We start from the raw sequence: 52,932 nt of genomic DNA on the forward strand, positions 1-52,932 counted from the left end.
CAAGGGAACTGACTCCCAGGTCAGAGAAGGGTGAACAGAACACTTAATCTTCTGTGGTCCTAGGGAGGTTTGGACCTCGAAGGTTATTTCCTGCCCCCGAGAGGATCAGGTTTTATGGCAAAGCGCTTCTGGGTGATGCTCTACAGGACACGTCTTGGGAGAAGGTACCCTGGCACCCCCACCTCTGCCCACAAGTCTCGCTCCATCACAGGCTTCTCATGAGCGAGAGCAACACGAACCCATCAAGTGCTCCCTGCAGCGCCATCAATCTGTCCAACAGCCTGGACATGATTGTCCTTTGTCTGCCATCCAATTTGTCCTGGCTCTTCAGTTTCACCTCCTGTCTGACAATCCAAACAATAATTCCTCTCTGTTTTGATTGAAACAAACCTCACATTGTGAAGAATCCCATTATCCTAAAACTCCAAAGTGTTTTTTTTTTTAATTCTACATAGATATTAAAATATGTATGACAATTGTATTATAATGTAAATACAAATTCTTAGTAAAGAGTTGGCAAGTTACCAGTTTTTTTTTTTTTATTTGCAATGGTAGCAACAGTGTTCCTCAGCAAACAAAAACTGAAAAGGCTACATATTATGAGTACATCCATAACATACAGTAGAAAACTACGATGTTAAGAAAATATGATCAGCTACTGTTGTCTGTGAAGTCCGCTGTCCCAAGAGGAGCCCAGCATTCATCTACCTCACTATCTACTCATCTACCATCTAACTCCTCTACCTGCTACAGTTACCAGCTTAAACAGTACAGCACATATATGTATACGTATGACCCATTTCGAACATTCACCTGGTGCTCTAAGCTCTTAATAAAGAGCGAGCTACAATTACCCCAGGTGAAAATGTAATCCGGGGCAAGTACCAGCAGGCCGGTTTCTGGAAGAGAGCAGAGGTGAGGACAAGGGCTGTCGGGTGGGTCCTGCAGCTGGGAGAAAATACTGTGAAAGGATTAGAGAGCATTTATTGCACTTTAACTAGACTGTAAACGCTCGTTCCCTGTTCTGATCGGGAGTCCGTGACCCTGCGACCAGGGCAGACGTCAAGAAAGGCGAAAGCACAGAACAGCCTTTGGCACCATTAGGAAGGTCACAGCCATAGGCGAGACGGAAGAACAAACTTATTACGGTATCTCTACGGGTGTGCACATGAGTGCGTTTCTGGGGCAAGATGACCCTCCTTCTGCCATTATTGCTCCATCTGACCTCCTGGGAGCCACAACTCATAACTCTAGTAACAGATGGAGAGAATGTGAAGCGCAATGGAGGATGGAGATGATTGGTCATGGTGAAGGAGGGTACGGTGACGGGGCTTCTGTTATGAAGACATCAGCGCCCCATGGCCTGTCACGGTCTCCGTCTGACCCCACACCTGCCTAGGATTTCTCAACATCTTCCTCTTCCAGGAAAGAAGCTCCGGGGGGAGTTTAACTCAGCGTTCCCTTCAGGGAAATGCCTCGATAGAGGCCTTAGAGTAATTTTAGAAATCACAGCCGCCACAGAGACTAACATGCACATAAATACACATCATATCCTCCCGCTGGACTTCAGTGCAGAGTGACTGAACTGTATTTTATGATGGATGTCTTTCTCTGCAAGATATCTTCAGATTTGTGTGTGTGTGTGTGTGTGTGTGCTGGTGCTCCTCAATTGTGTCCTGAAATACACATCTGAAGGTGTGTTTGTGTGTACACTGAAGGCTAGGACTAATGCTGTGTTTGGTCAATGGATACACATGAGGGAGGAAAGGAAAGCTGACAGTGGACACTATAATACAGGTGTTGGCTACATCTTAATCCAAGTGATGAACACTGAATCTCAGTCGTAACTCTTAATTCTTCCTCTGGTCTTCATCCTTCTAGTCGTCACTTTGTCTGGCCTTGGGCAGAAAGGAATTCACATTTAAGCTGTATTAAGTCGTGTGATAAAAGAAAACATGCTTGTTTACATTATAAGGAGCCTTATGTCTTTGCAAGCATAAAGGAGGTGACTAAACCTTGTCAATTTTTTAAGCCTTTTTATCATTGTATTTTTCACTTTAAGTGTAGGGGTGAAAATATTCCTTTAAATTTATTTTACATGTTCTCAAGGCTTACATACACTCAGTCGACCGTTCAGGTTGAGAGAATTTAATTCTGCACATGTCTAAGGACCACATTTGGATTTTGTACTCCTCTCATGAGCTGAGCTGCACGAGACCAGAGCCACCATGCAATCGTCTTCTCAGTTGTGCTGCATTTTCACATACATTTTCATCCTGCCATTTGCCTTTGTTTACTGGTTTTACCTGTTAAAATCTTGGCAATCATTACCCCATTTGTACTGTCCAAACCTTGTCCACCTTTTCACTCAGCTTTAATTAATGTTCATTGTTTTAATTGATTTCTTTTGTTTTGACGGCCCTATTCTTGTATGGTACAGTATTTAATATCCATGAAAAAGCTGAACGGGTGCGCCGACAGAGCCAAATGGTATTATACAGCAATGAAAGAAAACTGCCTTGGTATGTTATGTTATGATAACAAATGTTAACTATTGAAGTAATTGCGTCCACTGTGGATTGTGAATTGAGACTTTCAGAACTGGACAATAGTCACCTTCCGTTGTTTTAAGGTCTATAACTCTGTTTTGCCATAACGGCAAACTCTGGCAACAACTACACGTAGAAGAGGTGGCTGTAAAACAACAGCAGAGAGCAAAGGGGAATGAGATTTGTGTTATGTGTGACTATGGCCTGTGCTTAAAATCTATCTCAAGGTTGCCCATTCAGTACGGTACAGACAGTATAGTCACTGTAGGAGAGAAATTCCATTCCATAATTTTTTAGTTTATAAAGTATATACACCTAGTGACAGAGTATGATAGAATTCCAGCAGCAGCAGCTAATATTTACATTATCACTTTAGATGCACGTCTTTCACACTCCTCTACCCCCACCACAAGGATCCTGCGGTTAAGGAATGCACCCATTCACAAGCTGTTGACTGTGCTGGGAGCGCTTCTCGTACTTCCCGTTTCCATGGATACATGGTTACCCCCAAAAGGTATCTGCAGCTAATAGTGAAATGAATGAATGGCTAAAGGACTAATACTTAAACAAAATTTGTCAAATTCAAAATATGAAGGCTTCATCAAAAGGGAAACATTTAAAAGGAAAAAAAAAAAAACACTGTCATGAACATTTACACGTAATCATATGAAAGTTATCACACAACCTTTAAAAATCATCACATATGAATTAACTGTAGAAAAATTCATTGTACATTCTGTTTCTCTTTTAGTAATAGATTTCATATACACAAACCTGTTAAAATTGTTTAAGACATAGATGGTTCAACTAAGATGTAACTAAGACATGAATGGTTGTATGTCAAACAGAATGTTTACGTTCTTTATACCTTTTAGATCTATAGCAGGTCTAAAAAAGTGCACAGAAATACACTTTTCTTCCATGGATTTCCAAGTTACAAAACGTCCTGCGTTCAGAGAATCGCTCACCTGCATGAGCAGTGGAGCAATAACTCTCACCACATCCATCTTCCAGATAACCATCTGAACACGCTCGAGTGACCCAACACTTGCCGCTGCTGGCATCTTTTTTTGACGGATGAGCACAACATCAATAACACTTGAATTATGGGAGTAGAAAAGAGCCGGGGGACACGCCCCTCCCCCGTTCGAACAAATAATACGATGTCAAAAGAATAGAATTTCATTTTATATTTTGAGATTGGTCATCCTGGTGAGTGACTGGGTGTGTGGGTGTACATATTGATGAGAAGATCTCTACTAGTTATGCGTCAGCAGGTTCGGTGGACTAAAAGAAACACTGCACTGCATATCTACCGTAGTAATACATGGCAGAATTTGGAATACACAGGAGTGGAAAGAGTTAAAAAATATGACAGTGATGAAGAGAAATGTAATGTGGAATATGGGGCAGAAGGTGGTGTGGTGGTCAGCGCTGCCACCTTTGGATTCAAAGGACCCAGCCTTTGAGTTACCCTGAATTACTCCAATCATAGCTACCCCGCTGCATAATGCGGTAAATCAGTGTAAGTAGCTTAACACTGTAAATAGCTTTGGAGAAAAGCATCAGCTAAGTAAATAAAGGTAAAGCAGAGTTGACTTTATCCAGCAGAAGAGGGAAGCGGGAGCCTTTGATGCTTCCCGGGAGGGTGCGAGGTCACAGCGGCCCTGTCAGCGGAGACGTCCCCAGGCGCGTTAAGACAACTGGGCACGGAGTGCTGGGAACGTGTCAACGAATGGGTCGCTGCGCACCGGCGAAACTCCCAGCGAGGCCTCGACGAACGATGCGGCGCCGCTACACCGATGAAGAAACCAGATGTGAACGTCGCCTCTTTCAGACACACTGTCCTCCTTGGAGAAACTCTCAGCTCTCTTTAGACCTGTGCGCCGCCCCTTCTCTCGATGTTTAAAAACAGGCGGCAGCCTGATTATTTTCGGCAATTTATTTTTAACTATCGACTAAATTTGTTTTAATTTACTGTGGGCCAGACATGTAAACGCAGGTCTTTCCAGAATGTTTGGGTACACTGTGTTTGTTAATGAGAACGCAAACAAAACGGAAGAGAACAAAACGAAACAAAACAAACAAGGTTCTGACCAAAAAGTGTGTGTGTGTGTGTGTGTGTGTGTGGGGGGGGGTGGTTCAGAGACAGGAGTGCAAGCTGTCAGGGCCACAAGCATTTGACCCATAGCTGCAGTGCCCCTCCGCCTCTGAGCCTCCTGCTTTATCCTGACATCAGATACTAACCCCCCCCTCCCCCCTGCCCGCTTCCCGCCCTTTGTGGGGACGCTGCTCCCTGTAGACTGCCCCTCTCTGGCCTTTCACAGGCGACTGTGTCCAATTACCCCAGCCTCCCTGCCCCCACCCCGCTCAGCGCCTCGGACTTGCTCTCCCGCTGACATACACCCCCAATCACCCCCGCACCCACCTCTCTCGACTGCTGCCGGATCTGCGCCCAGAAAAGGAGCGGCAGTCGGGAGGGGAGTGGAACTGATAGTAGTCCGGAGCCGGAGCCGGAGACTCCCCCGGCGCACTGTGCTCCACACTCCCATCCGCTCTGGAAACGAAGGAGCACCTGCACTTTTGGCTTTGGCAATGATATTCAACAAATTTATGAGATCTACCAGGCATTTGTAATACTGTAATGAGTTCTGGCAGATGGCAAAAGTTGGAAGGAGATCTAGGGAACATGGAGACGTGATAGGAAAGGCTAATGAAACTGATACGGTCCTTCTCGGTGTAGCCGAGGGTCTCTGCCCCAGTGAGCAGCAAGAGGATGAGGAGAGTGGAAAGAAAGAGCTAATTGAAAGAGGTCTGTAGACCCCTGTAGACGTAGCGTTGCTGTTTTCGCCATCAGTTCTCCACAAACACACGCGCACGCCTTTGCATTCTTCCGCACCAACTTGGAACGAGCATCATCGTTCCATAAATGTTCTGCACACGACGCTTATTTCTCTGCTCCTCTTTTTCCTCAGTTGTACTTTGGAAAAATGGATTTTTAGCTCTTACATCTGCTTTGCCCCTTTCAAGTAGCAGAAATTCCAGATCTTGAACTGTGTTTCGTACTGATCTTTTTGGATGAGGTGAGGATGCTCTGCTTGGTAATAGTCACTACCACAAGATAGTTTATGCTACACGAACAGATCGCCCAGACAGTGAGTTCTCTGGAAAGTTCACGCCTTGACAAGAAGGTCCCCCCAGCCCATTGGACTACCCTGACTTCAGCAAGCCAACTCCGCCATGGACGATCCCAAACCCGGCTGGGAAAGGAGGAGGGTTAGGCGTGGGGCTTGCTACCCCCCACCGTAAAAACTTTGTCAGCTACAAAAACGCCAACAAGGAAACTTCAAGACATCTCAGCTCTTGGAGAGGATGGATCTGCCACAAGAAGACCTATGATGCCTGATGGTGAAAGTCGGATAACCGGAAGCCACTAGGCCGACACCTCTTCTTTCATTCGAGACACTCAAGATCGGTGCTTGGAATGTTAGAACTCACCAAGCCAAAGGTGTCTAGGTGTTGTACCTAAAGTTATCCAATCCTGAGGCATACTTCAACTCTAATTGTTCCACTTTCCTCAACTGTTGCTCTGTGATCAGACCACATCAGCACTCCTGGAAGACGGTAATGGACTTTTAGGGTGGGATCAGTCTCCTTTAACAAGCCAGGTGTCCGACGGCAGCAAACACCTGCCCGGTGACTCAGAATGGGCCGAGTGTCAACAGAGCTGGAGATTACAGGGGGGACGTATGATTACAGTCATTTCACACTCCCACTCCCAGGGCAGATTGCGATGTCACACTAAGCCTGGCCCAGTCCAAGAAAGCACGAGCCATCAACCCCTGGAGGTGCATGCCATGCCGATGGGGTATATTATTAACCGGGTTACAACTTTCTTCTGAAGCCAAAACTAGTCAGGGCCAGAGGATTCCAAAACCTGTTCCCCGTCTCATCATAATGTGTTCAGAGTCTGAGATCAGATAAATATTACCTAATTCATTCCCATAAACAGTCAACAAATTGTGCCTGCGGTCATCATTCGGAGACCGATCAGGCCTTTGAAGGTAACTCAAATCTGAGGAGATACTGAGAGATGCTTTCTGCCACATGGAGCAGCTGGTGGTTCAAATCCAACCTCCAGCTGAAGTACCTTTGAGGGGGGTAATTACCCTCAGTGGCTCCAGTAAAGTTACCCAGTTGTATAAATGGGTAAAAGATAATAAGTATCTTAAAATTGTGAGTCAGATAAAGGTAAATGGTGGGGGGTGGAGTTTTTTGATCGACTTATTCTGGTGTTTTCTACCAATATTGGTGGAGTATGTGCTGCTGTGTCCTCCTGCAAAAAAAACCCTGTCTATCTATCTATCTATCTATCTATCTATCTATCTATGTGGTCGCTGGAAGGGAAGGTGACAGGCTGATCCTGTGCGCGTTCACAGCGTCGGGGACGATCTCGCCCGTTCCTTTCTTCCGCAATGAGATGGGAGGGCTGATGTGCGTCTTTCGCTCTTTGTTATCGGGGCCTGTTAACACACCGGCATTGTGGCCCCCACACCCCACACGGCTCGCGTTCGCACCTCTTGTGTGCGCGTATCTCAGGCACGGAACGCGGGCGCGCGCTGTCCGACAGTCGCTCGGCGCGCCTTTGATTTCTGGTGTGTGTGTGTGTGTGTGTGTGAGAGAGAGAGAGAGAGAGAGAGCGAGTGAGTGCGTGTGAGAGAGCGAAAAGGGGAGATGTGAGCGAGCTTGTTGTGAAGCGCTGGGGGCAGGAGCGAGAGAGCGAGCGAGAGAGAGAGAGAGAGAGAGAGAGAGAGAGGGAAGATCGCACAGTGGTCGGAGTAACAGAGTAACAGTGTAACCGAGTAGCGGGGGCGCGCGCGGCCGTGCGCTCCGTCCAGCCTCCCGACCCGACCCGACACCGTGTCCGGCGCCGATGCCCCGGCGGTCCTGATGCTCGGCCCGTCGAAAGCCGCAGAAGGAGCCGGCGTCACCTTGTGGATCCCGCTGCTGCTGTTGAAGTGAAGCCCCCCCCCGCCACAACCCCGTCCCATGGAGGGAGCCGCTCGGATCTGCGCGTTCCGCTCGCAGCCCGTCGCGTCCACGGAGAGGTAGGGAGCGCGCGGCGCGGGGCCGCGGATCGGACGCGCTCGGACGCGCCGTGTTTGTCGGGATGGACTCACGTGCGCGCGTTTCGCTTCGGCCGCGTTGCGACGCACAGTCAGTGTCACCGTCACTCAGTGTCACCAGTTGCGCTCCGGGCTCCTGCGCCGCGGCGCGAGACGCTCTCGAGCGCTCGGTCCCGCAGCCGACATATTATTATTTTCCGCGGCGCGCGTCTCTCCAGCGTTATGAAAGCGACTGTTGAGCGTGTGTGAAAACACACACCCTCGTCATTAACGTGGGCGAAAACGGCGCTTGTGAAATATGAATTCCGCGCCAACGTTCCCGACTGTAACTTTTACTCGTCGCGCACAATTATTTTAATGTAACGTGCACACGCAAAGTACGCGTTCGTGAGCGCGCACACACACACACACACACGCACACGCACACGCACACTGCGTGCGTTATGCGATACAGTAAAAAGCGATTATAAATCCACTCCAGTCAGTTATAACTTGTCGTTGCCATGGATACAAGGCGTCTGTTCAGCAGGGTGACAGTGGTCTGAGTAAAAAGGGGAAAAAAGTCAATTTCTCTTTTCCTCTTTCACTTATTATTGCTTCTTGTATGAAGTATGTAAAACTCTTTGCGGTACACGCTAAAAATGGTGAAAATGTTACCTCGCAGTAAATGCGCATTTAAACGGGGTTATTACATTAATGCCAGTGTCATAGTTCTGAGAATGATGCAGCACCACTACAAATAATAGTAATAGTAATAATTATAGTGGAGCATAAAACTAATCCCACAGTGTAATAAAGCAGTACAGTATTACTGTGGTTTCTGCTAAACCTGCAGGCTGCAGAAGTTACTCTGTGTGCTTAGTAAACATGTTTATTTACCATGTGTCTTACCATGGACCTGTATATGTTGTATTTGTTATATTTTGGGGCTCGTGTGAGTGACCTCACTGTTTATGTCATGTTCTGAAATACTTGGCTCTTGATGAGGGAATAATGTCGCAAAAGAGCCTGTCCTGTCAACAGCCGTCTCCGTCTTCATCGAGAGACGTGGTGGAGACGCCCCACGATATAGCACCTCCACGTTCATAAGTGACCCATAACCCTCGAGCAGAACTCGGTAAATCCGGGCGAGAGGCAGAGCGACGCAGTGATTGCGGCAGCGCTCGGCCCCCCCATTCCGCCCCCCCCTTGGGTACCTGTTCAGCAGTCGGTGCTTCCGCGAATCGGTCTCCATTCCTGCAGATGAACGGGGAGTTTTGAAAAACGCTCCTGCGTTGTGTTTACTCTGGACAGAGCGGAGCCCAGAGATATTGTGTGTAACACTGATTGTCTTATCTGCTCCTTCGCGCCGGGTCACTAAACCTCCGAGTTTGTGGAGAACACTGTGGCTCCTGTTCCTGGAGAAGTTTGAGGACCATCCTAATTAGTGACTGCTCAAAGTAATCACAACATGTCACAAAAGCTTCACGTAATGAGCCACCAAACGATACGGACAGGGCAGCTGGCCAGGCCTCCAAATGCAATGATTACTTTTTATTAAAAACTAATTAGGAGTGTCCTGAAAGTCCGCCATGAATGGAAGCCTAAAGCTGAACTACACGAGAAGAAAGCAGCACTTTGGGGATTTCATGTGAGTGTATTCCTCATGCGCTGAACCTGCGTAATGCAGCTGAAAGGATTTACTTCTTTTTCTTGTTTTTGAGGAGAACCTTTACCTTCCAGTACGTTGTGGGTTTGCTGTTTTCCCAGTTTTTACAGAACTCCTTTCGCTGAAGACTAATAGCGTCGGATAATCATAATAATGTAATTATTATGTACATTACACACACACACACACACACACACACACATTTTCAGAACCGCTTGTCCCATACGGGGTTGCGGGGAACCGGAGCCAACCCGGTAACACAGGGCGTAAGGCCGGAGGGGGAGGGGACACACCCAGGACGGGACGCCAGTCCGTCGCAAGGCACCCCAAGCAGGACTCGAACCCCAGACCCACCGGAGAGCAGGACTGTGGTCCAACCCACTGCACCCCCCCTTATTATGTACATTATTATTATGTAATTAATATTAATCTAGACGGTGCTTAGAGCTACTGCCTTTAGATCGAAAGGCCATTGGTTTGATCCCCACCTCCAGCTGTAGTACCCTTGAGCAAGGTACTTACCCTAAATTGCTCCAGTAAAAATTACCCAGCTGTATAAATGGGTAAATAACTTTTACCTTAATAGTGTAAGTTGCTTTGGAGGAAAGTGTCAGCTAAATAAATAAATGTAAAGATAAATGTTATAAACATCCTCTATAATCACCCACAGTGTTTGTAGGTGTGACAGAGGGGAAGTGTGCTGCACTGATGCATGGATGAGTAACCCAGCGTAAGTAGCGTATCTAGCAGTGTAAGTCACCGCGGTGAATAAGGTGTGTGGGCTGATAACACTACATAGAGTTCGTTGGAAGTCGCTCTGGAGAAAAGCATCTGATGAATGAGTAAATGTCGTGTTTCTATGTATGTTTTGTAAAAAAACACATGTATGTATTAAGGCATCTCCCTTGCTAGTGTAGCACCACACTGCCCACAGCACTATTATTCTAATATAATACCTCCATTCATTAATTTTTGTAATCAAAATGTATCAAGAGTTTCTGTGTTCTGAAGCCTTTGCAGTGACAGCGTTTTCAAAAGCAATTGACTCCAGACAGTGTGAGATGTGTGTGTGAGATGTGCGGTGACCTGAATAAATCACTAATGCGCCCCTTGTTATCGTGCAGCCGCGAGACAGACATCAGACATCAGACGTCACTTCGCCATTAAGGATGTTACAATAACGTGGAACCCATAAACGATAAACACATGTGTCTTGGGCTGGGGCTCGGGATGGGGCCAAAGTGGAGCAATTACAGCGTTACAATAACGTGGAGCACACACACACACAATGGGGTGACACATCTCTCTTGTCCCCATCTGTGTGTAAAAAATACCTCGTTAAGAGCGTCTTTGTGAGTGCGGAGCTTTTTACCGCAATCGCTGTGAAAATTACTCATTTCTGCTGAAGGTATTTTAAACGCTCTCTCTCTGTGTGTGTGTGTGTGTGTGTGTGTGTGTGTGTGTGTGTGTGTGTGTGTGCGCTATAGTTGATTGGTGTTTGGAGGTGGTAATACGATGGAAAGCAGTGCTGCAGCACCGGAAGTGGAGGAGGGCATCGCTGTAGTTACACTGCGGCCCACTTGTTCACCATGCTCCCTGCGATATTTATTGGTATTATTATTATTATTATTGTTGTTATTGCAATGAAAGGAGTGAAAGTAAATGCCACCGTACACCGGAGCGACGCCACCAAATATGGTACAACATGGTCCTCTTGGGGTTCTGCTGTGTGATATCAGAACCCGTCTCATTCGCACTCACTTCTCCCTCGATCTCGTAAATACTTGATAAATGCATTTATATTCCATCATTTTAGTAACAATTTGTTCAATAGTGGAAAAGCCCTTGTTCAGGTACTCGTGTGATGTACACTGCTGTATACCATGGTATGACACAAATTTTACTCTCGAATCACGTGTCTGCATCCAAATCTCTCCTCCTGTTGATGCACTTGTTGTGTTGTTCTCTGAGATGTACATCGTTTTGGCGTAATACGTCTGGCGTAATAGTTCGTTTGGAGGAAAGCGTCAGGTAAATGTCATGATTATGTATGAATATAAATCAGTGTCTTTCACTGGAGGAGATGCAGCGTGTTTTCGAGATGCAACTTCTCTGCCCTGTTTGGCTCCAGCCGCCTGGTGACCGGACTGGAACGTCTTATCGGGCTCTTCAAAGGAGCGAATAATAGCAGTTTCTTTAGTAGTGGAAACTCGCTGTCAGACTTATCGGCTCTGCCATGATGATTAACATATTTACATGGCACTTGGGTTAATCGGTAGCCCACATGTGGCTCCTCTGCTCTGGCATATTGAACTCCCTTGGTGGCACAAATGGAGATAAACATTTACAGACGGGACGTTATGGGAGCTCACTTTGTTGTTGTCGGTGTCTTTTTTTTTTTTTTTATTTCGGCTCGGTACCGGAGAGCCATCAGCACCAGCAGATGTCTGATACGCATCTCAGCTGTGTCCTCAAACAACAAAGTGGACATGTAAAAAGGAGCTTTAGATGCCGTTTACAAATAAGCACGGGGGCCTGAGAATATTGCTCGGGAAGCAGACTGCATCATCCTGTAAAGTAATATATTGCAGAATTGTACTTTTCTTTTTTAAATATGTTCCCAAACAACCTGCTTTTTCCTCATATACAAATTTGCATTATTTTTTTAATGCGAGTGAAGCTGAAAAGCCAAACTGTTGACAGCAGGAGGCGGAGTGATTAAAAGCGCCACATTGCACTTGAGGGCCTTGGGTTCGGATCCCACCTCCTGTGATGCTACCTTTGAATGAGGAAGTTATACTGAATTGGTAAAGATTACCCTGCTCTATAAAAGGGTCACTAAGTGTAAGTAGCTTCCTATTGCAAATTTCTTTGGAGGAATGTTTCAGCTGAATAAATAACTGTAATTATAGAAAATATGCTCAGTAAAAATAACAGTGGAAGAAATCACAACGGTCCTGCGTGAAACTAGCAATTTCCGTCGCAGCTTTGCACGATTTCAGAATCTCTTCTTGAGCATTCAGTCGCGACATGCTCACTCACTTCATTTTCATTCTCATCACTTCTAATTCCTTTTCATTTTTTGCCTTTTATCATCTTTTATTTATTGTCATGTAATAATTTATTTAATAAAAAAATGTATAAATTTAATAATAATAAATATTCTTATTAAATTTATAAATTTAAATTTTATTAATCTATTATTAGGGGGGTGCGGTGGCGCAATGGGTTGGACCGGGTCCTGCTCTCCGGTGGGTCTGGGGTTCGAGTCCCGCTTGGGGTGCCTTGCGGCGGACTGGCGTCCCGTCCTGGGTGCGTCCCCTTCCCCCTCCGGCCTTACGCCCTGTGTTGCCGGGTTAGGCTCCGGTTCCCCGTGACCCCATAAGGGACGAGCGGTTCTGAAAGTGTGTGTGTCTGTAATCTATTATTATTTATTGATTTATCACCTGACGGTAGTCAAGTGTTGCATTATTTTCTTATAAAACATGTAAGTGCAGTTTTATACCAGTAAAGTCCTTGTCAGTGTTTAGTTGCAGTGCGTGTGTGCGCGCTATAAGTAACACATGTGGCTCTTAATGGTACACACACCCCTCTACTTACGTCAATTCGACTTGCGTAAATCCGGATTTACGTAAAAAATTTGCGGCATGAACATTATTTTCGGATAGCGTTTTTATTTTACGCAAAATATCTGAAATACGTTAAGCGCAAATCGGCGTAACCAGACAAGGCAGGAAGCTGCATCTTCCCAGTTCTCACGTGTTTTTAGCCCTGAACGCATCTCCTCTTGTTAGCGTTGTCCTTTTTTCGCATTTTTTTACTCATTTTATTGTTCACAATGCCTGGCGGAGAACGTGCACTTGAAGGAAAACGAGAACCGTCTCGCAAGCCTGCAGAAATCGATTTGGAGATGAAATTGAAAATAATAAGGAAGTATGAAGGTGGATAAAGATTATCTTCTATAGCACGGGAACCAGGTTTAGTCGTATCGACTGTGAACACGATAGTGAAGGATTCTGCACGTATAACTTAGGGAGCACTTGAAAAGAACAGCTAGCATGAAAACAACGACTAGGAAACGTCAAGGTGCAATAACAGATGGAAAAATTCTTAATATTACTATATTGAATGGTGAGGCAGGAGGGGGAATCCGAAATACGTAAATTTTGACTTGAATAACGGTCTGAATAACGATCTGAATAACGGTCTATTTGCGTAACTCGAGGGGTGTCTGTAGTTGTTTTTCATGCACGTGCCTAGAAGGTGTGTGGTGTCGACCGGGCGACAAGGTGTTGCCCTTTGCCATGAATCCCATGGTCCCCTTGGTGACCTAAAAGGAGAAGTGCAGACCTTGAGCTTTCCTACATTTAATTCCTCTCAGTCCCTGTGGCTCAGGAAAACCCAAATGAAAAATGACTCCTGAATTATTTTTCTGTTGTAACCTTTGTGCCTTTTTTTGAGGTGGTCCCCCCCCCCAAATATAGACTGTGCTCTGTTTTTTAAGTTGATTGATTTTGCTCGAACTTGTGCTACATATTAGAAAGAAGATAATTTATTGAGAAGACTTGTTACACCCAGTCAAGAAGAATTTCGAAAGGCTTTGACTTTGAATGATTTGATTTATTTCCTGTAAACTTTGTCTCCTTTCCTTGAGGCTTCGTATGAAATGTTGGGGAAACATTCCTCTTTTTCCCTTTCCGGAATTCTCTAAAGAGCTGGCTGTATTAAGTGTACCCAACAGGCGTGCGTCCCTGTCTTTCCTCAGGATTGGGTGTTGATGCTCGCGTATTAATTATAACGTAATTAAACTACATTGCAGATCTAATATGAGGGATGGGAAAATACTTTTCAAAGTTTTTTGGTCTCAGCAGAAATGAAACTGGGATAGGCAGAGCTGTGTGCTCAAATGAGCTTATTTGTTGACATTTTTATCATGTTTACCATTTCTAATAATAAATACCAAAGTGTTATGTAAATTTCTGTGAATGAACAAGCTCTGATTTCTCAAAGTAGACCGGCTCTAAACTCATCTGTGGTTTTTAATTTTTTCCCCCCACATAACCTGTTTCTGTAATACCATTTGAGGTGTTTTTCTTAGAACAGGTAAGATGTTCTTAGAGTGTAAACGGCGTCTTTAGTTTGATACGATGATTCAGATGGGCATTATAAAAGGCTAGTAGTGTGAAAATGAGAACTGTAAGATTACCGAAGCGTAGAGAGTGAGGATGAGGGCAGGACATCTGTCTCAAAATGTGTCCTTTACATAAAAAAGTCTTCCCTTCTTCTGTTTTCCCCATTTGATCTGAGAACAAAATAAAACGAGGTTGAATTCCTGTACTAATGCTCTGCTGACGATCTATGAAAAACAAGTCAATCAAATGCGCTTGAGCTTTCAAACATGTGCTTAAACTTCCTAACCTGCTGTAGGGGCAAAAATCTTCAGTCACTGATGCTGAAATCATTTTGTGCATCAAAATTCTAATGATTCACGAGTTTTCAAGAAATGCTGCTGTGTATATTGATCATAACTATGGAATTATGAACTTCAGAAATTACTGGGGAAGGACAGAGAATGCATTCAGTGTTTATTATATTCTGGTTAATTCTATTATTATATTATTTTTATTATACTCTGGTTTCAGTGGCAAACAAAAAAACAAATGTGTCGTATACATGGAACATTTCGACACTTTGGTTTTCAGTCCAGAAATATTTCTTAACCTTTACAGCTTGATTTCTGATGATGTCTTTAAAAGGTTAAAAAAAAAAAAAATCCAATGAAAAACATGAGGCTGAATTTGTTAAAATAAACAAACAGTTTAGAAGCAGTGGAAACAGATGTTTTCTCCCCAAGCCACAGACTGTGGCGATACTGTGCTTCTGTTCCAAATATGCATTTAAATATTGAGGGGCACTTGCAACTTTTTTAAAAACATAAAGCTATTTTTACCTCTGATGCCTGCATATGTTTTTTCAGATGTAAGTAGTCCCTGACTAATGCATGTGACACTGAAAATAAAAAGAAACCTTTTAGTGGTTTTATTAAGTTGTTTCACTTAAAAAAAAAAAAAAAAAAAAAAAAAACTTTAGGATTTAGGATTTTTTACGTGTTTTTTTTTTTTTGGTTCCCCTGACTGTGCTTTTAAGGCCACTGAAACATGATTAGACTCAAGTGCATGAAAAAACATGAGCACAATGCCCCGGAAAGTGAGGCTGATTTATTTATTACTTTGTTTCCCACCAAAACATCCCTTTTTTCCTGTTTTGGCCAAGCACATGCTGATGAGACGCTTTCTTGCTGTCTGTCCTCATGCAGACATGCTATTAATCAAATCCCAAAGCTCCACCTTAAGGGGAAGACATACGGATAAACTTGTCAACTCCGAACTCTTGTCTCCTGCGCAAAGGAAAGTTCAGGGGTGTTCCAGACGACGAAGGGCTTAGCGAGCTCTTCCTGTGTTTAACTAGCATATTTTTCATCTGGCCCCATGAGAAAGTCAAGGTCTGAGATGCCGGACTTATGCGAGGATTTTTTTAAAGTCAGTTCTGTGCTTCATCTTTATGTACTAAGTGCTAACAAGGTTTTAGTTTCGTGACTGATGTGTCATATTAGCCATCGAATTTAAGAGGAGGGTTTATATACCACATATCCAGGAATTTCTGACTTTGAGTAGGTATTGGGCCACGTTGAAGGAAGGTAACCTCTGGGTCGAGGCTCTCTTGCTACATTGCTTTCATGGAATGGTGTTAAATGTGCTGCTACCAACTGTGTAACATTCAATGCCAGCCTTCACTGTTGGCATAAACACACATACAACATTTACAGGTTTATGCTTTGTTTTTGTAACAATTTAGTTCGAGAGCCGATGACTTAGTGTTACACTCCGTGGCTCTCCCACTCTATGAGATTTGTGATCTCCGAACATGGCGAGACTTGTATCCTTCAGAAGCCTTTCTAGTTCAGAGAGTTACCAGCGATGCTAAATGGATATTTACGCAATTTTTTGGTGAATGGTCAGTGAAAGTGCTTTATCGTTTGCCCATTTAACCTTTATAAACCTGGCGTACACTCGAAGGCCAATGAGTTCTCAGCTTCTGTGGCCCCTCCTGGAAAGTAGATGTTGGTGGGTTGACCTTTTGGTTAATTTGAGTTAATAAACCTTCAGTGGGTTGGGCATGTACCTTTGCACACTCCAGGTGCAGAGGCTCAAGGCCAAAAACGGTCCGTTTTTTTTTTATTTAAGTTTATATAATTGGATGGGCAGGAACCAATGGAACAGCTCAAAACTTGTCTTTGAGAACCTCTATCTCCTTAATCTTCATCTCTTCGTTTGTGGTCTTCTTGCTGGTCCACTATTGCTTATTAATTTAACCTCAGGCACTCAGGTTGTGCAGTTGTGAAGCACTCTCAAGAAACTTCCTTCTTAAATTCATACACCCATTTTTGTAGTTGTATGGGAGAGTTCACTGGTGCTGGTTCCTTCTGAGCATATGAATAGAGACTGGTGTTGTTTTAATGTATTGAGATGAGAATTATTAATATACTTGTTTCATCTTCAAAATCTGGAGCATGGCCAGAAATATTTCCATGCGGAGAATGAGCAGAGACTGCTCGTCTCTTCCTTCAGCGGGGTTGCCGTGGAGATGTACGGAGTGATGGAATCCAGGGGGCCCAAGCGGCTGCCCCTTTTTGGGGTATGGTGGGTTTGTGGGTCGGGATCGAGGCTGTTGTTGATCCGTTCTTTGGTCAGGTAGGTGCACTGACATGCAGGCATCTTCCAGGATTTACAGATAAGTAGAGGCTCCTTTGCTTGGAGGTGCTTTAAACTGCATGGATCTGGGATTGGATTGGATAACTGGGCAACAGAGGAGCTCTAGAAAAGATAAATCACTGGACATGTCGGTCCAGTTTTGGCAGTTTTTTCCTGGAATCCCAAGCTGAACTTCCCCCTTCTAGCATAGTTTCTGAAATCCTGCTGCCCATCAGCTGCTGTGGCCAAAACACATTGGCAGTGGATGATATGTCATGTACATGTACCACAATCTAAACTGACTGGAGGCAAGGAAACATTTTTGGCTTTTCTTTTTTCCATTGGGATAACCCTTTCTTGAGTTGGACATGTACTACACAAAAAAAACTGATGTATAGACATTTGGAGTAGTCATAGACCTTTGTTTTGTCTGCATGTTTGCATGGTGATCACCTGAGGTTGTGACAACAAGTTAACCAGATCCAGTTTCCAGTGTCTTGAGGCTACAAAAGTTTTGGAAACCCACCAACATCTTGGCCCCATATTCAAGCTCAACATTCCTCGAAATATAAAAAAAATGATTTGTGAATGTGTGTTTGTACCTCCTCTCTCTTGTTCACAACATAGGGCTTTTTGTCTTGGACCAGCAAGTTTGGAGTTTGAGTGGTCTCCTGGGTGTAGCCCAAGCACTTAAAAAGTGGAGGAGGTGGGGTCGGGGTATGGCCTCAGCAAGCTGCTGTTATGGAATGTGACGCCTGCCTCCCGAACGCCTCCGTTGCTCAGTTGTCCATACCTTTTGTCTTACAGTTTGCTAGTGCTACACTTTGGTCTCGCTGCCGCCCCTTTCTTCCTGTTGATCATAAAGCAGTGCTGATTACGAGCAAATGTTCAACAGCTAATCAATACAAATATGGAACGATAGTTTAATTTTTAAATCTGAGTTTAAGCCTTTAATTCAGTGCTTTTTCAAATTTCATTAGGCTAAGAATAACTTTAGCTTTCAGTGTCTGTTTCAAAGCGGGCTCAGAGTCCTAATGGCTCCCAAATCACGTCTCAGTTTTTCATCAGATAAAAATTTTCCCAACATCCTAGATGCCGTATTTCCACTCATTGTAGACGCTATTTCCAGTCATCAGCCCATTTCTTCCTCACTACCAGCTGTTCAGTCACATTTACGCAGACCAGCACTTGCCACTTAATGGCCAGTCCAGGCCACTTCCTCAAACTGGGACAGACTGCCTTTGAATGATTTTAAAAGAGAGACTGATGGATTCAGTATGGGGATAATAAGGTGCGTCCACTCGGCATTGAATTCATCTCCTTTTGGCAAATGCGGAGGGAAGTGAGTTGAAGTGCAGTGGAATATTTACCTCGGGGTGACTCCCCCGCCCTGATCCCCTCATCCCCTCACCCTCTTTCAAGAGAGACTCTCAGGAATGTCTCTGCTGCATATCCGCTGTCAGCAGGATCCAGGACGAGTGTGGACAGGTTGCGGGTTCTAACACGAGAAACCGGGCTGGCCCACGATCAGATTAAACCTGCATGCAGCGGGGATCTTTCCCTCCCTCCCGCCCTCCCTCTCCACCTCTTTTTCTCGTTACTCCTTCTCCCCTTTTTTGTCGTCTTCTTGCGCCCCTTCTACCTCCCCTTCCCATGAATGCACTCTATTTTCTCCTTTTTTTTAAAATCTTCTTTACTAATTGTCTTTCAGTATCCAGGTAATCTTCTACTTTCCATAAATGCTGTCTTCTGGAATATATTCTTTGGAGTGCTTCCACATATTTTACTGCCATTGATTATACCTTGGAGCAGTTGAACTTTATCGGTTTTCCTGTCCAGGTTGAATATGACTGTCTGGTAATAACCTTCAAGTAAGTAGCCTTCCTCGTGTGTGTACGTCAGCCCCTTCCTGAGACGCTAGTGCCAGCTGGGAGCTGTTTCACTTTGATGCATTGTTATGTTGCCATTATCTTTGCGAAGTCTTCTCGTTCTGAATGGGGGGATCTGGGAGAGGCAGCGAGGACACAAAATATTCCCTGAAGCACAGTGGCTTTTGAGAAGATGACCTTTGAGAGGTGCAGGTGCTCAGTGTCACCCTCCCCCTTGGGATCCGGGGGGTGCTCCCGCTCTGTTGGGTTTCTCCAGCCCCACCACTATAACTCCTGCTCATGCACTAGCAAGACTGATTGATGACACCGTGTGTGTATATGTGCAGGAGTAGTCAGCGGTTGGGTGTTGTGTTACACCTTGGATTGACAGATAGCAAGGATAATAAGGGTGCTATGCCCTTGCACCCCCAAAACACCACCTCCCATAATTTTGCAGCCTGTATCCAGGATGGGACAGAACAGCAGCAATAGGTGACTCGTTTATGGTACTTCTTAATGTCTTGCTTTGGCAGAGGCTGGTCTGTGAAGTGATGTACAACTCAGTGAGCAGAGATGCACAGGAGACAAGAGATTTAGACACAGACGAGTGACTCTTGAAGGACAGTCTGTCCAAAACACTGTTTTTACTCCCATAAATTTCATGAAAACCTGCACATTGGATTGACGGGAAATGCAAAGGTGATTGTGGCAGGTGGTATGATGCAAATTTGTGGAGCTGTTAGGCGGTCATGAGAAGGAGCTCTCAAAGAGATGTGTTTTGAGACCCTTTTTGGATGTCGAAAGGGATTCAGAAACTCCGAGGGGAAGAGGACTAACTTAAAATGATAAACACGCAGATTCCTATGCTCCTACACACGAACGGAAACCTTCTCCAACCTTCCTTACCAAACATCAAATCTACCAACTCTGGAATATACAGCACATTGAATGTGTTTCCTTTCTTTCTCGTTGTCTCTTGTTCGTTTTATTCGCTGATTATTTCCAAGCACTGAACTCGGGATAATCGTTGATTTTTGTTGAGGTTGATGTAACATTTTTCACAAAGGTTTTTTGATATTGGTAAAAAGATGGGCTCCTTCGGAACTTGGATGCATCTGACAAATGGAACGTTTTTACAGGGGAACCTTGGCAGGAAGATTTCGGGAACTTAAAGGAGACCATCTGCATGGGTTCTTATGACGTTTGGTGTATAGCAGTAGTAGTTGCTTGTTGTGTTACATGAATGGTTGGGACAACTGGTATTGTAGTGCTTCGAGCTGCTACCTCTGGAACCAGAGATTGCAGGTTTGATCCCCACCTCTGGCTGTAGTACCCCTGAGAAATGTACTTACCCTAAATTACTCTAGTAACATTACCCAGCTGTATAAATGGGTACATAATTGTAAGTTGCTAAATGTGCATTGTTTCTCTGCCTGTCTTTCAGTGAGCTCTGAGCCAACAACTAAGGTGGCTGTGACCTGGGTAGTTTCTTTCCCTCCACTTATTAGAAGAAGTCTGAGAGGTTCTTCTCGATTTTAGCGTCACGGCAACCATATTTTCACATTTCTTTTGAGATGTGGCCTCCGATCTGTTAGATCTCCCGTAAACCTCAACTGCATCCCTTCAAAAGGCCTCGCACAAAATATTTTTCATCCCATCTGTATTTTTTCATCCCATTCGTGCTTGTTTGTGGAAGAGATCTTGATCACTGGAGGGACTTCTCTGATCTGAAAGAGCATGCCAGGGCTCCGCAGATCTGCGGCATCTCAAGGGGAGCAAAGGGGCCTCAGTGTTTCAGCTGTCGGCCTCCGCGGCGTCAGCACACACACGCTGTAATGTATACGAGGCCTCCCGGAGCATCCATCTCCTCAGGGCAGGCTGTAACGGAGGATGTGGAAAGAGCGGATGAAGAAAAAGAACTGATAAGGTGCGCGGGTGATGCCCTCCGTTTCCTCTTTTTGCAAGATCGTGCTGGCAGATTAGCTGGATTGAGTTCAGCGATAGGCATCTCCTCGCACCCGGCCAACTGGCAAAAGTCGCAGTCGTGAAGCTCTGGGAACCAAAGTGGAAAGGTGGCTTTGATTTCTCCTGCCGATGGAGTCAAATGTCAGATGGTGACACCTTTATGGTGTCGTTACTCTTGTTGTAATTATATATTATTGATAATAGCTGACAGGCGGAGGCTGGTGGTGCGGTGTAGATGTTTTCCACTGCTGTGATGGGGGCACTGTGGGCCGCTTGTTGGGACTCGTAGGGCAGAGGCAACATTCTCCTGCGAGTTACAGTTTTGATTAGCTCGACCCCAGGGCTACGCATGGCTGAGGAGCCTCAGAAGCAGCGAATCCTCGATTTAGACTAAGTGCATACGCCCAGCTTCGCTTACTTGGAAACATGTCTCAGCATCTGTCCAGGTGGTTTGCAAAATACAACCGTACCCAGGATGGATGATTATATTTACACAGTTCATTTCCTCAAAGTGGCCTGCAGAGATTAACTAGTGTTTATCTAACACCTTTGTCCAAGGTAACTTACAGTGCGAGATCTGGAACACGTTTTGGGGCTGTGGGAGGAAACCAGAGCACCTGGAAGAACCGCATGCAAACACAGGGAGAATGTGCGAACGCCACAGGGACTGTGCTGGATTCTAACCCACTTCCAAATGCACAACCCAGGAACTGTGAGGCACCAGTGCTACTTGCTGAGCCATCGTGCTGCTGAAGTTTGCAGCGATTAAGGTTTCACTTTGAAAATGACTCAAAGAGAGCATATATGGAGCATGCACAGTGCTGAGCTACAGAAATTTTCAAATGAAAACACCAATGAGAAAGCCAAAGCCTACAGTGTATGTCTTGAAAGTAACAATGCTCAAATATTTAAAATTACACAAAATATTTACATTTAAGCAAATTTAAGCGTAATTTCCAGTAGCTACCTGCTGAAGTGAGAAATGAATAGAAAAACGGGTAGATAAAAGGTAGCAGGTGGGGAGGGACTAACTGGAGAAGGTTTTAGGAGATTAGGAAAGAAGTGGGTCCCAAAGAGATTAGTTCTGAGACCTGCATCAATGCTGGGAGGGATTCAGCAGCTCTGAGGGGCAGAGAGAGCTAATTCCACAACCTGGGGGCAAAACTTAGAAGTGAAAGGCTTTTGAATTTGGGCCCCTTCACAGGGGGTTGAGCAGGTTATAATGTGAAGGATACAATAAAGTTGGCTCATGTGAAGATACTGAAAAAGGGACATCAACAGGCCAGTGGGACATGACTGAGACATGTAGCACAGAGACTCATAGCTGCTGTGTGTTGAATGGATGTGTGGACACGGCTAAGGTGGCTGTCGGTCTCGCACGTTCTCTCTTTTGTGGCTCTGTGCTTTGACATGACCTCTGAACTCTTGCCAAGAAAAGTCCTGCACCCCCGGTAAGATGGTGCTCCATGTGACCCCTGAACCCCGGGTGGGGGGGGTATTAGTATGGACCTGAGAGACTTTATTATTTCCTGAATTTTCTCCTCTGTGGCTACCCCTTGGGGGTCTTTCACTGGCTGCCATGCAAGGTGGCTGGGAAACAGGACCGGAGAAGGTTCAGAACATCTAGTGTGCAATTTGTACAGATTCATTTGTACAGAAACACAAATTGTAAAGAAAATATAAATTAAATATTTCAAGTCCTTTTCAAGCATACTACTCTGAGTATTTTTTGGAGCTGCAAATTGAATTAAAAAAAAAAAAAACCTCAGGTATTCTTTGTCCCACCCTTCTCTCTGTCATAAAGGCCAACAAGAATTTTTCTCCCAAGTGGTGGGATACTGGGCAAAATGGTACAATATTTGTTTAAAAACTTAATTTGAATATTTCATGTGATTTGCAGGCAATACAACTCCAAATACACAACACAAATAATGTTTTATTAATATGTGATGAAAACACTTTGTCAGAATGACTCTGTGATACATTGAAATGAGTGGTCAATCACATCATTGGACTAACGGGGATGGGGTGCTTCCGATCATGAGCTGCAGTCTTTTTCTAAAGTCTGTATAAGGGGATGCTGCTGCATTTGCGCATATGACATGGAGATGGATATATAAGAATTGTTAGCCGGAGAAAACCAAGAGCGTATTTGAGTGCGATTTCGGTGCTGCTTGCGGTTGGGTGAGAATGAAGGCGATATGACCGCAATAAGCGCTGCCTCGGCGGATTACAGAGCAGCCCGATGAAAGACGGCTGTCGGAGGGATGGCTTCGCCCTGTCTGGGAGAGTCCCAGGCTCGTTCAGCTCTGGTGACCCCATCCCAGACATCATCTCTTTAATTTGACAAAGGACGCCGCCCACCCCCCCACACACCCCCCTCGGCACCAGGACGGAGCCGCAACCCGGCCCCGAGCCTCCGCGCGTGTCTGAATGTCCCAGCTGGATGGCCATTGTCCACCGGACTCCAGCTCAGAGCGCAGTCACCAACCGGGAACCGCTGATCAAAGCCAAAATGGATTATTGGTCCAAAAAAAAGGGGGCGGCATGTGTTTGTGCATGCATGCGGGCTGGTTGTGTGTGTGTGTGTGTGTGTGTGTGTGTGTGTGTGTGTGTGTGTGTGCGCGCGCGTGTGTGCGTGCGTGGGGAAGGGGAGCGTGGGGGTGAGAGTTCAAAAGGAAAGAGGAATGTTTCCAATTACGTTCTTTCCACCCCTTTTCCGTCTCTGGCTTTGGCGTGACTCCTCGGCCGCGCTTCAGGCTACGGTGCTACTGAGGGGCATCACACTGTGACAGGAGAGCGATATTAAGAGTGGAGATGCGCTCCCTCCTTGGAGTCACACCACCGTGGGGCAGAAATTGGGGTGGGAGCAGGGGCCGAAGAAATGAAGGCATTCCGAGCTGTAGGAGAACTGTAGGATCTTTTAGAGGGTGGAAGCGGGGAAATTGTCCCTTTTTTGCTTTTTGTATATTGTGTATTAGTTCATATTTGACTGCACGACGATGGGGGGGGGGGTTGTTATGGACTGTGGGTTTCTATGCCTTGGTTAATAACTTTGATTAAAACTGCACTGTATTAAATTACATTCATGTACAGTGTAATGTAGAAACAGAAGTTTCAACTTTTCGGTGGTTTCTAAACATAGGAACATACAGCATAGGTGGTTATGTGAGCGTTGAACTAATGCCGTTTCCCTCTCTCTCTATTGCAGGTGTATTTGAGCAGGGGGCTGCAGGGGTACGAGGGCATGATGGGCACTATATTAAGGCTCCTGGGCACCATGCTATGGCTCAGCCAGGCTGGGCTTGTCAGCTGCTCCTGTAAGTATGAGATGGAATTGACCATGGTTGGGGGAAGGTGTGGTTTGTGTGAAAAGAGTGTAGTTATACCAAGGGAAGGTGTGGTTTGTGAAGAAGGGGTGTGGTTATACCAAGGGAAGGTGTGGTTTGTGAGGAAAGGGTGTGGTTATGCAGGAAGAAGGTGTGATTTGTGAGGAAGGGGTGTGGTTATGCAGGAAGAAGGTGTGGTTTCTGTGCAAAGGGTGTGGTTATACAGGGGGAAGGTGTGTTTTGTGAGGAAGGGGTGTGGTTATGCAGGAAGAAGGTGTGGTTTCTGTGAAAAGGGTGTGGTTATACTGGGGGAAGGTGTGGTTTGTGAGGAAGGGGTGTGCTTATGCAGGAAGAAGGTGTGGTTTCTGTGAAAAGGGTGTGGTTATACTGGGGGAAGGTGTGGTTTGTGAGGAAGGGGTGTGGTTATGCAGGAAGAAGGTGTGGTTTCTGTGAAAAGGGTGTGGTTATACAGGGGGAAGGTGTGATTTGTAAAGAAGGGGTGTGGTGTGGTTATGCTTGGCAAAGGCATGGTTTTTGAAATATGTAGTTTGGGTTTTCCATTCTTTTTTCCAAATAGCAGGGTAATTCGCATTTTTCAAAAACTTTTTCTGTTGCCTTCAAACTGTTATCTTTGTGAAGAAAATACAGTACAATTTAGTAATTGTACCTTTAATTTTTCACGCATGTTTGTGCTGCCCTGCACAGCAGCCCCCCTGTCCTTCCGCTCGGAGCCCCTCTCCACGGTGCAGCGGCTAGGGGGCGTTGTCCGTTTGCGCTGCTCTGCCCGACCATCAACTGCGCGCCTGTCCTGGCACTTCAGGGGTCAGCCGCTGGACCCGAGTTCGACCCCGGGGGTTCGGGTGCGGTCCGGGTCCCTCGCCCTGCCCTCTCTGGAGCCCAGTCAGGAAGGCCCATACCAGTGTGTTGCACATTCGGACTCGGGCGCCATTGCCAGCCGCCTGGCACACGTGTCCATTGCAAGTATGTGTCCTGTGCTTATGTCTTATTGTCTTTTTGACACTTACAGGATCTGTTCGGTTTATTGTTCAGACAGCAGCTCTCTTCCTATGGTGTTTCTGAGTCCTTAATGGCGGCTCCACCTGCCGTCCAAACAATATCTGTACACGTTTTACTTGGTAAAGACCATAAAGGGCCCTCGGCTGCTAAATGGCTGCGTGTGCGGAGGCCTGGACTGGATGGAGTTTATCAGTTTAATGGCATCGTTCAAAACCGCATGTGTCAGGGCTCATTGCCTTACTGGCCAGAGCCTCCCAGTGAATATACAGTATTTGACATATATATTTTTTTTTGAATACATTGAACGATTATTTCTATTTTAAAAATAAAATTTTGTCCACAATCTAAACATGTACCCCCTGTTGGGAATCACTGCATTTCTGGACCCCTCTTGTAGTTTGGTCATATCAGTCTGTTATAAAGCCTATAATAAAACCCAGTGTTCTTTTTTAGTATTTTATACCTTTTTAGCATTTTAGACGGTATTTCTCCTGTTCTGGATGAACTGGATGTTTGACACAGCTGGACTTGCCTCTGGCTCTTGCTTTGTCTAAGTATCATCAGCTAAGACAGATGCTCTGTCCACACAGGTGTCTCAGAGTTTGCTGAGACCCGGCGGCGCAGCCTCACTGTGAACAATGGTAGTACAGCACTCATCAAGTGCCAGATTCCCTACAGCAACCCTCCCGCCTTGCCACGGCTGCGGGTTCGAGGGGAGTGGCTTGAGCAGTCCACAAGTAAGCACGTACTCTCATAGATGCACCCTTACTTCTCATGCTCTTAGCATGAGTAACTCTCGTGTAGGGTTTTATCAGTTTGTAATCGTATTATTATATGATCTATGCAATACTGAAATTAAAATTGAAATGTTTCTTTTTCTTTTTAGATGAATATCTAATTCTTCCATCTGGGAACCTCCAGATTATGTCTGTCTCCCCTCAGCACCAGGGGACATATAAGTGTGCTGCGTACAACCCTGTGACTCAGGAGGTCAAGGTGGAAGCCCATGGCACGAAACTGACCGTTAAAGGTGAGTGAGGACACTTTTCACTGGACCGTGCTCCATTATCAGTTCATTGCAGTTCTCTAGATTATTATATGTTATGTCCCATTATACGTTAATGTAAGAGATTTTGCTTCAGAATCAGAGATCAGAAGGCAATATGTTTTGAGACTCTTGAATGTGATCTAAAAATTGCATGGTTAAACTTGAAAATTTTTATTAACTTTGAACTACATCAAAATTAAAACTAATTTTAAATGACCAAAATTAAAAAGACCTGTTCACAAGCTGTGATTTTGCCCAGTCATGGACTTTAACCCCAGGTAGGTAAGTGAGTTGAACTGTGATGGCTTGGTGGCATGATGAGCAGTGCTATTGTCTCATTGCATCTACGTGATGCAAGAGGACAGGGGTTTGAACCCTGTTCTGTCTGTGTGGAGTTTCCATGTTCTTCTCGTGTCTGTGTTGGTTTCCTCAAAGTGCTCTGCTTTCTTCCCAATGGCATGCTGGTCAGGTGCACTGGGAACTCTAGGTCACCTATAGTGTGTGAGTGACAGAGAGAGTGTGTTCCACAGGTGTTTGGTTGAGTGAGTAATTGTAAGCAGTGTAAGTCACCTTGGTGAATAAGGTGTGGGGTGGTAACACTACATAATGTTCGTTGGAAGTTGCTTTGGAGCAAAGTGTCTGCTAAATGAAGTAATGGAAGGCCTTCTTCCACTCTTCTTTTGTTTAAGTGCATTTTGCTGCCAACTAATGAGTGGAGCTGGAACTGCAGGTTTTGCACCACAACACAAAAATTTTGGAAAATAGGACAGTCGAGGAAAAGCAATTAAAAATAAATAAATTAGTTAATAATATTTCAAAAATATATCATTGAAATTTCAGAACTTGCACGTTCAGAACGTGAGAAGCTAGGGTAGTTGAATGATTTCTAGACATTATGGCTAATGTTTGCTTCTTTGTCTCCCCTGTGAAGGTCCAGACAATCCCTTTCCTGCACAAATCATATTTCCCACCACCCCTCAGGCCGTGTCTGTGATGCAATCTGAATCCCTCACTTTGGAGTGTGTTGTGTCTCAACGTCTTTCCACAACCGTTCGTTGGACTAAAGATGGGAAGACCCTGCAAGAGAGGAACAACTACAGGCTGTCCCACGACAACCTGGTATTGCCTGCGGTAAAGAAGAGCGACAAGGGAAGCTACCAATGTTCATTCCACGTGGAAAGTGGGGACCTGGTCAGTGCAAACTACACTGTGAACGTGCTTGGTAAGGAACGCTTACAGGTTTTCTGCATTGCTCCATCTTCATCTGCATCTGAGAAGTACTTTCCCCCTGACTGTAGTCACCTGTCTGCTCCCTAGAACCTGCATCTGTACTACAGGGCTTGACCGACCAGTCCGTGTTCTCCGGCTCATCCGTGCGGTTTGTCTGCATCGCAAAGGGTAACCCTGCCCCCAAAGTCACCTGGCTCTTTAACTCCAGACCCATTCCCCCCTCGAGCCGCTTCCAGATGTTTGGATCCTCCCTCCGCATCGATGCCGTGACACTGCAGGACCAGGGCATCTATCAGTGCCTGCTGGACAACGGGATTGGCTCCGCCCAGTCAGCGGGTGCCCTCACTGTTCTATCAGGTATTGTTTCTACTCAGGATAACCAGGTTGCCTCTGGCTGTTTTGGTCCCATATATCTAAAAACCCCTACAACGACTTAGGACAATCTATACAGTTTTTCTGTACAATGGGCTTATTAGTGAACATAACGAGTTTCTTTAGTGTATCATCTATGCAGTCAATCAGTAATAGTGTTGTAACAGAGTACACCTCGATTTACCTGCCGGATTGGTTTTGTGAAAGTCTTGCGTATAGCTATAACAACTAAAAAACACTTTTAACATTTTTACTAAGTTCAAGCTACGTTAAAATTAAAACTTAATTAATAATCACTGAAAATAAAAAAGTAATCTTCATACACATTTTTCAAAATAGGTAAGTGTACAAAATACAACTAACAATTAATAAGTATAAAATAAGGCAAACAAATAAATTGACAATAAATGTTTGTATCTTCGAAGGTCCGTGATTCCGAGCGTTCATATCTCGAGGACCTTGTATATTCCATGCTATCGCCGCAGGTTTTTCACTCCATGCAGAATATCAGCTGCTGTGATAAATCAGCGAAAAAATTTTAGTGACCTTCTCGTGAGGGGTGGTGTGTTTTATGGTCAGCTGATACTGGGTGATCACGCCGGTGCACCTTCTGTATTCCGTCCAGAAGCTCCCAGACAGGAGAATGTAAGAAGTAGCTGTACGAGATAAAGATGGAGCAGAGACCACCCGGCTGTCAACTTTCGGCAGGGCGTAGATGTTTTTATGACCTTACGGAGCCTGTCGTACCTTCTCCGTGCAAGTTAGACTCCCTCCCCTTGTCCTCTAAATGATGAACGATTGAAATGAGCAGACATCTGTTTTCAAACATAAATTACGACATGAGTAAATGTTATTGCTCTATTTTGAGTTCTAATTTCGTAATAATTACGAAGGCACCTACATGCCGACAGTTCCCATAGCTGCGCTACAAACAAATCCTGCAGACTGCTTAAACTGTAATATGGATTTAAGCAACAAGCAACCTGCAGTTAATAATAATTTTGAGACACGGTGTCCAAAAACTGTCATTATGGAAAAATGCTCTGTATGTTTGAATATCTGTCTCTGTCTATAATTCACTTTCTAGGTGCGAGTTCCAAACCTGTCATACTGACGCCGCCCTTGAGCGGGACCTTTCAAGAGGGTGACGACGTGTTTCTGTCGTGTAACGCGAGTGGTGTACCGCTGCCAGTGATCCGGTGGTACAACTCGGACGGTCCCGTTGACACCCATCCGGCAGACCTCCTCCAGCCCCCGCAGGCTACAGCCAGAGCGCCCGGTGACAGCCCCCCTCATCTCACAATGTCCCGACCTGGGAGCAGCTCCCTCTACATCCGGGCTCTCACCGTGGCCCGTGCTGGGAAGTACATCTGCGAGGCCTCCAACGGCCTGGGGTCTGTGCAGGCAGAGGCCTTTCTCACTGTAGGTATGTTGTTTCTGACTTTAGTTTTTTTAAAGTTGTTTTCCATTCGAACCCCTCACCAGTGCTCCCCCCAGGCCCCATTCACACTACATTTACATTTATTTATTTAGCAGATGCTTTTCTCCAAAGCAACTGCCAATGAACTCTATGTAGTGTGATCAGCCCACACACCTTATTCACCGCGGTGACTTACACTGCTAAATACACTACTTAAACTGGGTCACTCATCCATACATCAGTGGAACACACACACACTCTCTCTCTCTGTCACTCACACACTATGGGTGAACCTGAACAACATGTCTTTGGACTGTGGGAGGAAACCAGAGCACCTGGAGGAAACCCACACAGACAGGGAGAGAACATGCAAACTCCACATAGACTGAGTGGGGATCAAACCCACGTCTTTCCGCACTAATGTTGTGTAAGTGGAAAAAAATGGTTTGCTACACAGTAAATATGAGGCCAGCAGTGATTTACCCATTTGCACAGCAGGGTTATATTTACTGTATCGATTCAGGGTAAATACTTCAAATACTTCAAGGGTACCAGAGCAGGACTTTAACATAGTGTCCACATGCACTGCGGAAACCTCCCTGAGTGAAAAGACCAACATGTCTATGTCCAGGGTGTCCCCTCTCTCACACCCTATACATTTGGGATAGACTCTGGATCCCCACAACCCTGAAATGGACAAACAATTATTGAAACAAATGAATGTAATAAATAAAACCTTAAAGATGCAAGGTAGAAATAAATTGAGTAAAAAAAATCTATAAAAGATGTAATTGTTATAAAAATACCTTTTATTTTTCTATTTTAATTCATTTTAGGGGATGTGTTTTTCTCCGGGTGTCTTTTTTTTTTCCTTCTATAAGGAATAATGGTAATTCGACCCCCCCCGCCCAACAGGAATTTTCCTAATGGGGTGATTTCACGGAACGGATTAACTCTGTGATGTGGGGAATGGATGTACTTGGTTGTCTAGGTCCGTACGCAGACCCATCGGTCTGACGTCATGGAAAGTGGCAAAGGTGACGGGTGCGAGGGCCGAGGAGGACGGCCCGCAGAGGAGTGCAGTGCGTGGGGGTGGACGTTGTGCCTGGGTCTCGGGCTCCCCGGTTATTTTAATGGTCAGGGTGTGGAATGTGCGGCAGCTGGCCGCGGGCCCAAGGACTTGCGTTGTGTTACCAGCTCAAGAGCTGTTTGTTTTGTAAAATAAACCAGAGGAGCACAGCAAACAGGCGGCGCTGGGGCCCTGGGCTCCGCCGTGGGGCCGTAATGATTAAATCCTACTGATTTAAACTCGTATTTATATTTCAGTTTTTTTAAAATGTTTGTCTATAGCGTTGTGTGTAGGAGACAGACACTCTTAGTCTCTCCTAGCCCGCCCACACACACACACACACACACACACACACACACACACACACACACACACACACACACACATTCCACTTTCTTATTGCCAACCTAGTGTCACATTTGATATAGTTTCCATCCTGTAGAATTTCCCAGGTGAACCGTTGACTTCAGAGTATTTTAATGGGGGGGGGGGGGGAGGGTGGTAAAAAAACAAACAAAGTATTATAATGTTCACTGTGGTGTATTTTCAGTTTTTCTGCTTTATGCTAATTGATGCTTCTGGTTTTCATGCGGACGACCGTCATTTTCCGTCATATCCCGGTGATATTCGGCAGGTTTTTCCGGAGCTCACAGAAACCGACGCGCTTACGTTTGCGCACAACGTGTTCCTGGCTCATTTCGTGGAAAATATGGCACTTAAAGCAGATCAGTTTGGTACTGTGGGATTCTGCAAAGATCTGAACTTTTAGGACCTGGATAAACACTACAGATGGTCCGACTTAACGATTTTTCGACTTTACGATGGTGCAATAGCGATACACATTCAGTATAAGCCATACTTGGAATTTTGATTTTTTCCGGGCAAGCGATATGCGGTGCGATATTCTCTCGTGATGCTGGGCAGCGGCAGCGATCCGCATCTCCCAGTCTGTCACGCGGTCGCTATACGAATACCCCCCCCCCGTATCTACATTGTGTTTTGTGCATCCATCACGTCTACGAAATGCCCATCTGTGTCTCCTGCTACTGCTGAGAAGAAGAAGAGGAGGAGGGAAATTACTCTTTAGGAGAAACTCTAGATAATTAATTGCCCAGCATGAAGGCGGAGAGCTCCTAATGGCCATCGCACGTATGCTAGGCTACGATGTTCAGTAGGTTACGTGTATTAAATGCATTTTCGACTTACGATATTTTCGACTTACAATGGATTTTGCGGAACGTAGCCCCGTGGTAAGTCGGGGAACGTCTCTATTCTGTTTTTGAATTTCACAGAGATTCCCAAATCTAATCTCAAATTATTCACCATAAACAGCTAAATCAGCCACTTTGGGACATTTTAATGTTTTAATAAAAGTTTTTTTTGCGGAGAACTTTTGCCCAGAAAATTGCAGTATAAAAATATTACCATTTTACTCACTACTAATATAACACCTGCCCGAGAGTGAAGGTGTGAATAAAGGCTCCAGATGACATAACTCTCTGTCTGCGTTTGACTGACAGCTCCCCTGCAGAGCACCACTCTGGGGCTCCTCCCGGACAGCCCACGTTCCCTTCACCCAGTGCAAAGCGATGAAGGGGAGGAGGCGCTCTTTCTCGAAGAGGGGCTTCAGAACGGCGTGGGGATGCCCACCGAAAGGACAGGTGACCTCCCCGCTCCAGAGGCACCCATCATCACCAGCCCCCCACAGACACACAAGCCTGATGTGTACGACCTGGAGTGGAGGGCTGGCCGGGACTGGGGCAGTCCCATCAGCGCCTACTTTGTCAAGTACCGCAAGGTGAGCACTTCCCGTGGACCGAGATCAGGCCCGACCCAAAACTGGGCTGCTCAAGTTAATCCGACGGTATGGACCTGTTAGGAGCTGTCCTTCGAAAACGTCATCCCTAGAAAATATAAATATCATATCCATTGGTGCCTGTTACATACACATGGATGTACAGTGTTAAACACGCAAGTACAAACACACATATAGTATGAGTATATGTACACAGTTAATACCGATTCAACATGGAGAGATTTTAATTGCATCCCTTCTTTTTCTCATCGGTTTATTGTAGTACTTGGGAGAGCAGGGGGTACAGTGGTAAGAGTTGCCTCCTTTTATTCAAAGGACATGGGTTCGAATCCCCCCCTTACTGTGGTACCGTTGAGCAAGGTACTTCTGCTGGATTGATACAGTAAAGATTACCCTCCGTATAAACAGGTGAATCAGTGTATGGAGAAAAGCAGCAGCTAGATGTAAATGTAGCAGAGGAAACAGAGGCCCCTTGAAGAGGAACGTATGGAGGAAAAGTGCAATGTTTCATTCAGACTGGTGTGTGGAAGAACACACACTTTCATCTTCAGCCAACATTTTTGGACAAGACGATCAGTCAGCAGTGAGTAACGATGGCATGAAAGACAGTTAACTTTAAAGATGGGAAGGTTTCTCCAGCCATCTGCTGGGTCAAGAAGCGGACGAGTGACTCAGAGAAAGGCATCTTGGAAGCACGCAGCGTTGGCGTGATGCTATTATTGAAGGATAGCTGAACAAGAACGCCCGAATCACGCTATTAGACATCATCCTTTATCATGTAATTCGCCCAACTCAGAATGCAGGATTCTCTTTGATAATCCACGATCAAGGGTAGCTTGCATACCGTACAATGATTATAGGCCTGTGCTGCATAATTTTAATGAAACCCAGCGATGGCACCAGGTACCAGGCACATCTGAAGATTGAAATGTCTTTTATGGGTTGCACGTGTTGCTCAGATCACGCACTTGACTCTGGAGCTGATCCGATTCTCGAACCCTTGGCAGGACGATGTTGTTCTGCTCTTTTCAAAAGGGCACCGGTGAAGTTTCAGCTGTCCCACCGTGTGCAAAGTGTTTAAAAAGGAAGTATAAACACCGCGCCCTGCTCCGGGTAGGATGGCTCACTACGCAAATGAAAAATCGTGTAACGGGGCAACTAGAGGTCAGCACGCCATCGCTGGCGCCAACTGGCGATGGCATCTTAATATTAGTCCTTCTTAAGAGATAGGTTAAGAGACTCGGATGGATCATTCAAAGACTTTTAAGGGCAGCTGTGTCCAAGTTTAGTCCGTTAACAACAAAACTCTTGCTGTTACTGTTGCTTTGCTCCCTTCTCCAGACCAGGCTTCATTGTTTCACAGAAATTTGAAGATGTGACACAATGAGAGCCGTTGTTTTACGTATTGCCGACTCTTCCCACGCTCAGACTCAAGGGGAAATGTCATTGTAGGGCAGTCGGCTTTGGGAAAAATCAGGATCAACATTTTTGTGATGTCTTTGCGTGCTGAGGCCATTGTTGGTTTGTTTGTTTGCGGCACAGCTGGATGACGTGGGCAACGTGGTGGGCAGTTGGCACACGGTGCGCGTTCCCGGCAGCGAGAAGACCTTGCGACTATCAGAGCTGGAGCCGTCGAGCCTCTATGAGGTCCTGATGGTGGCCCGCAGCGGTGTTGGAGACGGCCAGCCCGCTATGCTCACCTTCCGCACAGGGAAAGGTTAGTGCTCTTGACGTTCCTTGGGTTCCAGGAAACCAGAGGTGGGCTAGAAAAGGCAAAGCCCTGCAAGAGGCTCAAACTAGAGCTCAGATGCAGCCGTTTCTCAAACTGGGTGTCTGGTGGTGTGAGGTCGGGATGCCTGTGGAGGTGAAATGTTTACAGATGGCGGCTGAGTTAGTATCTTTGGCATCAACACGCGACCTTCCATCTGTCTTTGCAGAGAGGAGCACGTCCTCCAGCAAGAACCCCTCCAAAGCCCCATTCGTGTCCCAGCCGGAGGAGGTGCCCAAGCTCGAGAGTTCTAACACCCGCTTCGGGGTGGTGATACACGACAGGGGTAAGACTCTCCAATGCAAGCAGATCATAACCGACTGTAACTCTTCACAAAGTTGGGCGAGTTTGAAGTCGGAACGTTGATATTAATGCTGCAGTGTTTTCGCAGCGTACAGCACCTACTGGAAGTACTCGTTAGGAAGTGCCTTAGGAATTGTCTTATGTCCTTTCCCTCACTAATCCTTCTCAACAGCATTGTCATGAATTTGCTTCGCATGTCTCTTGGTCTTCATTCTTTACTTTTTGTTGACTGACCAACTGTTGGGCCTATCAGACATAAATATGTTTGTCCTAGAATCACGATAATAATAACTCTAACTCATCATAGGTGATCTCCATTCAGCTTATGGTTCATGACAGCTGATTTGGGTGTCTCATAGTGAAGGTGGTGAATACTTATGCACTCGGTTGTTTAGTGTTTTACATTTTGAATGAATTTAAAATTGCTTTGTAAAAAGGTGTTTTCACGTTGACATTAAACCGTATTTTTGGTTTATCAGTGTCAAGGGTGCCTCATTAAATCCACACACACACACACACACACACACACAGTCTAAAACCGCTTGTCCCGAGCGGGGTTGCGGCGAGCCGGAGCCTAACCCGGCAACACAAGGCATAAGGCTGGAGGGGGAGGGGACACACCCAGGACGGGACGCCAGTCCACTGCAAGGCACCCCAAGCGGGACTCGAACCCCAGACCCACCAGAGAGCAGGGCCCAACCAAGCCCCATACCTATTAAATCCACTGTGATTCAATCCTGTAAATACATAACAAAAAACAGTCCTGGCAGTGGTCAATACTTTTTAATAGGCATTGTATTCTGCGCACGGGTGGCGCGGTGGGTTGGACCAGGTCCTGCTTTCCGGTGGGTCTGGGGTTTGAGTCCCGCTTGGGGTGCCTTGCGACAGGCTGGCGTCCCGTCCTGGGTGTCCCCCCTCCAGCCTTCTGCCCTGAATTGCCGGGTTAGGCTCCGGTTCCCTGCGACCCCCTATGGGACAAGTGGTTCGGAAAGTGTGTGTGTATTTTGCATTATTATTATTATTATTATTATTATTATTATCCTGCACCATGAACTGGTGTCCTGTCCAAGGTGTACCCCCCCAACCTTGGACCCAGTAATTCTGGACCACCATGACCTTGACCAGGACAAGTGGTTAATAAAAAAGAATGAATGGATGTACATATTATTATTATTATTTTTATTATTATTATTATTGTTGTTGTTGTTGTTGTTATTATAATTAATTAATTATTTTTTTTTTTTAGCTGATGTGTTTGTCTGTGGTGCCTTGCAGAGGTTGCAGGACGTTCTAGGTGAAATAGTGTTCCAACTGACACATCAGTCATGTAACAATTCAGTACGTATATCCAATACAGAATCCATTACAGAATGATAGTGTGTTGTAACCAGAACTTAGGTTTAAAAAGCGCTGTATTATAACACAATGAGTACGTGCACTTTAATGTGGTCACTGAGCTTTGTGAGATGATGAATATTAGAAGGATCGTGTTCCTTTGGCGCTTTCATTTATGTTTGTATCCTTCTTCTGCTTATTAATTATGCTGCCAAGTACCAAGTTTGACAGATTTCAATTAAAAGTTTTGGTCTCACAGTGGAGATTTGTGCACATGTGTTTGTGTATTTATATGTCTATGTATGTTACGAGAGGGGGTGAGGTGGCGCAGTGGGTTGGACCACAGTCCTGCTCTCCGGTGGGTCTGGGGTTCGAGTCCTGCTTGGAGTGCCTTGTGACAGACTGTCGTCCCGTCCTGGGTGTGTCCCCTCCCCCTCTGACCTTACGCCCTGTGTTACCGAGTAGGCTCCGGTTCCCCGCGACCCTGTATGGGACAAGCGGTTCTGAAAATGTGTGTGTACGTTATTAAAGCTGCATGGTGGTGCAGTGATTGAGCTGCACATTGGGCATAGGTTTGAATCTGGATCATTCAGTGGTGGAGTTTGGAGGTTCTCCCTATATTTGCCAGGGTTTCCTCCCACAGTTCAAAGATGTGCAGAAGAAAGCCATGGTAAAGCGCTTCTGTACCCTCCCTTACCAGTGGTTGCCCTCAACCTAATTGGACTCATTGGCATTTATTTACCCGTATACATGTAGTAAGGTGTGTGTACGTACAGTACATGTGTGTTCTGCTAAAACAGGAGTAAAAGTCGCTGCCAATCTTGTGATAAAGTGAAGGAACGAGGAGCTCCCCTGTGGAACGTGTCCTCCGCACCCCCAGCCCCCATCCCCATAGATCACTGCCAGCTGCTCAGGAACGGCTGGTGCCCCGTGAGATGTTTGGACAGCGCCTGCTTTGTTTCTCTCTGTCCTTGCGATTCTCCTGTCTGGAACACTGCTCTGGCTTTCATGCTCACAACTGAGGCCTCAGAGAGAACTGTGATGGATTGTTAAACTTCTTGTCTGTGTGTGTGTGTCTGTGTGTGTTCAGATGTAAATATATAAACATATTAGTGTGCGCTTACAGATATCTGTGTATTCATTAAGTTAGAGCGCATGAACTGTATAGTTTATCCTCCCGTGACCACACTAGGGGGGGAGGGTGTCATAGATGTGATTTTAAAAATCATCTTGACATGATAGTAAACCTTGTATCTGTAAAAGGTATTTTAACAATTTTTAGAACAAATAGAGTGTTTTTTCTTTTTTAATTCTGTATTTAGAGTTACAAACTTCTTGAAATACTGAAATGTTTCTTTTTTAATTCTGTAAAATACATATATAAATACTATATCACAATACACACACACACATATAGTAACATACAGTATATATAATATTTTGATGGTCATGTGAGAATGAACTGTGTGTGTGTGTGTGTGTGTGTGTGTGTGTGTGTGTGTGTGTATGCAGATCTTTCCACTAACCCACCTTTCTCCTCTCACACTTTCTCGCTGCCTGTGTGTCTGTGGCTCAGACCCTTGACTGTAAGTACACATTCCGTTCCGGCATGCCGAGACTGTACATGCACTTTGTTTTCTTTCCTCCACTGTCTTCCTCGGTCTCTGATCTTACCTGGAATGGATGAGGGTATTTCCTTTCTCCACAGTTGCAACAAAGATTACATTTCAGCCAAAACAATTTTTACTTTTTTTTTTAATTTGGTATATTTTGTTTTCGTTATGAGAGTTTATTTTTACAAAGGGGCCTTTTTTGCCTTATTAGACCCCCATTATTGATGATTTACATATTGAATTTGCAGTTTTGCCAAGAAAGTACAATTCGTGGATAAGGAATATTTCTTTTTCCTTCACCGCTCTTTCACTCTAGACCGGTTTACGTACGATGAGCATTCTGAACCGAATACAGATGCCCCTCGATCAACGATGGGGTTACGTTCCGATAAACCCATCGTAAGTGGAAAAATCACAAGTCGAAAAAGAATACAGTACCGCACCTACCGAACATCATATCCTAGCCTACTGTACCTTCAACGTGCTCAGAACACTTACTATAGCCTACAGCTGGGCAGATTTAAGCAGGAGACACACATGAGCATTTAGTAGACGTGATGGGATGCGAAAACACAAAATAAAAAACACTTTCAACACAGTATCGGTTGTTTGCACTTGTGGTTGTTTACACTCGTTGGTGTGATACTTAGAGACTGCGAGCGTGGTTGAGTGGATGCTACGGATCGTTGCCAGCATTGGGAGAGGGTATCGTACTGCATATTGCACGCGCGAGAACGGATCGAAATTCAGAGTATGGATTCTACCGAATACGTATCGCTATTGTACCATCGTAACTTCGAAAAATCGTATGTCGAACCATCGCAAGTAGAGGAGCATCTGTATGTCTAATTTGAGGTGTTTTTGTATTAGAAGGTGTACACATTACTTGGTTTTGTCGAGCGCTGCTGATAACAGAACATGTGAGCGGCACCATAGACAGGTAAACGTGTGACTGGTGCCACTGACAGCTGAACATGTGAGTGGCACCACAAAGCTGAACGTATGATCGGTGCTGTCCGCAGTGCCCGAGGCTCCGGACCGGCCCACCATTTCCATGGCGACCGAGAGCTCGGTGTACGTCACGTGGATCCCGCGGGCCAACGGGGGCTCCCCCATAACGGCCTTCCGTGTCGAGTACCGGCGCCAGGGCCGCAGCGCAGACTGGCTCGCTGCAGCCGACAACATCTCGCCGCTTAAGCTCTCCGTGGAGGTCCGGAGTCTGGAGCCAGGTGTGACTTCATCGCTCTCCGGTGCTCTTTTAGTGCAATCACTGCAGTCCACTCGGACAGGTACCCGTTTGTCCGTATCCATTCCGACAGTCCCGTTCGTCTTCCTGTCGCAGGCTCTGCATACCGATTCCGTGTCATCGCCATGAACACATATGGCGAGAGTCCTCCCAGCGCCCCCTCCAGGTTCTATCAGGTATCGGCAGCCAGCCCGCCGTTCCCTAGCCGTCCCGTGGCCGGTCCACACATCTCCTCCACGGATGCTGTCAGCGACACACAGATCATGCTGCGCTGGACTGTGAGTGTGCTACTTCTATCTGCCTGGAGTGGGGGCTTCTGGGTATTCAGCCCGCTTTCTACTCAACTCACACATGGAAACACAACTTTTGTTCTGTGTCGCTGGATGTATGTCATTGTTGGCAGGCGGTCATTGTTTTCAGCCTGGCTATAATCATTAGGGCCGACCATTTAGAAATGGCTTGTGGGCCCCTAGCAGACACGCTAAATCTGGCATTTAATTGGTCTGGAGTGCTGTGATTAGAGCTCGGTTCCCATCTCGATTAGCAGGCCTGTTCTGGCTGCTATGTGAGAGTGGGGGGATGGGGGTGATAAGAGAGATAAGAGAGGAGAAAATTATGATGGGAAGGAAAGAAAGCACGGTCCACTTCATTCTTTCCCATTCATCTAAACTTAGCCCTCGGGTTGTGTTCCGGTCAAATTTGACCCAACTTCTTGTCGTCACAAATACACTTTCTTTCATCTGATTGCCATACGGCTTCATGACGTCCTCCACCAGGCATCTGAACACATAAAATTAATGATCACCAATGAGCCGGTCAGATCCGGCCGTGGGAAATAAATGGGTGAGACTACAATAAAGGGCAAAGAGTGTCAGATATCAGCTCTCTCTTTCTCTCTCTCTCACACACACACACATACATGACTGGAATTATTTCAGGTGAATGAGCTCTGTAGACCATGGACTCCAAAAAAGATGCGTACAACTTGTGGTCATCTCTAGGAATGAAGTTGGTTAAAAAGTTTGACACAGCATTGGGTGATTTATAACATTGGACTGCTTTATAACCAGTCATGATCTGCCGCCCAATTTTAGATGGGAACACAAACGATAAAATGTAAGTTTACTCCTAATGCCGAATTGACCACGAGCCCGACCTCATTCCCAAGGTCACGCCAGCGTGCAGCGTTTCTGCTCTTCACAAGTGGAGTGTGGTGGTCATTGTTCAAGTACTTCAGTGTTGGTGGAATTATGCTGATGACGACCGAGGCTGGGAATTAAGCCGTGTGCCCTCTGTTCTGCAGTACACTCCATCCAGCAACAACAACACACCCATCCAGGGCTTCTACATCTACTACAGACCCACCGACAGTGACAATGACAGCGACTACAAGAGGGACGTGGTGGAGGGTGAGTTGGGACCGGACTTTCCGCCACAAAGCGGGGCCAGCCTTGAGCGGAGGAGGAGGAGGAGGAGGGTGCGGTCGGATGCAGGGTGACAGGCAGCGGGGGCTGGCAGGGGCTATTCCCGGGGGGTGTCCCGAAGGAGAGCAGATACCCACTTGGAGCGGGACGAGGTGAAGAGGGTCGCTCCGCCGATTGATGTGCGAGTAGCGCTGCGGCTCGGTAATGAGGCAGCGTAAATGTGTCTTTAATAAACGGCCGCCTCGCTAATGGCCCAGAACTGAAACCCTAAACCAGGCAGCCGGAGGGGCTCCGGTTGCCATCAGGAATGTTTACGGCTAAACCCGACCGAGGGTCCGTTTCCCACTATGCTGTTGGGTGGGGGCAGTCCCCCCTGGCCCGACCCCACCCTTCTAACCTCTTAACCTCCCCCCTCTTTTCTTGCTGCCAGGCAGCAACACACAAGTTTGGTGTGATTCCCTTAGAAGGCTGGAGATGTTTTCAAAAGACTCAATTCTGCATTGTCCTGTATGAACCTCAAGGGGGTGGGGGGGGTTGGCTTTGCGTATATTGCTCTATATTTTAACTGCAGATTTATTTTTATTACAAGGAATAAGAAACATATGGACACAAACTTCAGTTATGCATATGTAATATGGAGTATGACCTTGAGGTTTTAGTGCCAGTAATCCATACTACTGGTGTAATATATCTAATTGTAAGTCACCTTAGATATCGGTGTCGGCTAAGTACTATGTAGTAATCACTGTATGTCTCTTTGGAGAAAAGCATGTACTAAATAAATGAAAATGTTCCTAAATGGTTTTTCAGTGGATTTTATTGTAAAGGTTTCGGTGATCATTTACAAAATTATATAAATAATAAAAAATAATAATACAGCTGGTTAGGTCTATTCCATACAGCACTGCACTTAGATAATAAAGCCATGAATCTTCCACAGAAAGAATTAAGTAAACCAATAAATGGAAATAAAATTCAGCTATTTGTTCTGTTTTATAAAGGTTTTCATAAAAAACTGTTGGACTGCACAAGGGTCACCCGTGTGTGTGTTTGTGTGTTGGGGTGAGGAGATGGTGGGGATGGCTTCGATGGTGAAAATTTGTGGAAATATTCAGAAGCAATGTCGTGAGCGCATGTTTTCCTGACACCACAGGCCTCAAGCAGTGGCATCTCATCGGACAGCTCCAGCCAGAGACCTCCTATGACATCAAGATGCAGTGCTTCAATGACGGTGGAGAGAGCGAGTACAGCAACGTCATGATCTGCGAGACCAAAGGTGAGAAAAACACTTTACGCCGTATCTTCGGATTATTAGTATGACTGGGACCCGAAGTCCGGTCCGTGGCTTGATTTGTTTGTAAGTCCACCTACTACTACTCATTCGATAAAAACGAATAATGATTCATGAGCGTACCCGTGATTTATTTGCTGGGTACACTCTGTAAAACTCTTAAATATAGCTATACTAAATAAAAAAAAAAAATTACATCAAGATCTTAATTTTTTTTTAAAACTTAGAGGTGTGTTAAATTTAAAGGTAATTTCACATGACTGAAAATGATTGAATGAAAATTTAATTAGAAGGTTTTTTTAAAAAGCACAGATAAAGCTATAATAAAATATTCATGCCGCTCGTTTCAGTATTTTTATTAGCGTCAACCAGCGTTAATTTAAAAAGACTGAAAATAAAAAAAAAAACTGGCCATTTCTCACGTTATCCACACGAAGGCTGTCCCGCAGTCCTATACAGTCTGGGTGCTCTTTACTGCCATGTGGAAACGCACATAATTTTTAAAAAAGGTAAGCAAAGAACAGGCAATAAAAATTGATAAATAATGGAGAAAAGTGTTGATGTTATTTGCAAATTTGTAACTCAAACTTTTTTAACAGTTGAGGAACCAGAGTAATGACATTAGAAAATATTTGCACTGGATATTTTTTTTACAGGTCATATTTACTGTATAATACTGAGTCAGTATGGACCCAAAGTATGGATACTAGATTAGTGCCTCTCTCTTGTAGCTCGATCGGCCCCAGGAGCGGCCCCTATGAACCCAGTGACTCCACCTGGACAGTACCCCCTGGATCCCCCAACGCCACCAGGGGGCCTGCTCTACCTGATTGTGGGAACTGTTCTGGGCGTGATGGTGCTCATCCTGCTGGTTTTCATCGCCATGTGTCTGTGGAGGAATCGGCAGCAGAACAGCATGCACAGTAAGTCTGAGGGGCCACAGCAGATGTCCCTGCATCTTTATTTAAAAAAAATCTATATGTATGTATGTATGAATGATAAAAAAAAAAAATGCTGGTCTAATGAAGGCGGGAGCTTCTCCACATCTTCTCATAGGTGTTCCAAAAGAGCAAACAGAGGTCTTTTTATTGGGAGGTTTATGAATAAATGTTTCTCCAGGCACTTGTTTGAAAACTGGTGAAGGAAACAGAACCACAGAGGTCTATAAAGACACATTTACTCATTTACATCTCGCTGGTGCTTTTTTCCAAAGCGACTTGCAGTGTTAACCTGCTTACAGTAATTTACCCATTTATACAGATGGCTAGTTTTTACTCTGATAACTCAGAGTAAGGACCTTGATCAAGGGTACTGTAACAGGAGGTGTGGACCAAACCTGAGTCCTTTGAGTCCAAAGGTGGTGCTTCTGTCTACTACGTCACCTGCTGCCTTATAGGCCTCTTTTACAGCAGATGACTATAGGAGTTAGTGGCATGTTCCTCACACTCTCCTCTTCCTACCCTCAGAGTTTGACCCCCCTGGGTACCTGTACCCACCCCCAGAGACCAACGGCCACATGCTGGAGTATACCACGCTACCCAGCACCGGCCACATCAATGGCACCGTTCATGGGAGTTACGGGCACCGGAGTTACATTCCACCCCCAGGCTGCCCACACCTCCACCACAAGCTGCCCAAAGGCCTGGCGCTGCTCAACGGTTCGGGGGCACTATATGCTCCAGGCCACCCTCAGTCACACACACACAATGGTTCTTTACCCCACGGCACCCTGGAGCATGAGTGCACCCCTTCCAGCCTCCCACACAATGTGAGTCCATATCATGGTCGCGTGTGTAAGTGACACAAGTACCCACGTTAAGCTATTTCGTATTTACGCGCACATCAAAAAAATACACATTTTTGACCCGCCTGGCGAATTCAGAAGCGCATAGATGTTAACGGTGGACATTTCGGTGAAGTTTGTTGAACATTTGTCGCAAACCCTTTCTTCTTTGTACACCAAACATCTACCTGCTTTAAATTATGTAGGGGTAATTAAAACCAATGTATGTTAGTATGGATATATAGTGCACATTTCTGAGACACTTTCTAATGCCCAGGATGTCTCCAACTGTTCCTTGGCAGGGTGGAGGGCTGTACTCAGCCGTGCCCCAGTCTGACCCCTCCGATTGCATGAGCTGCCAAAACTTCTGCAACAATAACAGGTAAGAGAGCAGTCGAAAGCCCCGGTAGCGTAGTTGTTAGAGCTGCTGCCTTCGGACTCAAAGGTTGCAGGTTTCAGTTTCACTTCTAGCTGTAGCACCCTTGAGCAAGGTACACACACACAATTGCTGCAGTGAAATTACCCAGTTGTATAAATGGGTAAATAACTGTACGTAGCTTAGCATTGTGAGTGGCTCTGGAGAAAAGTGTCAGCAAAATGAATAAATGTAAAACGAGCCTTGCGCCCTGTTCCTCTGGGATAGGTTGTGAACTCTTGTGACCCTGTCTTGGACAAGCAAGTTGTAGAAGTGAGTGTGTGAGAAGTGCAAGAAACTGTTTCTGCATTTTTTGCACCGGCCTCCTGCCGCTCGTTGAGATCAACATTGATTTTTCTCGCTAGTGGGGGGATACTGGATGAAATGAAACTATTTGTTTAAAAAAGAAAGAAAGATATCAGTATTTGGAGTGATTTGAAAGCTCACGACTCTAAATACAGACGTCCCTTTACTTACGTAAATCTGAGTTACCCAAATCCAGATTTACGTAAAAAATTCCCGGCATACACATTATTTATGGAAAGCGCTTTTATTTCACGCAAAACATCTGAAATACATTAAGCACAAGTTGGCGTAGCCAGACAAGGCAGGAAGCTGCATCTTCCCAGTTCTCGTGCGTTTTGAGCCGGGAACGCCTCTCCTCTCGTTAGCGTAGTGCTTTTTTCCCATATTTTTGACCCTTTTCATCATTCGCAGTGCCTGGTGGTAAACGTGCACTCGAAGGAAAACGAGAACCGTCTCGCAAGCGTACAGAAATCTATGTGGAGATGAAATTGAAAATAATAAGGAAGTATGAAGGTGGACAAAGATTATCGTCTGTAGTGCGGGAACCAGGTTTAGCCGTATCGACTATAAGTACGATAGTATTTTGATCGTATTTTGCATGTATAAGGGAGAACGTAAAAGGAACAGCTAACATGAAAACAACAATAATAGTGAAGAAACGTCAAGCTGCAGTAATTGAGATGAAAAATCATTAATGTTGTTATGTTGAATGGGGGGAGAGTTTGACATGTAACTTTTGACTTACATAAGGAGTTGAAGAACGGTCTTTTTGCATAAATTGAGGGGTGTCTGAACACCACACGGGAAATATTACACACACACACACACATTTTCAGAACCGCTTGTCCCATACGGGGTCACGGGGAACCGGAGCCTACCCGGCAACACAGGGCGTAAGGCTGGAGAGAGGGAGGGGACACACCCAGGACGGGACGCCAGTCCGGCGCAAGGCACCCCAAGCGGGACTTGAACCCCAGACCCACCGGAGAGCAGGACTGCGGTCCAACCCACTGCGCCACCGCGCCCCTCGGAAATATTAAAAACTGTAAAAAAAAAAAAAAAAAAAAAAAAAAGAAAATTAGAAAGAACTAAAGTCATGTAAAAAAAGGGTGAAAAATGATATATGCGGTGCACTGGATCACGTCCGGTCACACCAGGATGAGCCACATAGAGACGCGTTCGGTGCGAGGCCTGTTGAAAAGGCTGATTTAGGGCCTGTTCCTCAGTCAGTTCCCTTTGGATCCAGTTCGCTGGAAACGTGTGAAGCGGTTTGCTACGTAACGAGCGCAGACGTGCCGACTCCTGTGCCGCTCCTTTGTTTTTCACCCAGACGCATTTCCCAGCTTGCGTCTCCCCCTCCTCGCGTCACATGACTCATATCTCTGTGGACGGGGATCCGAACCCTGGAGCCCCCCTCCCTTCCTGCATCCCCACCGGGCTTGTTTATGTACTTCGGTAGCTCTGGAGCTAACAGTTTACACTGTGTGCACCCAGCCAGCTGACTTAATGAGAGCCTTGTTTATTTACCTAGGGGAGTAGCTGGAGGACGGGCTCAACGCCTTTGGTTGGACTGAACCGGCAGAGATTCCCTATTCGCGACTGCACTCCCGTTGCTTTTTTTGTGAATGGAACGATCCCAAGATTTCTGTGTTTTGTTTGTCAGCGCGAGTGCCTCAAACAGCTGGTTCTCTTGTTGGCTAAGCTTAAATAACTATGTTTAGAAAACATCACTTAACTGAAATATATGCACGGAGCTGCAATTGTTACGCGTCTGAGCAGAACAGATTTATTATTCATAATCCAGACCCAGGTCTGATTACTTTTTATGCACGTGTTTAATATCCGCTTTATCGTTACTAAGATTTGATTTCTGCTTGTTTTATTTTTATAGCATGTGCAGTTTTAATGACTGTTAACTTTCATTCATCAGAAGTTATCTGCTTAGTTCCTAGATTTAGTAGTACTTATTAAAATTTATTTAAAGAGTCATTTTTGTCAAGCCTTTTAGGACTGACATGCTGATGCAAATCACATTTTATTGGTTAAAGTCATTGTGACTTAGAGTTTTGAAAGGGGTCAAAAGCTGCACAAATGCACAAGAAGAGTACACTCAGTTCTCAAGTTATGAAATTTGACAGATACGACGAATATCTTACATTTTATATACTTTCAGCAGCGCTTTCTTCACAGTTTTGTTTTTGGGTTTTTGCAAAATAAGCGTGACCTGTATTTCCTTCTGTCACCATTAGTTGGCAGCAAAATGTATTCAAATGAAACAGAATCACGGTAGAGCTGTGGAGCCGCGTTCATTCCACTGGCTTCCGCTGTGGTAACAGCTCCTGTCTGGTGTTCTTGAATGTCAGTGGGAAATAACCAGATTTGGAACATTGCACATGTTTATGGGGTGAATCGGTTAACGTTCTGAAATTGAATAGGGATTTGTGGAGAGAACGTGTTTTTGGATGATAATGCATGGATGGTATAGAGTGGAGTATTTTTTTGTTTATTACAACTGTGTTTGATGGTTTACACAACATAGCCCATTAATAAATGGAGAGGCATATAGTATCCAGCATTTATTGATTGTAACTTGTTTCTGAAAATTGATGTAGACTTATGAAGAAATCTAGGCGCGAATAGACTTCCGGCCTTAGTCCAGTTGAGGACCGAGTGTCTAAGGAACTCTTTTGACAGTAAAACACTCATAATTTTTCCTGAAGATTGTGCATTATCCACACTTTGTTTTTGAATGTTTTGTTTTCATGCAGATGTTACAAAAAGATGAACGGCAGTTTTACAAATGGTGCGGTTCCGATGCACCGAGCGGGGCCCTGCCAGCAAGAAGGTTTAGAAATGATGCCGTTGGGTCAGGTGACCCCACGCTGTCACACCCCCAGTAGTCCACAGTGCCTGGGGGAGGACCAACGTGATGTGTCTGGGGAGGATTCGGCGGACAGCAAGATCCCACCAGCATCCCAGCATTCCTGCTGTCAAGTAGTGGAATACCAGCACTTCCCATCCAAGCATGAAGGTTGGTTATGGAAAAACTCAAGCTCCCACCCCCCCTTTTTTTTTTTAAAATAACATGTCAAGCCTTGTTGAGAACCAGGAATTGCTGGAAATTAGTGTTCACACTAAGGAGTGTGTTTTTTGCCCACTCTACCCACACCCGTGTCACGCAGAGGAGGACTTGCAGTGTGAAGATCCAGAAGGAGCCGTGTTGTGCTGGGACAGCCTCGATCTCCCTGAAGTCGGCTGCAAGGAGAAGGGGGGGTGGATGACGACCGCCGGCCACATGGGAGAAATCATAGCGCCAGGCCTGCAAGAAACCTGAACCCCAACTTCCTGTACAGCCACACACACACGCGCACACACACACACACACACACACACACACAAACACACACTTACTCGGGACTGTGCGCGGGCGAGCAGCACTCGCAGGACTAAGGCGCCCACGTGGTCACACACAATTTATGGCGTGCTGACAAGGACACGGAGCGGCCCGCGGTCTCGTCGGGGAGACGAGCGGCTCTAAGAAAAGGCAGGCGAGCTGCAGACCGAGAGCTGCAACCGCAGCCCACAAGCGGCAGTGGCGTTGGAAAACAAAACAAAAGATCTGTAGACAATTTATTTATTTTTTTTTGCAGTAGTAAAATATAATGAATGTATCTGTTAAGTAAAAAGTCTGTCTTTTATATTATTTATGCTTTTTGAGAAATACTTTTTTTTTTTGTGTTGTGCTTTCCACAGAGTGTGGAGATTAGCCGTTTATGTATAAATTTTTTTTTTTTTTATAATATAAAGAGGAATTATGGAAGATACAAGGCCGGCTCTTCTTCTTTTTCGACCGCAAAGTACGTACCAGATATTAGGCTGCCTGAAATATATTAATTCTGTGGCACTGACTGATTTATAGGATTCTGATGCTGTTCCCTGTGATGGCGTTCGATGTGCACTGCACTGGCGTACGGTGCTTAAATTATAAGCAACACTAATAAGCATAAGCAGGCCACTTGCAGGCCGTCATAAAGCACTTATGTGATACACTGTTTTTATTATTAAAAACAGCAGCTGGGGACAGCTGGTAGTGTAGAAGTTAGAGCTGTTGCCTGTGGGCCTGAAGGTCACAGGTTCAAATTCCACCTCCAGCAGTAGTACCCTTGAGCAAGGTAGGTACCTTAAATTGCTCTAGTAAAATTGCCCAGCTGTTTAAATGGCTAAATAATTGTAAGTTTCTTTGGAGAAAAGTGTCAGATAAATGTAAATGGCAAACTGAACTAGACCAGTTCGACACCTGAGGATGCAGTTTATCACCTGCTAATAAGTGAGTAAATGGTATTATCAATTATAACTGCTGACAGTACCTGGATGCTGCTAAATACAGCATCCAGGTACTGTCAGCAATGTTCATTAATATAACACATACTGTACGTGTAAAGAAGTGGAAATGTCAGTTTCAAGATGCATAACATGTAGTACATAGAGTAGTTGTGTCAATTATTACATATGTACTGAAAGGGCATAGTTTCCAATTCTCCTTGAGGGTTTTTCTGCTGTACTAAATTTTTTTTATTGGTTTTATGCGCAGCACAGGGTCAAAACAGCATACAGATAGTTACTACACTGAGAAATGCAAACACACTGACACGTAGCACACGGATTCAGGATGAAAAGGTTGCAGTTTATTACAGGTATGATTATGCAGCAATTTTGAATAAGTTGCACAGTTGTGTCCACATATTCCGGAATTCGTTGCACTTGTACAAATCAAATGTCAAATTTTCAAGGTGGAGAAATTGAAACACTTTAGTCATCCACATGCTTACAGAAGAAACTTCATGTATAGACAACAGTAAAATATATTTCTTTGCCAAATATGTAAGAGTGGATAGTCCGTGTACCGTAACATGAAGAAAGGAGTTTGGGCTGTGATTTAAAAGCGAATTCTTGGGAAGAAATAACATTTTTGTGAAAGGTTTCTTGGATCGCTGTGTTTACCCCAGTCCCGTAAACTTGTACCTCATCACATTCCCAGAACAAATGTCTCAAAGTGCCTGGAGTGGCTTTGCATTTAAAAACAGTTGAGACGTCCATGAGAAGTCGAGTCGAGTCGAGCTTTATTGTCATTCCACTACATGTGTGGACATACAGTGGGACGAAATGTCGTGTCTCGCAGGACCACGGTGCTGTGTAAATAAGCATAAATATAAACATACAACACTAGACATAAGGACAGTTTTTAGACCTACATAGCTAACTTACTAAGTCGGTAATCTAAAATTAGGGCAAATATACATATACTATAAACAGTTAACTATACATACACATAATCTAAGACAGACTGTACAAGTACTTACATAATAACTACATGATATTGTGCAATAGAGAACATCCTGTGAATGGCGCTGGAGTGAGAATGAGCTTGAAGTTTTTGTCCTGGATGCTGAGAGTGGTGCAGACATGTCAAGATGCTGTTCCCAACTCTCCCTCAGTGCGTCAAAAGAACCAGCAGTGCGCTTGGTAAAATGGTGGTAAAATGGTATATAATGCAGAAATGATGACCCTGGAGTTTTTTAGTGTAATGGGCTGTTTCTCAGCTTTTGTTTTCTCTGTCCATATTCTGTTCTCTTTTTCTAGAGCAGCAATAAAGAGACAGAATTATACATGTTTATACAAGTGTGTATTGGGTGTAGTATATTTCTTAGTAAAATACACCGCACTGATCTTAATTCATCCCCTGCACAGTTCAGCTGAAGGCAAAATTTTATTTTCAAAATTTATCAGACTACGGGAAATATTAAAATATTGTACTTTGAATACTATACTGGATAACATCCATTTAATAACAAATATTATTTATTCGGGGGGGGTGCAGTGGCGCAGTGGGTTGGACCGGGTCCTGCTCTCCAGTGGGTCTGGGGTTCAAGTCCCGCTTGGGGTGCCTTGCGGCAGACTGGCGTCCCGTCCTGGGTGTGTCCCCTCCCCTTCTGGCCATACGCCCTGTGTTGCCGGGTAGGCTCCGGTTCCCCGCGACCCCGTATGGGACGAGCGGTTCCGAAAATGTGTGTGTGTGTGTGTGTATTATTTATTCACATAGTCCCAATTTGGTCAAATGTGCACAGTAAAAATATGACAATTCTTTTTTCCAAATATGTATTAGGCAAAAATAACCTGGTAATGCTATATAAATAAATATTTGCAAGAAGTGGAACTGGATCATGGGTAGAGCTACAGTAAGGCAAAAAAACGAATAATAATACAGTATAGTCAAGAACCGCAAACTGTACAGTATCCAGCGATATAAATTCTATGGAAGAATAGGAATCGGATTGTCTGATCAGTATCTGCTGGGATATTGGAATGTGCTCTGCCAAAATACCCTGGGATTTATCTGCTTTTCACCTTGTGTGTGTATTGCGCTAAAATTTGGCCTGCTTACACTGAAAATCAGCGATCCAAAAAAAATATTAGGCTACGAAAACTGTGACGATAGCTATGGTTACATTGTTCTTTCACTTATCAACAAGGTCTTCATGGTACAATTCAGAAATTGTTTGGTACAATCAGATAAAATCTTGTCAGAATAAATATATCCACCAAATCAATATATCCGGTTTTTGCTTGAATTTGTATCTTTCTCTGTATGATTATGAATGCAATGTGCTCACGGCTGGTGCCATAAATTCAACCAGTATGATTTCCTGGAGAGTGAGGATGATGAGGCAGCAGGAGGAGTTGCTGCTGTAGTTGCTGCCTTGCACTCAAAGTACTCAGATTCAAATCCCACCTCCTGCTGTAGTAGCCTTGGATCAAGGTATTTGCCGTGAATTGAAAAATTATGCTGTAATTGTAAGTAGCTTGACTGTAAGTTTCTGTGTAGCTAAATAAATAATGAACGCAAAAATAAATCTTGCTACAGGCTTGGAGATGTGATGAGGCTCAGGTGAGAAATATATGTTTGAGATTAAGCCAGGTGTAAGGCGTGTGTGTGTGCAGTTCGACTCATGGTGCCTGTATGTCTTTGGACAACCTGATACTTTCATGTGGCTGCTCAACATTCAGTTCTGCAGATACTAAGTAACTGCCACTGCTTCATCCTCATCTCATTCCATGGGTTGGTGAACAGTCATAGATAGTTTGTTTGAACCGTATTTGTCCATCACTGATAGAGATTAAATTATAGGATCCCTGTATATTAAGTGGATCAGGTAATGGTGCCACTACATTACATTTACATTTACATTTATTCGTTTAGCAGACGCTTTTGTCCAAAGCGACGTACATCTCGGCAAAAGTACAAGTACAATTTATGCATTAGCAATGGAAGGGGGGAAAAACAATAAACAGAAGAACAATTTTGGGAAATGGATTTACAAGGGCGGTTGAGGTGCTGACAGATGTGACAGAGAGACATGGTCATGGGTGTCCCTCAATGATCTGACTTGTCTTCTGTATCTTGTTTCGGCTGAGCTTCCACGGTCAGCCTTTTATTGTAGGCTCTTGACTTGCTAGTATTTATTTTTTCATTTTGCTCTGTTTTGTCATTTAAAAATAGGTATGAACAGTTATGAACACTCATCATACACACACATTTTCAGAACCGCTTGTCCCATATGGGGTCACGGGGAACCGGAGCCTACCCGGTAACACAGGGCGTAAGGCCAGAAGGGGAGGGGGACACACCCAGGACGGGACGCCAGTCCGCCGCAAGGCACCCCAAGCGGGACTCGAACCCCAGACCCACCAGAAAGCAGGACTGCAGCCCAACCCACTGCGCCACCGCACCCTCTCAGTCACTCATCATACACACACATTTTCAGAACCGCTTGTCCCTTACGGGGTCACGGGGAACCGGAGCCTACCCGGCAACACAGGGCGTAAGGCCAGAGGGGGAAGGGGACACACCCAGGACGGGACGCCAGTCCGCCGCAAGGCACCCCAAGCGGGACTTGAACCCCAGACCCACCGGAGAGCAGGACTGCGGTCCAACCCACTGCGCCACCGCACCCTCCCAGTCACTCATCATACATTTATTTCTAAAAAGAAACTCCAACATATCATAGAATCTCCAACTCGAGAATCCAAGAATCCCAAGAATCTCCAACTCGAGGGTCATCCATCCAACTGCTCCAGTTTTCCTTTAGCACTAATTTATTTTTTCTCCAAACAGACAACAATTTTAGTTGCTTACCCTGATTTACCCATTTTTACAGCTGGGCAATTTTTACTGTATCAACACTCACCAGAAACTTATTAGGTAAACCTGGCAAGTACTGGGTAGGATCAACTCTTTACCCACAAATATATCTTTGAGGTATAGATTCTCTTAGGTGATGGAAACATTCACACATTACCTTGCTCCATGTCTACTCATGCCATACGCTGCAGATTGACATCACTTCCATGCGTTAAAAATCCTGTTCCAGCTCATCACAACACTGCTAAGCTGGTTGAGAAGCTGGGCACTGCTTGAGCCCTTGAGTAAAGTCACTGTCAAGTTTGTGGAAGCATCATGAGACGGTGTGTGCTTTGTGACAGTTTGAAACGTGTAGGCTAACCATGAAGGGCTGTATCTGGTCAGCTCCCATGTGCAGATATTCTGATGATGTCCAAATAGTTCTCAGTTGGTACTAACAGACTTAACGTGTACTGAGAAAACCTTTCCGTTACCTCACCAGTAGCAGCCTGTACCACTGATGCCAAGCAGGATGAATCTATGAATTCCTGATCTTTAAGCCAAATTCTGACCCAACCATCCACAAGTCACAACAGAAACCAAGACTCACCTGACCAAGCAACATTTTTCACTCTTTAGTTGTCCACTTTTGGTGACTGTATGAGCCTCATCTTCCTGCTCTGAGTTCAGAGCAGATGAACCCAGTAAGGCCTCCTGCTGCTGTAGCCCACCCACTTCAAGGTTTGACAAGGTTTGCATTATGATATTTCTTGTCAACAGGGCATTTCCACCCACAGGATTGCCACTGATGGGATTTTTTAAAAAAAATAATGATCACCCTGTTTTCTGTGAACTTCTGGCACTCAGTGCACAAAGAAGTGCCAGGAAGCTGGCAGCTTCTGACATGCAGTAATCATTATATTTTAAGGGTGCTTTGATGAACCATCTTGGCCATTTTTATGTTTCAGCGAACAGTACCTGGACCTCTCGACCCTTTTGAATGTTTTATAAACTGAATTGGAGCCACATGACTCAGTCTAGGAACTACGTGTGTGCACGAG

The 52,932-nt window shown here is 45.1% G+C and overlaps 1 protein-coding gene across 1 annotated transcript; it reads left to right on the forward strand.

Annotated features, from left to right (window-relative positions):
- Window positions 1-7,456: 7,456 nt before the first annotated feature.
- LOC108924676 (cell adhesion molecule-related/down-regulated by oncogenes-like) lies at window positions 7,457-47,741 on the forward strand. Its single transcript, XM_029250696.1, has 20 exons — window positions 7,457-7,657; window positions 24,119-24,227; window positions 24,942-25,217; window positions 25,844-25,990; window positions 26,140-26,283; window positions 27,233-27,523; window positions 27,619-27,888; window positions 28,991-29,329; window positions 31,913-32,190; window positions 33,751-33,925; window positions 34,146-34,262; window positions 38,250-38,456; window positions 38,570-38,751; window positions 39,777-39,882; window positions 41,051-41,173; window positions 41,920-42,111; window positions 42,655-42,956; window positions 43,274-43,353; window positions 46,461-46,723; window positions 46,875-47,741. Exons 2-20 carry the CDS (start codon window positions 24,155-24,157, stop codon window positions 47,024-47,026), a joined length of 3,717 nt encoding a protein of 1,238 aa, XP_029106529.1. The 5' UTR covers window positions 7,457-7,657; window positions 24,119-24,154; the 3' UTR covers window positions 47,027-47,741.
- Window positions 47,742-52,932: the final 5,191 nt, after the last annotated feature.

Source organism: Scleropages formosus, chromosome 3 (assembly GCF_900964775.1).
Source record: "Scleropages formosus chromosome 3, fSclFor1.1, whole genome shotgun sequence".
Classification (NCBI taxonomy): domain Eukaryota; kingdom Metazoa; phylum Chordata; class Actinopteri; order Osteoglossiformes; family Osteoglossidae; genus Scleropages; species Scleropages formosus.

Excerpts from the sequence above, each read along its gene's own strand:
- LOC108924676 (XM_029250696.1), top strand. The coding sequence starts at position 24,155 with ATGATGGGCACTATATTAAGGCTCCTGGGCACCATGCTATGGCTCAGC. Across the intron at positions 25,218-25,843 it reads GGCACACGTGTCCATTGCAA|GTGTCTCAGAGTTTGCTGAG; the intron begins GTATGTGTCCTG and ends CTGTCCACACAG. Across the intron at positions 39,883-41,050 it reads CAAGAGGGACGTGGTGGAGG|GCCTCAAGCAGTGGCATCTC; the intron begins GTGAGTTGGGAC and ends CTGACACCACAG.